This window comes from Argopecten irradians, chromosome 9 (genome assembly GCF_041381155.1).
Source record: "Argopecten irradians isolate NY chromosome 9, Ai_NY, whole genome shotgun sequence".
Classification (NCBI taxonomy): domain Eukaryota; kingdom Metazoa; phylum Mollusca; class Bivalvia; order Pectinida; family Pectinidae; genus Argopecten; species Argopecten irradians.
In genome coordinates, this window is record NC_091142.1 from 38,726,283 (window position 1) to 38,798,371 (window position 72,089).

The 72,089-nt window shown below is 35.0% G+C and overlaps 2 protein-coding genes across 3 annotated transcripts; one reads left to right on the plus strand and one right to left on the minus strand.

The window, feature by feature from the left end:
• Window positions 1-19,346: 19,346 nt before the first annotated feature.
• On the minus strand, window positions 19,347-20,537 carry LOC138330762 (uncharacterized). Its single transcript, XM_069278285.1, has one exon. The coding sequence runs from the start codon at window positions 20,535-20,537 to the stop codon at window positions 19,347-19,349; it is 1,191 nt and encodes a 396-aa protein (XP_069134386.1).
• Window positions 20,538-23,797: 3,260 nt separating this feature from the next.
• LOC138332280 (tetracycline resistance protein, class H-like) lies at window positions 23,798-37,051 on the plus strand. 2 transcript variants are annotated; one of them, XM_069280305.1, is made up of 2 exons: window positions 23,798-24,230; window positions 34,598-37,051. In XM_069280305.1, exon 2 carries the CDS (start codon window positions 35,121-35,123, stop codon window positions 36,678-36,680), a length of 1,560 nt encoding a protein of 519 aa, XP_069136406.1. In that variant the 5' UTR covers window positions 23,798-24,230; window positions 34,598-35,120; the 3' UTR covers window positions 36,681-37,051. The 2 variants fall into 2 exon arrangements, with proteins under 2 accessions (XP_069136406.1, XP_069136407.1); XM_069280306.1 differs by having other exon boundaries at window positions 23,798-23,963.
• Window positions 37,052-72,089: the final 35,038 nt, after the last annotated feature.

The following is a 72,089-nucleotide window of genomic DNA, read 5'->3' on the forward strand; positions in this document are numbered from 1 at the left end:
TGTAAATCACCTTTCCAAAAAAAGGTGTCACGAACGCATATAAAATGGCTAATTACACACTGTTAAATGCGATGTACATTTAGAAAAATAAATAAAAAAGATGAATGTACAATTTACCGATTGTTTCTATTCCGGTATCCATGAATGACAATCTTTGGATTTATAGAATTTTCCATGAATTGGCATATATTTTGACATATATCAAGTTTTTACCTGCTTACTAATGTGCTGTTTACAAATGGATTGTCTTTCTCGATATTCTTTTACAAGATTTTGTCATATGGTATGAAACTTTTCTAATTCCATTGCAACTTTCATACTCCAGTACTATTTACAGAAAGTGTTATATTCAGTAACATATGATATACAACTCAATGTAATATGTAATAATGATTTTTGCCATTTTAATTATCTAATATACATTAGTATAAGCAAACAAAATAACCCATCATTCGAAAGCTCTTACAAAGCAAAAGTGAATTTAAAAGCTCACAAGTAGCCTGTTAAAAAATTCAAGATAGATGGACTTACTTAGATTTACTTATAGATGTTTTATTGCATGAGCCGGACAATGGCCATGAGGCAAAACATTTGCAAAAGAGGTGGCATTCTTATTGATTTATTTAAGTATTTTCTCTCTCCGGAGGGGAATTGTTTGAAATAAAAAAATTAAATGATCACAAATAAAAAAAAAATCGATTCCAATAGTCTGTGCCAATTATCACGTTCGTTTCCCTATTAATATGTGTCGAAATATTCTGATGTTCAAGGAGTGGCATTACATGGAATGATACTGTAATTCATGGTGTGAAAGCTGTTGTAGCCAGGTGATTCACAGTTCAACTGCCTGTCTCACACTGTTCCATCAACTCATGCTGCAATTTCATTTTACGGTCCATGGCAGAGATGTGACGGGCTACACGTTCAGCTTTTATGTTGTAGGATGTCCCACCCCTACCTAAACCCACGTTTTGTTGGAGCATATCAATGGACACCATCATCATAAAAACCTGTAATATTTGGACATTTCAAAAGCGTGCGGGTTATCTTTGCATATATGAAACAGAACTAAAACTACCATTTCTGTCCACCTTTATGTAAATATCTTAGAGTTGCATGAGCTTGACAAACTAGCCTACTGACAATTTGTACAATTTTTTCTTCTACAGAAGTCCAATACAAGTCTTATTTACTCTTTTTGTCTGACACTTCGAAGTATTTTTGATAGAAAATGTTGTTTTTTTAAAGATAGTCTGGAAGTGTTCATACGGGAGTCACATCATTGACAGTAACATTCAAACTTAAACAGAATATTCTAAGTTGTTTTTTTCTTCGCTGATTTAAGTTAAATGTTGCCATGTATTTTTTTTTAATTACTTCAGACACATTAACTTTAACTTTAAAATCGGTCAGCAGTAGGACTTGTTTCCCCTTTCAAATACTAGTAGTGTTACTTAACCCCTATTGCGGTTTTATTAACTGAGTTGTTATTCATTTAGAAGCTGTGTGGTATGACTTTCTCCCTTCAATGGTCCATAACGGCGCCGGTTGATGATGAGTTGCTGTCGTCTGCTCGTAGTAATCTTTGATCGAGGAATGCCCTACACGTAATACGTAAGGCTGATGAGGGACTTTATATTGATTAGTCGCCACTCTTGTTCAGAAATACACAAAAAATATCTATCTCACCGACTTACCGAAACTTTTAGAAAAGTTTTACATATCTCTTATCAATTATTACACTTTAAAGTGAACGATAAGTGTACAAAAATTAAATTTATAATTCAAGTGAACAGCACCGTCACACAGGTAATTTGGACCACTATTACCTAATAAATCTGTGATCAGTAATAACAATGGTGTTCGATAGAGTATCGACTTTGTCTTTTACAGTTTCTTCATTTCCGGTTCCTGTTGATTTTCCGACGACTCCCGCAGTTACGTCAATATCTGGACGTTACATATCATATTGTGATGCTATTGTACCGATTGACCTAAATGTCATGTCAAACATAAAATCTATATACAGAGTAATGACTTTCTCTTTATAAATTGTCAATCTAATATATATACATGTTGATATGGAATCGATGTGAGTTTTGCTGAGTTCTATGGAATGTATTAGATAATCTAGATTTAAGTGAATGCTAATTATCCTTACATCTGCGAGACATCGATATTTATTACAAGCTCAATAACTGCTAAATATGAATAGCAACGTATCAAATTATAGTCCAGCTAATGAAGGCAAAGTCTTGATTGCTTCATCAGAATAATTATCATTATTCTATTTAACCTTTGTTATTTTTTTTTCTATTTATGCTAGATATTCATACAATAATGAAATTAGTTTTGTATTTGCATTTTAAAAATGCTGGTACGCTATTTGTATCATAGATAGTCTCTAAAACTAGAGGTATCAATGTAATTGTACATCTTAATATAGGTAAAACCTTAACACTAACACAGTTCACCTGAGAACGTAGTACTATTAAAACGTTTGTTTTCTATAGTACCCATATCATAACATTTCTAAGAGAGTGAAAATGCTTTTAAAACAAACACGCGCACGATACAAGCTACTGGTGAAAGCCCTTCTGATCAGCCACATTAACTGATAGCGACCGTCCACTCCAGATTAAACAAAGTTGGTTAAACTTCCCAAACAATCACCACTGTTTATACAAAACATCTACAATGTCCATGTGATGACAAGTTCATATAAAAATATGTTGTGTAAGTTCCTTAAGCTGTGGGTTTTGGTTCGATCGATCATGTTTACACCCCAACTTTATATAAGAGATGACCATCTAATCCCCTTTGCTTTACATCTCACTTTCTTAATTCCATAATTTCCATTGAACACTACCGAACATGTTTGAATAATTCATGACGTCATTGTACCATTGTCTGAAATTAGATCAATAAAAATCGATTTTTGACACTAGTGTCACATATATCTGTCTTCTCACAATCGAGCGGACATTTCACATTTTAATGTCTTCTAATAGACCGGAAGTATTCACCGATTTGAACTTTGAGCAATGTCGTCAGACTAAGGCTATTATTGTCGATCACTTCCGTTTCTATCTGTCTACAATGTTATAATATTAATAACCGGATATAGATCAGTTATATCCACAGGCTTTCAGTTCCGGTCCCACACAATATAGCCTACTATAGCCTTTGTCTATAAGAATTGAACACGTACTCCGCTGTGTCAGGTCACATTATATTTCTGTCTATTGTCAGGGACGTCGTGGGCCGACAATGTACACTCCATCTTGAAAACAATCGATGATGGACGCACGTTCACGACATAGGGTTCACTAGTCAAGCTAATTTCTTAATTTTCTCCTACAAGATTATACCTTGGCGTCTAAGGTAGTGAAACAATGCTAGCCTAGAGGCTGAGATAACCCGATAACGCCATGTCTGTCCAAAGTCTCGTTTCATCCCGCGGGATTTTGCGTGATTAATATAAACATGGCAATATCTTAAAATATAGAACTTGTCTTATTGCGTCGGATGTTCTATCAAATTTATATGTTTCCTCGGGCAGAATTCCTGTAATGTTCTTTTAGAGGATAAACGAATTAAGATATGGGGAAATTTCGTTTCCAATCAAACAAATGAATGATGCTGTCCTACAAAGAACGTGATGACTTATACCTGTGCACTGAATTCGTCTTACAAGTTTAACTGTTAGGTGATCCAATCTCCCTAGCTAAATACAAATAAATCTTTTAACGTTGTACTGTGAGCAGTGTCAGATATTTTAGCAAATGGCGTATCGAAAAGGGTTAAATTTCGTTTTTTGCTCTCTGACTTATTCTTCTCTTTGACAGCAATCCAAAACACTTCGGAGAACGCATGAATACCATCAAATCAATAGCTTGTTCGACTGTATTAATTTAATGTGTCATTTTTCTTTAAAAAGAAAGATTTTCATAATTAAATTTAATCAAAATGACGTATTCTCTTGATGTGGAAAACCCCCTACGGGTTTTGGTATTTTCTGAACGCTTGAAATCACGACATTCTTAAAGGATTCTTATTTTTATGAAATTAAACAGACACCAGGCAAGCCCAAACTTATTGTCAGGTTTCATAGCACGGTGTTCACTATAGTTTATGACTCTATTAGTTATCTGATTAAGAAATATGTATAATGTAGCGTATTTTCCATTGAGTGTATTTGAAATATGGAACAAAAGAATTAAACATCCTGTCTAAGTTACTAACTCAATATGAATTCAGTAATAGGCCTATACCGAATCGATATATGTTTTATTGTATCAGTATCCTTGTATTGGCCATTTCCTACTAGCTATTTGCAGCACTGACGTAGGTGATCACGTGACCCGGGCACGTGCTGGCATATACACATTGTAAAATGAAAAATGTATAACTTGTTACAAAGTTGTGCAGAATAGTCGTATTTCCAAGTACAACACGTTAATATTAAATACTGTTTGCCTTACAACTGACAATTCAGCATTTCTAGGTTGTATTGGCGACACGTGCTATAGCCAGTTCCACGATTATAATACCTCATATTATAAGTATTATTGTGGTTTTTTTTTAAATAACCAAACAAAGAACCAGATGCCATTTTTTTTTTTAAATCGAACTTTTCAAAGGCTATATTGTTCGCAGCTTTTTTATAATTTTGTATTGAGTCTGTCATCATGAAAACGAGTGCCTTCTTTTGATCTATACAACATGGACACAGTTCCGAAATTGATTTTCAATACATTACAGAAAACTGTTGAGCAGAAGTGGGTAAGAGAAGCGAAGTAGTTAACAAGTTATTTTAGATTTTAGGTGTCTTTTTCGGACATTTACGTGTACTTATTAATGTTAAAATGCATATTTTGGCAAAAATTCGAAATTGCTTGATAAATAAAAAACACTATGGTATATAGTTTGTTTGAGAATTCCTTAAATTTAAAAGAAATGTCAGTTAACAAGTCTTGGTTAATCAAGTTAAATGGGTTTTAAGCCTTGAGATGTAACAAAACAGAACTATTGCATTTGGATGTCATTTTATTCCGTAATATGATACTGTAAATCGGACAAACAGATATTATAGTGACAAATTTCCTAGGTTATATATACACATACTTTTATCAAAGAACTCTTTTTGAAGTCAATTACAATTGTTGTTAACTACTTAATTTGGACATGCAACTTTGTTACAATTTGTATGTATTTTTTAATTTCAATTTATTAACTTCTTGATATCATGGATGAAAGTGTGTTTGTTTTAATATTGATAACTTGTAATGTCTGAGAGATGTGTAGGTATGTCTACTGAGTGCATGGTGAGATTACAGGGAGCTGTGGATACATTATTTTCAACATTTACTAGCTATATAGTTGTTAAATAAATTTAATTTAATTGAAAGAATTTTGTTTCTTCTCTTTTCATTCTGTAAATCCATTCAAGCTCATGGATAGAACTAAATTCTGAAACAAAATGGTAAACACATGATCACTTAAAGACAAATTGTGGCAATTTATAATAAATGTACTTATTTGGTAAATGTTACTTGATGCGAGACTGAATGGACTTTGTAAATGACAACACACATTGCAAAAACAAATATATGGAAGATGTTCTTGAAGTAAGACTTAAGGAATCAACAGAGAGTACAGAGACAACTACAGAACTGAAACAAAGCAGATTTTGTGGCATCCTGTAAATCCAAATAAAAAATAAACAAATTATTATCAAAAATGTCAACATTTTCTTTCTATGTCTCAGACATTTTAGAGAATTCACAAAACACTCCCAAAGTCTACTTGATGCCATAATATAGGTATTGATATTACAATCATTGATGCTTATGATGCAATGATATACATATTATACAGTTGTTTCTGATATTAGCTGTATGTCGTATATAAAATGCCCTAAAAGTTTTATGTCGCGGAAAAAAATGCCCTTTTTTTGCCCAGCGCCCTGCCCTTTTCAAATCCTAGCTGGAACACTGATATATCAAATAGGACATTAATTATTTTGCCAGCGGATTGGTTTCTCGTCGTAGAATACTGAAACTTCCGGTTTATTATGATTTCCGTTGCCTGGTAAAATTTAACTTCCGGCACACCCTTACTACTAATCAGACTATCTATGATAATTTAGCAAAATAACTCATTCGAATGAAGCTACAAACAATAGGATTGCAACCTTTAATGTAATAAAATGAATAGTTCATCGAATTTCTAGAAATAGCAAATTAAGATGTAATAAAGTATTAGATTTTGCATTAAACCTTTTTCTTGTTTATGCATTATGAATGCACATTGAATGAAGAAGCAATAACTTATAAAAGAAAATACCCTTCCACGTCCGTTTATCATTGCAGTGGCTGTGTAAAAGCTAACTTTTGTGCATATCACGTTGAAATACTACTAAATGCCGAGTTTTACATGGAAGGGTCTTTTGATAATGCCGACGTGTCCCTTTATTTAAGATGCTTTATTTTTGTTTAAATTCAAATCGTAGCTTGCTTTATTGAAATTTATAGTTCCCTTTATCTTCATTAAAAGTACACAATGTGAAGAATCAAACAAGACAGAACTAAATCGAGTTCAAATGTAACTTCAATCATGTATGACGAAAAAACATAAGGCGAAAAAATTGATGCCAGTCTAACGTTGTTCAGGGAGCTCTCGGCGAGGAATATTTCAAAATTTCATTGACGTTCATGTCGGTTATTCGTTAATGATTTCACAATTTTGTCACATCAATCTGGGTGATGTGATGGATATTTAAGAAAGTCTAAACGTTTAATATCTCCCATATTGAATACTATCAGGACGTTTTGGTATGTTACTCATATTAATTTGAAAATTAGAAATATAGACAGTTTGTTTTGCCGAATAGAAATACTGAAAAAACGGTGAACAGTTTGCGTTAACTAATGGTTTAAAGCTTTTAACTCAAAATCGAAGCAACAGGACTAAAATACGATAACAGCGAGGCCAGCCACCGACATTTCACAAACAGTTTTGACAGGCTTGACTGAACCAAAACCAAAAGGAATCCGGAGAATAATGTGTAAATAATCACACAATTAATTTGAATATCCCTTACGAGACTGCATGATTTGAAGAATACAATGCTAAAGATATCTCCATCAAACAGCAGCTGTTTAGATATTGTATGGTTATCAAAATGAATTGATGTTCCACCAATTGTATCTCACATAGAAGCTATATTTTACACTATCTACGTACTCACTGTGTTCAGAAATGGACTGATCTACTAAGTATTTAATATACTGATCATTATATTGGTCGTAATGGATTGTAATAGCTTGAGTAAGGCATTGGTAGTGGATAATGTCAGTAAAAAGGGCTACCAGTTTATCAGTTTACCTTAGTAATTTTATCGAAGACATTGTCAATATACACCTCTAAAATCTATATGTGTTAGATATTATCAGTTTTTATATATTTTTTTCATAAACTTCCCATACATCATTATCTTGAACACTTCATATAAAAATGAGTTTTGAAATTAAATATTTCATTACAATCAAATTATTTAATTTCATTGTTTTATATTATTGTAATTAAATGGCTAGATATGTATAGACTATCCGATTAATAGTTGTGTGTATAGTGGTCAAATATTAATTGATATTTATTGTAAGTTGTATTTTGTTATTGTTCCTTATCAGGGATGATGTTTTAAGGGCAATTCTACATTATATAGATTTATGGTGTCTTTACATAGTTGTTTCAATTAATTAACCTTTTTATTCTTTTTAAACATTGTTAATCTAAGAATCGAGAGAAGCCTTTTTTCAATACCAGTGAAATATATAGCATTTCGCGGAATTTGCTTTCGCAATTATATTTTTAACGTTTTTATTTCGATTCTTATTGTGCATGATATATGTACATGAAAAAGGCAAACACTTGGGAAGCAAATGCATTATCCCTTGTAGATATACAGACAGTATATACTGGGTCAGTAATGAATATCTTACAGGGTGACTAGGACAAAGATTACACCATTCCTTCATTTTACCAAAGTGATGGACACACATAAGGAAATGCACCATCTGTTAAATAATTCCAAAGAACGGAAATAAAGAAAATCTGTGTTTTCCTAAAGCCATTCAACAAAAGCAGCAGTACGCAATGGCATATAAAAAAAACTTTAGGCTCCATATTCTGCACTTACACAATAATGACGCGTAGGAAAATCTATTCGTATGCAATACCATTTTAGGAATGGATTGTCTGGTACTGACAGCTTTTTTCAAAAGGTTGAAGCAAAAATGCAAACCGTGATCGATAAACTCAAAGCAAATATAATTGTACTGCATGTTTAATATCATGTAATGGGTTTTCGTGATAGCACGATTTAAATACCTTTAGTTCTGTCGTATGAGCGCTGGTTGTGTTATGGTTTCTCAAGTTGTACTATTAGCCCTCCATCTGTATCAGGTAGTGGTGGTGTAGATGTACTGGTCATAGTTCAATTATTGTTTACTGTTCACATAAAAAAACAAGTCGAATATCTGTACTTCCCAATAAATTAAGATGTACCATGAAACTGCTATCTCATTACCGACCAATTAGAGTTTGTTTGCCACTCATAAAATCGGTTAAGTATCAAAGGATTATGATCCCTATATAGACTATTTCTTTTTGTTTTCTAATGGGATATTTCTATGTGATATAAACATCCATTTATATCTTAATTTTAAAACACATGGACACACACCATTAATAACAAACAAACAGTGTGTCTATAAGGCTTATGATTCGTTCAAACTCAACCAATTTAATACATAAATTTCAAAAAAGGAATAAGTCGGTAAGAGGATAACACATTAAGGTATAATCTTGTATGGGTCTCTCTTACGGAGTATGAGTGGATGAGTTTTGCTTATCACCACAACACAAACCTTGCGGAGTGTTGACAGTCAATATATTTCAGGAAGGTCGAAACATCACTGTCCACTTGACATTCATATTTGATTATTTTTTGGTGATTTTTAAGAGGTTTGGAGACACGGATATAATAATGCGTCACAATGATACTCATGATGTCATCGTCCACAATGACCATGGCTTGTATTGTTGACGTGACGTCAATATTTAGCATTTACCCCTTCTAATTCGTTTTAGCTTTTGTATGTAAGTCTATTATTTGACTTTCAAAATCATCGACGCCCTTATCCCGTGTCATTACTCGTTCATGCTGTGCTGTATAATTTCTTGAATGAATTAATTTTCTCATTTTTATAGTTCAGTTTTAATACGCTAATGAATATTTAGCGTCGATACAAATTCAATTTCAACAAATTTTATTGACATATTATTTACAGTCAAGAGGACTAGACAGCAGGCAAGGCCTATCTAAGTCTTCTCCTCGATACAAATGGATCAGGCAGCCGGGTGACTGAGAAATTTATATGTCCCAGCATAGTACCAAAAACCAATTTCGAGTTGGAAAGGTGATTGTAAGGAAATGACCACAGGTCAATTTTGTGTCTCCACACCCACCTAAAAACCTCTAAACCTATCCTTAAATGGCCAATACTGTTAATATCTAAACCACCCCAAACGAATGAATCAAATCCAGACACAGCAGCTATGGCACAGAACACACACAACAATCACATACCACTTTTAAGACAACTTGCACCATAGTGATACTGTATTATCCTACAAAACAAACTCATCAAATACCACGTTTAAGATAAATGCGTTTTTTGACGAACTGTGACGAACGATTATCTATTGTTTGTTCTTATTCAAAGATTAGAATACGTCATTTCAATCCGATTTATGTGACAATCAGCCATTCAACAGCGCGCTTTAATTATCTGTTAAATACACATTCACACATCTCCCTGTGTTCAATGATGCATGGAGTAACGACTTTACTCATATTTAGTCAGTTTCTCGTGTTCAATGATGTATATAGTGGTAATTAGAACACTATTTGTTATTTTACGATGAAAATTAATTATACAGTGCACTAACTATGTCAATCAAATAAGTCTTCCACTGTGAAATGTACATTTCCGTGCTAAGAACACTAACATCATTCAATTAAGTGTACGCGGGAAACAATGCTGATTAGAAACCGACATGGTTAGTAAGTTTGGGAATAATTTACAGTGTGTCTGTTCTGTGTGGAGTGTATAATACAGCCATGCAAACACTTATATCAGAACGAAATGAAAGTCAATATGAAGAAGACACACATACACTTTTATAGCATTTTTGTGTTACATGCTTTGTCCTAGGAGAAGTGTAAAACTTGGCTTCCAATTATGGAATAAGTACACGAAGAATAAAGCCTCCATGTCTCAAAATCTTATTTTTGTCCCATTACAATATAATAAAAGAATGGATCGAGGTTTTTACAGCTATTATACTAAGAAATTTCAGGAGGAATTATTTTGTACTCCTTTCTGAAGGGCTTAAACATACGGCTTCTGAAAAAAAAATCAAAAACGTATACGTTGTTGAAGTTCATTGGGTAAATAGTTGCAGTGGCATAATTTGATTGTTGTTACGGTGACCTAATTTTCATAAAAATACATGATTTTACACTTTGTATAGTATTTCTGTTATATCTGAAACAATACTGGTGCGATGTGCTTCTCCTGAAAAATTATCTACTATCGACTATGTAATGATATTTTGATAGATTGATACAATCCCACGTGCGTCAGGTAAATAAACAGGGATATATCGCTACATGAATTTAATGTTTTGTTTATCAACACGAGGCTTGCCGAGTAATAACCCACGAAGATTGAGGTCCATTGAAAGACCTATGTTTGATTAATTTTGTTACAAAAACAAAATGAATGAAATAATAGTTTTCGGAGAAGAATTTTCAATGTGACATAATCATGGATGAGTAAACTTAACATCAAAATTGACAATGTTACCAACAATGTACTCATGGCGCCCATAATTCAGATTCAAATGGTCTGCACGCGCAATGTATATCACCCATACATGTATCAGTCATATCCTAGAAAGAGGAATCTTCCACGGTCCAAACTGATGACAAATCACCATATGGTAGTCGTAAAAATGTAGTCATGAGATGTGTCTGTATATCGATATATCATAAGTCACATTCCTATCAGTAGAAGTTGTGCACACTTACCAATGCCCTTGTACCTAAAACATGAAATGAAGAACTTCAGTCATAAGTGATATCTCCTTGTATTTCTGACTCTAGCTTTTTAGTAAAAGTAGAATAGTTCGCATAGTAGTCAGTAAAATTCTTAACTTAACGTAACCATAGCTAGGATCTCCGAGAGGGTATCGGACGTGAAATCGTCCGTAGAATGTGACTAGCAGACAATGACACTCGGGCAGGAGCAATATACAATCAACTACAAGTCCATCAACAACTCATCAATTATTAAATCACAGACCTGATATGATCCCGTTCACGTGTCCAACTCTGACAAATTGTGGAGGGAATGTGAGAGACATTAATCTCAGTGCTTTGCTTCTTGACAATTTCCCCGGACGACCTTTGTGATTGTCTCGTACTGTTCAAACAGTTTGTCCGAAATCAGTTGTCCCTCGAGAAAACCATGTCTTATAGATATAAAAATCCATTTATGAAGCGATTTTGATTATAAGGATTCCTAAGATAAAGTGTTTTGAATAGCGATGCATATCTATGTTGAAATTTAGCATTATCACAGAAAATGGGTATTTTATATTTCGGTTGTAGTTATTATTTGATCCTTAATTTTTTAAAAATCCAATATACATGTATCATCAGTATGATTATGGTTTTAAAACTCTTTTGAAATTTACGAATATGCAATTCTTTATCAAAAGCAGACTTCCAATTACAGCTTTGTTTATGCATCTTGAAAGTTAATTTCATTTTTGTGAAGAAAAGCTTCAAATTGCTATATATTCAAGCTTGATGACTTGTACCATGACTCCTTGCATGCCAAATATAATTATGATGAAACTTATAAATTACAATGGATGTACTGTCCTCTGTATTTGTTGGAAGAAGGAGAAGAACGAGGAGGACGAGAAGAACGAGGAGGACGAAAAGAATGACGAAGATGAGGAGGAGGAGCAGCAGCAGTATACTGACGTAAACGGCGACGAACCAATGACGATGACATCAACGATGAGTATCATCACCATAAAAATGTACTATCAACGTAGATATATGTCATCTTATTTAACTTTAAACCCCATAAAAAGATGTATGTAAATCTAAAACCCATTTTGATTCTCACGTTCAAGATTGTTTGGTATCTCTAACAGGTATCACCGCACATATTACCAATGCAGGTTAAATAGTCCGATAAGTCATCAGCACATCCTGGTGAGGGTGTCAGACTGTATTCTCTTTCAAAACTTATCTTTTCTGGCAAAGCGTATTATTATATATTAGTTACTTCTTAAGCTGCTAAATACGAATAAAACACTATCAATGCAGAGGAAAGAGAGCAATGGACTTGATACCACTTGCGGACATACTGTACTGAGGGTCAATATGGTGATATGAGAGCAGCGCCTATTCGATCAGTTCCATAATTGAATTATCATGTGTGGTTACGCCTGAGGGACTTTCTCTTCCTTTGTCCTGTTGTTCTTCTCTCTTCTGCCTTCAACACGTCCGCTCCACGTTGTCATACCTAAATATGTCGCTAGGTGGCAGTTTGGTTGTTGTCTTACCTAAATATGTCGCTAGGTGGCAGTTTGATCGTTGTCTTACCTAAATATGTCGCTAGGTGGCAGTTTGGTCGTTGTCTTACCTAAATATGTCGCTAGGTGGCAGTTTGGTTGTTGTCTTACCTAAATATGTCGCTAGGTGGCAGTTTGATTGTTTTCTCACCTAAATACGTTCGCTAAGTGGCAGTTTGATTGTTGTCTTACCTAAATATGTCGCTAGGTGGCAGTTTGATTGTTGTCTTACCTAAACATGTCGCTAGGTGGCAGTTTGATTGTTGTCTTACCTAAATATGTCGCTAGGTGGCAGTTTGATTGTTGGCTTACCTAAATATGTCGCTAGGTGGCAGTTTGATTGTTGTCTTACCTAAATATGTCGCTAGGTGGCAGTTTGATTGTTGTCTTATCTAAATACGTCGCTAGGTCGCAGTTTGGTTGTTGTCTTACCTAAATATGTCGCTAGGTGGCAGTTTGGTTGTTGTCTTACCTAAATATGTCGCTAGGTGGAAGTTTGATTGTTGTCTTACCTAAATATGTCGCTAGGTGGCAGTTTGATTGTTGTCTTACCTAAATATGTCGCTAGGTGGCAGTTTGATTGTTGTCTTACCTAAATATGTCGCTAGGTTTGGGTCTACTATTTCGCTTGGCAGTTTGTTGTTGTCTTACCTAAATATGTCGCTAGGTGGCAGTTTGATTGTTGTCTTACTTAAATATGTCGCTAGGTGGCAGTTTGGTTGTTGTCTTACCTAAATATGTCGCTAGGTGGCAGTTTGATTGTTGTCTTACCTAAATATGTCGCTAGGTGGCAGTTTGGCTGTTGTCTTACCTAAATATGTCGCTAGGTGGCAGTTTGGTTGTTGTCTTACCTAAATATGTCGCTAGGTGGCAGTTTGGTTGTTGTCTTACCTAAATATGTCGCTAGGTGGCAGTTTGATTGTGTGTCTTACCTAAATATGTCGCTAGGTGGCAGTTTGATTGTTGTCTTACCTAAATATGTCGCTAGGTGGCAGTTTGATTGTTGTCTTACCTAAATATGTCGCTAGGTGGCAGTTTGATTGTTGTCTTACCTAAATATGTCGCTAGGTGGCAGTTTGATTGTTGTCTTACCTAAATATGTCGCTAGGTGGCAGTTTGATTGTTGTCTTACCTAAATATGTCGCTAGGTGGCAGTTTGATTGTTGTCTTACCTAAATATGTCGCTAGGTGGCAGTTTGGTTGTTGTCTTACCTAAATATGTCGCTAGTGGCAGTTTGGTTGTTGTCTTACCTAAATATGTCGCTAGGTGGCAGTTTGATTGTTGTCTTACCTAAATATGTCGCTAGGTGGCAGTTTGATTGTTGTCTTACCTAAATATGTCGCTAGGTGGCAGTTTGATTGTTGTCTTACCTAAATATGTCGCTAGGTGGCAGTTTGATTGTTGTCTTACCTAAATATGTCGCTAGGTGGCAGTTTGGTTGTTGTCTTACCTAAATATGTCGCTAGGTGGCAGTTTGGTTGTTGTCTTACCTAAATATGTCGCTAGGTGGCAGTTTGATTGTTGTCTTACCTAAATATGTCGCTAGGTGGCAGTTTGATTGTTGTCTTACCTAAATATGTCGCTAGGTGGCAGTTTGATTGTGTTCTTACCTAAATATGTCGCTAGGTGGCAGTTTGATTGTTGTCTTACCTAAATATGTCGCTAGGTGGCAGTTTGATTGTTGTCTTACCTAAATATGTCGCTAGGTGGCAGTTTGATTGTTGTCTTACCTAAATATGTCGCTAGGTGGCAGTTTGGTTGTTGTCTTACCTAAATATGTCGCTAGGTGGCAGTTTGATTGTTGTCTTACCTAAATATGTCGCTAGGTGGCAGTTTGATGTGTTGTCTTACCTAAATATGTCGCTAGGTGGCAGTTTGATTGTTGTCTTACCTAAATATGTCGCTAGGTGGCAGTTTGATTGTTGTCTTACCTAAATATGTCGCTAGGTGGCAGTTTGATTGTTGTCTTACCTAAATATGTCGCTAGGTGGCAGTTTGATTGTTGTCTTACCTAAATATGTCGCTAGGTGGCAGTTTGATGTTGTCTTACCTAAATATGTCGCTAGTGGCAGTTTGATTGTTTTCTTACTAAATATGTTGCTAGCTGGCAGTTTGGTTGTTGTCTTACCTAAATATGTCGCTAGGTGGCAGTTTGATTGTTGTCTTACCTAAATATGTCGGTAGGTGGCAGTTTGGTTGTTGTCTTGCCTAAATATGTCGCTAGATGGCAGTTTGGTTGTTGTCTTACCTAAATATGTCGCTAGGTGGCAGTTTGATTGTTGTCTTACCTAAATATGTCGCTAGGTGGCAGTTTGATTGTTGTCTTACCTAAATATGTCGCTAGGTGGCAGTTTGGTTGTTGTCTTGCCTAAATATGTCGCTAGATGGCAGTTTGGTTGTTGTCTTACCTAAATATGTCGCTAGGTCGCAGTTTGGTTGTGTTCATAGTTACCATGGTAAGGAACACATGGCAGTAAACATGTGCATAATGAACGACACACAAGAATAAGGCGAACAAAAAAAACAACTTTTTTACAAAATTATGGCTATTGAATATGGTAAAAATTGAATATTTGGAAAATTTTGTGAAAGTATCATTTATCTAAATTCCTGTTTTTACCTAATCGTATTTTTTATTTTTATTTTGAGAATTAATTTTCCAGGTGTGGTAATATCAGCCAGCAGACGTCTATCAGTAAAATTGAACACCAATTTCTGATCAATATGAAATAAATTAATGCATGTTGTGACATATATAAACATGTAAAATAACATATGTAATGATATGGACTGTAATAAAATAGTAGGAATGTCAGTTCAGTTCTGTCTCCAATGTTTCTGGCATTGTCTTTCTCCCGGTGGAGTTGAAAGGTTCGCGTACCGAGGACTATATATAGTAATGCACTGCTCCAATCCTAAATTATTTATCCTTCTAATTATTGGATACGCCACATGATGAGTGCCGAAAAGTATGAAGCCAGTCACATTCTGGAGCATTAGTTCATGATTAAAGACTAAGGTAACTTGACCTTAAAGAAATTATAGATCATTTGTCATTTGTCATGCATACATATGCAATGCAGCCTCTCTGTGGTACAGAGTAAATTATGGATAAGAGTAACATGGCCGGTGTTTTATATGACCGTACTATGCCCATCTATTTTCAGTTTATCCCGTTATTATGTAATATGGTATAAATCATTATGATTGGTTGGTTGTTTAATTGCCCTAACGTTCCATTACAGTCAAGGTCATTTAAGGACGTTACATCGTTATGGATGTTAAGAACATTTAGCATTTATAGGTCATATGACAGCAATAATACACGTTAATGTTGCAAGTGATAGTGGTAGGCAGTATTAGTAGGTCACGTGACAAAAAAAAATCGTCAACATGACACGTGATAGGGGTAAACAATATAACTAGGTCATGTGACAGTGGAAATCGTCAATATGAACGTGATAGGGGTTACAGTATAAGTATGTCATGTGACAGTGGAAATCGTCAATATTACACGTGATAGGGTGTAGTGATTTGAGCCCTTAATTGCACGAACAAGATTTAACTCTTTGAATCCATTTATTGAACTAACCACATGTTACACAACTTCCGGTACTTGACACGCGCGCACGCGTATAATACTTAACCTGAGCTAAGCGAACCGAACCAATATTATAACATCTCCACTTTTTTCAAGGAAACAAAGTTATCAATTAACTCTTGAAAACACTAAAAACTTTACACATAGTAAACATTTAACCATGTCCATATCAATCAATTAGCCATGTCCATATTGATCAATCGACATATGTAACCAGCTATGCCTTAGCTAGAACTAAACAAAATCATCGAAACGCTTGGGTTTCACAACACATCTACCCGAGCGCGTAGTAATAGACTTGGATATTGAATTGTCACTGCGCGCAAGATCACGATCACGATCAGAGTCTAGCTCTGATGAACACTCATTGTCACAGTCTGAAATGTTCCTGTCCTTCAAAACATCCGCCGTGTTCCCAGGTGGGACATAAGGTTGGACTACTGGGTCTGGAATCACTTTGGACATTGGCTTGTCCAAAAGCACAGGGTTTCCAGCTCCCTGCATTACTTCGGAATCATCGACGAGCTTAGATCCGCGTCTGGTCAACAATAAGTGTCTTCGGTTCCTCCAGTAAACACCTTGTGATGTTCTGACCTGATAAGTTCGTCGTCTACGATTGGTCCTCTCGACGATCTCTTGTGAACTCCACAGTTTCTGGTTGTCAAGCTTGAGCTTAACTGTATCTCCAGGCTCGAGTTCAGGTAATGTACGCACTGCATTGTGACGATCATATTGAGCCTTGTACCGCTCCTTGTAACTTTTGACATGCTGATCAATACGTTTTTTACTTGGCCATTTTGGGTTCAGTGTTTTTGGAACAACTGGTACCGGGGTCCTTATCTGTCGTCCCATAATCAATTGACTTGGACTTGCCCCCATCGAGGCGATAGGTGGCGCCCTGTATGCCATGAGCGCCAAGAAGATATCGTCTTTGTGCCAGAATCCGTTTGGCAATCTTCATTCCGCTCTCCGCTTCCCCGTTTGCCTGAGGGTAGTGAGGACTAGTAAAAGTCTGAACGAAGTTATACTTCTCAGCAAATGTGCTGAATTCTTTCGCAGTAAACTGTCGACCATTATCAGACACTAGTTCCTCGGGAACTCCGAATCGCGCAAATATGTTCTTTAATTTGCCGATAACTTGGCCACTGGTTATATTTGATAGGTGGGCAATCTCGAGGAATCGTGAATAGTAGTCCATGACCACTAGGTAGCTTTCATTTCTGAAATCACAGAGATCTGCGGAGATCTTCTGCCAAGGTCTCTCTGGTAGAGCAGTAACCTTCAACGGTTCTTTCCTTTGGGTAGGGCTATGCTCCTGACAGAATGCACACTTTTCCACTATTTCCTTGAGATCCTTACCGATGTTGGGCCACCACACGCACGTTGCTGCACGTTCGCGACACTTGGTAATACCAAGGTGGCCTTCATGAAGTGTTTCCAGAATTTCTTTCTGTAAACAGCCAGGTATAACGATCCTCTGTCTGTAAAGTAGCAATCCGTTTGAGACGGACAGTTCATTCCGCACTGCAAAATAGCCTTCCATATCCTGTATAGAGTTTTCGCGATCCGGCCATCCAGTTTTAGTAAGGCTCAACGCTTTCGCAAGCTGTGGATCTTCTACTGTAGCTTGTCGTATCCGAGTCAGTTTGCGGTCTGAAATCGGCCATGTTGATTCAACCAAGTCTACAAACATTTCCACCTCATCATCTGATGGAACCTCAGATATCTCGAGAGGGCTCCTCGACAAAGTATCCGGAACAACCAGGAGCTTCCCTGGTACATGTTCTGCTATCGGAGTAAATCTCCTCAGACGCATGAGGAGTCGTTGACATCTCAGAGGTGTCCTGTCTAGGTCCTGATTGTTGATAAGTGGCACTAGAGGTTTGTGATCAGTGAACAATTTGAAAGACTCTAGTCCTATCAAATAACGCTCGAATTTCTCGCAGGCCCACACAGACGCTAAACACTCCTTTTCAATCTGCGCATACCGTGACTCAGCAGGAGTTAGGGTGCGAGAGCAGAATGCTACTGGCTTGAGCTCATCTCCATCCTTTTGGAATAGTGCAACACCCAGGCCATAACTGCTGGCGTCAGCACTGACAAACGTTGGTTTGTCTGGACCATAAAATGTCAATGTCGGAGTACTGGTCAGCTTCTCCTCGAATGCTCCTTGCTGATTAGGAGTCCACTGCCATACAACATCAGACTTCAAGAGGTCTGTCATGGGGCGTAGTATTGTCGACAGGTCTGGAATAAACCGTCCTAGGTAATTTATCATACCAATGACTCTCCGTAGCTCAGTAAGGTCTTTTGGTGGTTCGAGTCCCCTAATAGCTTCAACGCGACTGGGGTTAACGCTGATCCCATCTCCGCTGACCACGTGGCCAAAATATTCCAGTTTTGACCTCCCAAACTCACATTTTTCCTTGTTAAGCTTAAGGCCCGATTCTCTTATCCTGTCCAAAACTTTGGCTAGACGTTCATCGTGTTCCTCTTGTGAGCTTCCATAGATTAACGTATCGTCGATGATTGCCTTGACTCCTCCAAACCAGTCAACATTTCTGACATCTTGCGCTGGAAGATCTCAGGTGCCGATGTAATGCCGAAGGGGACACGACGAAACGCGAACCGTCCAAAAGGAGTTATAAAGGTAGTGAGCCGACTACTTCAATATCCAAAGGGACTTGATAAAATCCACTGCTGGCATCTAACTTAGAGAATATTTTAGCTCCAGCTAGCTTAGGAGCTATATCTTCTAGAGTTGGTAGCATGAAGTGTTCTCGCATCACAGCTTCATTAAGTTTTTTGAGATCCACACATATTCGGATCTTCCCAGACTTTTTCACCACTGGAACCATGGGGGCACACCAGTCTGTTGGTTCTGTCACCCTTTCTATGATACCATCTTTTTCCATGCGACTAAGTTCAGTTTTCACCTTTTCCAGTAATGGGAATGGTATTCGCCTTGAGGCACTGACGCAATAGGGAAGAGCATGGTCCTTGAGTTTAATACTCACTGGTTCACATGCCAATAATCTTGTTGTTCCAAAAAAAGTCGTCCGTTATTACCTCCACTCTCACCACTAGCCCCATTTGATGCGCGACATTCCGTCCGAGTAAATTGCTAGAACTTGATCCCTCCAACACGCAGACTGGAAACTTGAATTGTCTCCCCTTCAATTTAACTACACAGTCAAATTTCCCTTCTGAGGGAAGTACCTTTCCTCCTGAACCCTGGAGTATTGAGCCAGTGGGGGACAACTTTGGTCTAGGGTAAAGTTTATTATATGTCGCTTGAGATATTACGCTGGTGTCTGCTCCAGTGTCTATCTTAAATGTTGTTGGGGTATTTCCTACCTTGAGGGTAACTTTCCATGCCTTTTCATGACTGTAGCATGATGTTATGGCTCCCAGAAAGAACTCGTCCCTCTCTGTCACTTCCTTTACGTCCTTTTTAGTCCGACAACAACACGCGAAGTGATCCATTTTGTTACAAGCTCTACATCGCCTTCCTATAGCTGGACATTTATTCTGTCCGTGCGTACGAGCACAGCGCGAGCAGGTACCCCTATCATTGTGAGAATGTTTATTGTATTGGTGACCTTGGGCCTGTTGATGGGTACTTGGGTTGTTTTTCTTTTTAGATGGTCTCCCCTTTTTCACCTCTTCAACATGCTTATGACCCCCTTGATCTCGAACCTGTGACTTTACCAATTCTGCTTGCCTAGCAGTTCGAATGGCAGTCTCCAAAGTCAAATCTGCTTTCATCTGTAGTTTTTCAGAAATATTCCGGTCAGAAAGTCCGATTACTACCCTATCCCTCACAAACTCGTCCTGATCTGAGAAGTTACAATGTTCGGCAATTTCATACAATGCCATAACAAATTCCTCGACAGATCCCCCGGGTGCCTGTGACCGCTGATGAAAACGTGCTCGTTCGTGGATTATGTTTCGTTTTGGAATGAAATAATTGTGAAATTTCTCGATCACTTTGTCATATTTATCCTCGTCACCCGCGACATCGAATACCAATGTCTTAAATACATGCTCGGCCTGACTGCCCATAGCGTAAATTAATGCACTTATCTGTACTGCATCATCATCCTTGTGTAGTTTGGTTGCGGTCCTGTAGCGCGCGAACCTTGTGCTCCAATCTTGCCACCCGCTTGGACGGCTAAAATCGAACTTTTCTGGGGCCTGGAACTTTGCCATCTTGATTGATCGATGTTGTAGTTCCTATTATATCACCAGAAAGTCACCACACTTGTTCATTCTGACATGTACACCATGTTGTGATTTGAGCCCTTAATCACACGAACAAGTGTAAACTCTTTGTATCCATTTATTGAACTAACCACATGTTACACAACTTCCGGTACTTGACACGCGCACGCGTATAATACTTAACCTGATCTAAGCGAACCGAACCAATATTATAACATAGGGGTTACAGTATAAGTAGGTCATGTGACAGTGGAAATCGTCAATATTACACGTAATAGGGGTTACAGTAAAAGTAGGTCATGTAAAAGTGGAAATCGTCAATATAATATGTGATAGGGGTTAAAGTATAAGTAGGTCATGTGACAGCGACAATCGTCAATATAATATGTGATAGGGGTTAAAGTATAACTAGGTAATGTGACAGCGGAAATCGTCAATATTACATGTGGATGGGGTAACAGTAATAGTTGGTCCGCATAAGTAGCTAAGTGAACGCTTTGCTTGGTTGATTGCTATTCACATGATAGTACACGTATGTTAGTGTGTCGTAATGTAACATAGATATTATATGTTTATATGGTTTTGGGCAGAATACGATATTGAACAATGATACCACGCTTAAGCTAGATGCATAAAAAATCGTCAATTATTTCACATCATACTGGTGTCAGGACATGTCATAAATGATGTGAGTTTCGACGGCACCATATTTACCGTGTGGGACTACTTTTGATTTAGGGAACCCCACCAAAAACTTCCTCACAAGCCAAACGTTCTGACATGGGCCAAATAAAACGTTTGATAAAGGGACTTTTGTCATTTCGGTCTTATATTGATCCTTGGGCGGCACAGGCAATATTATGCCCGCCCAGTTGTTAACAAAGTTTCCTCGTCATAGGTTGACGGATATGAAAATAACAATAAAGAGTTGTAATTAAATTCACGTAAATATGTATTTGATATTAAAACAGGTTATGTGTTCAAGAATTGTAACGGCAAGAAACAACAAAATGAATCGCTGGTCGGTGCTAGAACCAGGGGGCTTTCCCCAGGAATGATGGGGAGATTCCATAGTTACGTCAGTAATGCATGTGTGTAAGGTCACTCCTCTCCTCTCGCGAAAAGTTTAACAGATCATGTATCAGTTTCCAGAAGAAAACAAAACCTACAGGTATCAGAAAAAGTATCATGAGCTTATTCTCCGTCTTTGCATTCAAAATAGGCTTACACATACAATATAAATTGTTTTTCTCCGTACAATTAAAGTATAGTTATGACTATAAACAATTTAGTCTACATCGCATCACGGTTCATACCATCAATAGGATTTATCACAGTAAATTTCCTCGGTTGAAAATCAAATATGGCGGCTCGCTCCACTTCGGACCGCATCAACACCTTGACAACGATACATACCGGTACTCGTTCGGCCTCGGTTATCTCAAATTTTATTCGAATTGTATGTACATTATTGATATTGATCAAATTGAAAGAAAAAATATCTTAATGCACTCCTAGACTGGAAATGTCCCTTTAAGACTAGGTTTTCATACAAAACAATGTAGAAAATAAAATTATCCACCAGGGTGGCCATTTTATTATAAATGCATTTTGCATTAAATAATCCTGACATTCTTATATGTTTTATCAATTATCAATATATTGCTCTCAAATTTCAATCTGAATATTCAAATCCATATCATTTTTACCTAAAATTGTAACCTGTCTGAAATTACCTTTTTTAATTTGAACTCATTATTAACTAGCCAACCAGCTAAAAACAAGATTCAGTCTATTTTGCAACAGGGTTCATCAAGTCGGTTGTTCAGAGTAGGAGTAATAGTATATAGTGACGATATTACCACAGTACCACAATCAATTTACAGGTACAGTTAATCTCACTGACGACAAGTTAGTTTTAACAGGATAAATTAATTCAAATGATGATCAATTAGCTTTTATTTTACCCCAGAACTGTCAGTTTAGTCTGTAAATGTCGTTATGACCCTTTAACGAAAAAATAAAATTGAGTTTGTCTTTCTCTTTTTAAGCTTAATATTCTTTCGGGAATTGATAGCCTTGTGGATTTAATCAGCTATGAAAATTTCATGTAAAATAGTTTTGTTTAACGGCTTCATGGAAATGTGTCACACAAGCAGTTAATCGAAGGTTATTCAAATTTAGCGCTGACGATGGATTCTTATAAATCCGGATAGGCCCCACCACGCACTGAATCGCTTCGTGTAGGAGGTCGATGATGCAATCAGGTGAGGGTGCGATTGAGCAATGGTACGATGGGCATTGCACCATTGGATGTGTACGTTGAGGAAGAAGGGATTCCGATGGAGAATGTTGGATTCCTCTACTTTTGGGCCACTATCATCCCTTTCTATTTCATTTAAGCAATGTCAGTATTTAAAGCGAAATTAAAGTTAATCATAAGTAGATATTTTACCACGAAATCCTTTTGTTGATGTTATGTTGACACCAAAATAGAAAAAGAGGCTATATACAATATTGATAAATGGAAGTCATGGATCAGATCCTAAAAGTCATGTGATGATTTTTAAACAACGTAATAGCAATGTTCGAAATTGCTTATCTTGCTTATCCATATCTCATTTCGAATAATTTCAGATTAAAGACATATCGAAAAAGAATTCTTAACATCAGTTCTCATCACTTCCACGCTGCACCTAAATGCTGAATTCGATATGAAGAAAGACACACTATTAAAGAAAGTAGAAAAAAAGGCTTCTGAAATTACAAGGTGCTTAACCTTCATTAAAGAGATGAGTGTGTGTTGCCACATGTATGATGTATGAGCTACAACAGTAATGTCCCAATTCCAGTGAAGCATGTTCTACTCCCAAGAGGCTGGAGTCATTTGGTTCTTTTGAACTCACTCATTCATGAGTTTTGTCATTGCGGTCACGCACTACTGTAGAACATTTCACGTGGTTGCAATGACACCGGCACCTCATCATTCCACCCACACCTGGTTGTAACGAAAACTCTGATTTGTTCATCTGTTGACACCGCTTACCAATGAAATCAATCTACTCGAACCAATATGTGACTTCCCACTTTGATACATTTCCAATCAATATTAGAGCAGATGGCGACTTGTAAGGTGAAGCGAACAACATCAATGGGCGTGGCTACACCGGTTTGATTGACGTTTCGTCACCACGTGCTCGGGGATGATAATGATGATCACTTTCATTCATAAAGTTATTCTGAGGAGACGTCGGCGGGACGAACCCACGGGACCATAATGTAACAACTTGTATGTATATCAGACAGTTTGCATGTAATGATTCGTCATAGCAAAATGGCAAAATGGTACTCGGCGGGTTGAAATAGTGTTGCAATCATACAAATCAAACAGAGTGTCCATTGGAAAACCTTGAAGTGAGTGTTAACAAAACCTTAGCATTATGTTTACAGCAATTAGAATTGTTTACGAAATCAACAGTTACTGTAACGATCTACTTAGAACGCGTATGCTGGACGGGAATTGGAGTTAACTTTTGTTTAATTGAGGAAGATTTGATGTAATCTATTGCATTCATGAGTATTCAATAACTTATATATCAATATTAGATAAACATCACAAAACCAATCAGTATGATTTCGGTAGAGGAAACTTGCAGGATATAAATCCAAATATCGTCTAAGGTAAGTTAACTGTCTATAGTAATGTGTATTTAAAACTACATCTGTGTCATGCATTTCTAATTTGCCTAGAGTTAGTAAATCCGTAATAAAACAAGTTAGTTTTTGTTTGGGTGATAAGCCGTCTATGATATTCTTTATCAGGAATGTATCTAAGTATTACGAACATTAGAATTACTACTGAGGTCATCAGTTTGCCATTCCTTGGTAGCTGCCTCCTGTTTCGCCTTTACTTTTGGTTTTAACTTTTTTCTGTGGAATTGATTTTTTAACTACAACGCGTATTCTCATTGTGATTATTTATTAAACATATATCTGAATGGAAATTTAACCTTAATTTTATGACTAATGTAGTATTCGTTACCTCATTAAAATGTTACAATCAAATATTACATTGTCAGAGAGATGTATTCAAGATTGAAAAATGTTCATGGGTGACTACTTTTCGGCTGTTGTATGTCCGCTCATCATGAATTGAGCTATGTAAATAACAGTCGACATAACCGGGGCCGCTCACTTTACCGGGACATCTGGTACCATCTCATCTGTATGGTTGTTTCAGTGTAAGTAAGAAATTACTATGCAGTCTGATATTTTGTGTTAATTCCTAAGCTAGATTGAATATCCATTAACGGTGCGCTGCTGGTATCATTGACGATTTTATCAGGATGATGGTAATCTAAATTCAATATTTGGTGGCATTTTACAAACCATAATGAATACAAATTACTTCGATGTACTTTGATTTTTCGTGTAGGGCAGGAGAAAAAATATTAATAGAATTCGACTTTGATGAAACAATCTCATTTTACTCATTTTTATCATTAAGAGTTAAAATTGCTTTCAAACTGCTAATAATATCAATATTTGTCGATTGCTTTAGTAATATTATATTAAAAATTACTATTTAGGATATCATTAAAACATGATAAAAATATGCTGCAATAGAAACTGGCACCCATTGTCCCCGAACTCGTTAAATATTCACCAACACATGGTAGCCTTAATGGTACTAAAACCGCATACAAATGAGTGCACCGTTTGTCATCAGAAACTCCCTCTGCCTTACATTACAGATCAAATGTTCCAATCTTATTGATTTTTAATTGTTGCATTCTAATCATTTATTTAGATATTGGAATTTAACATTTGTTGTCGTTAACAATGTCATCAGGTGCAAATTAGATATCGTACCTGAAATTATAGATATATATCTATGCTTATCAAAAATGCACATGACTATATTTTTTGAAGGTAACACTTGGCATGCATATAAGCCAGTTATTTGGTTATATGTTAAAAGTTGAAACTTTAAATACAATTCTTTTTTATTCTTATTCTTAAGTCCATATACCCATCATTGAGTAGAATGCGCATACAGTTTATAAAACAACCAGTTTGCGATTAAATAAAACAACTTTAACTCTTATTATTAAACAGTTACAAATCAGTCGATTTTCTGTATATATTCTCTCCGTGAAGGATTTCTTCATTAAATGAAAACACTTCTAAATTCAAACAATACATTTGCAGATAAAGGAAATGAAATGATTTGGTCTTAAAGGCAGTTACATAGGTACTAGAATTTGTATTAAGGGTTGGAAGGAGTACCTTGTTTCGAAGTGTATGATATCTACGTGAAACCAAAACTACATATCTTTTAAAACAATACATTTGCAAAAAAAACCTGACAACGGACTATATTTGTAAGCGTTTATCTCCTGAACCTGAACTTTTTTGTTTTACTAATGCTTTATCGATATATGGTTTATATTTATATGGTGTAAATACCGTAATTGAGAAATCCCTTGTCTATTGAGAGTGTAAACATGATCTAGATATATACCATTGATCGATACTAACTCATTTTGTCTACAACACATTTGTATAACATCAGGATCTCGTGTTTCTATAATTGACAAGATACGTTAACATTGTATTTATCGCTCAACAAACTACATATTAAATCACATTGTGTAAAAGTCTGGTGATCCGCTCTTCACTTTGTGGTAATCTATGGATTTATAAACATCCCATTCTCGGAGTATCATTCTATATGCTCATATTTGCTTTACAACACTTTATGATATTTACAGTCATGTTTGCTTGTTTAACGTAAAACACAATGGTTTCAAATGAGACAATTTTATATATATAATACAAATGTAGATAAATACAATATTGGAACACGGAATCAAAATTGTGCGTTTATTGGCTTCATATTTGTTAACGAACATCGTATTAATAGCATTGATATAATCTTAATGATGTAATAACATGTCATCTCCTTGAGATAAGGTTCGACTTTCCCTTCCCGTCCAGGGCTACGATTGCCAAGTTGTAACGCTGATCCTACATAATACCACAGCCTCTCCACTTCTGAGTCGCGAGTTCGAAACCCGGATGGTATTGACGCCTCGTTTGTTTTTGTCTCTGGGAGCATAAACCTTCTAAACCTGGCAAGCCCTTCAATAAACTAATGAAACCAAAGCAAACTAAACTATTTCTAAACCGCAGTTTCAAATGAGCATATGTGACTTCCAGGCATTTTTTTATTAAACAAGGCAGTTTTCTTAACAATTGTAACAGTACGACTCCAATATTTTGCTGAACGCTGATAAACAGGGATCTATTCGATCGAACAGTAGGCATATGTGAGGTAAACCAGTAATGTTCTATAATATTAAAGGATAATATCATTTCCCATATCTCTGTCCATTGTCAATATGAATTATCAGTCATAAACACAACAAAATAACATAAAGAAGATAGACACTTTCAGTGGGCGGCTATAAGACAATTACTAGAGGCACAGTTCGTTCGCACCACTTTCTGTAGATAAGATAATTACTAGTTCATCTGCACTAGTCTATCAAATGCTTTTCAGATTCAGAGTATCCCTGTGTATACAAACATCACGCACCATGTTACAGCTTTTACTGTGGGATATATCAGTGCATAACTCGGAGATATAAATGTACACAAATACAAGCTATTTAACATGGGATGGAACCCACTATACCTACTATACTTACAAATTGAACTTACCCACCGATCGTACTACACTTACAAAGTATGAAGTATTATAAAGCTTCGCAACTGTAAATGACGGAAAATAAATTACCCTGAATAGTCCCAAGACATGAAAACGCGATATGTAGTCTTCGCAAAAATAGGTTGGATCGAATTATAGAACATGAAAATAATAGTTCTCTAAATTGTATCAGTTGCTTATATAAAATACTATTTCTTGGCGATGGCATGTCTTTCGTAGTTGTTAATGCTGAATTAAAACCTTACATTATAACGTTTTGAAGATTTGGTATTGTTTTATAAGAAAAATATAAGGCATCAAAAGGGAAAACGTATCTAAGACTTTCTTTCTCGGCATAGAGATTTAATTTAAGACTTAATCTTTACAATTTACTTTCTAGTCATAAAGTTGTATCTCCCAATACAATATATAATATATCGGATTAAAACCAGTAATTATGACTTCCCTTGTCTAGTAAGCATGGTCTAGATATATACCATCGATCGATACTAACTCATTTTATCTACAACACATTTGTAATACATCAGGATCTCGTGTTTCTATAATTGGCTAGTACTGATGACATTGTAGTTATCGGTTGGAAACAAAATGATCAAACCACAAAAGAATTAAAAGTCAGTTGTGCATACTTGGGCACAGGCATTCAAACTTATTTTTTCGCATCTGTTACTCACGAAGAAAAGTTTTCTATTGTTAGTAATGAATGAAGTATTTATATTTATAATTTCGCTATCTTGTGTTTATTGAAACTATGAAATCAGTTCACACTTTAAGTAAAATGTTTGGTTTTTTTTATTTAGTAGAGGATATATACAAATGAATTTTACCTCAATTTGAAAGGTGAAAAATTGATTGTTTTAATGAATGACCCTTTCAGATATACACATTATAAAATACAACTAATTTGCGAACAATAATCAATTTCATTGCCATATTCTCTCACTTTAGCTAGGATCATATTAGTTTATGTCTATCAACAAGGTGAGGTTACGTTTTACACAACCTTCCTCAAAGAGGCTAAATAAACTAAGGTCAAGGTCGACCTTACACAAAAATTAAACGTTACCATTGACACCATTTTTATTTGTTTGGTGAGTCAATTTTCGTGACGAGGAAATATAATGTGCAGACGTCCATGTCAAGTTGTGTCAAGTTAAGTATAGGTTATTCACCTTGGAATCAGACAGTGTCGTCTTTTTCTCATTTTCCAAGAGTTTATTCATTATAAACAGGAACAGATAGAGTAGGGAACAAATCGTGTTATCTCCGATTGCACCATGACCTTGATCGGCTATTCGGGCTCCTATAACCAGATTGAAGAAGTAAGCAATACCAAACTGAATTTGATATCGATTATGTTTTTCATTCAAATAGCGATTTCCCCTCTCTACATTAAATTTGTGTGGGACCTACTGCTTTGTAGCTCTTGATGTATTAGAGTCTACTTCATCCTAATGGCACAGTTGTCTGAAATGGTTTTCTTGTTTAAAAGAAGAAATCTTTATTACAAAATAACACGTTATTTAACCTTTTTTATTTCAATCTTATTGAATTTACCGCGACGATCCTTCGATCTACAAGTAATTCCAAAATGTTCGAGACCTTTTCTAAAAAACTATTAAGGAATCTGCTTCCGATAGAGGTCTTAGTAGCAACAGCGATAGACTATACTGATTGACCTTCGCCTATAAACAAATCAACAATTCGAAGCGTAAAGTACCTTATAGCCTCAATAATTCATCCGCCAGAAATCACACCGATTTCCCCGTCTAAGAACAACGTAACCTGCCCTAACATATCTATGAATATTTAACGTTATGGACACGTCGTCAATTTTCGTCCTTTAGGCTCTGTACTGGTATAGCGTTAAGGATGAATTTACGGACTATCTTTATTGAGTATACGGAGTTATGGGTCATTGTCCTAGGTTTTTTTTACTATGCCAACAAACGTTTCATAGATTTAGCGCTATTGTCGGTTACCTCTCATCGCAGCATTTCTTGACTAAAATTTCAACAAAAGGGCATTGGTGGAAAATCATGATCGTATACCATTTTTATTTCAAACATAAATTACATTTTATAATAAACTTTCATAATTTTTTCTTTTGTGACATTTTACCTTAAAACATCTTATTTCCATAGGTTATACTTATTGTGGTATATTCGTTAACCTTATCATTTGGTCATTATGGTAACAGTTCTGCTTAGACTCCTCAGTATGTACGTACTACCTCTAGCTTTTAAACAACAGTCAAACCATTGATACATTTTAGAGGATGTTACCGGATACTGTTCATCCTTTCTAACCTGTAAGCTTTAGATAATGATATGTTGTACATTTGATTTCAGTAATAGGCTAAAAAATATATTTGTGCAAATACTAATTGCAACAAGGACATGACAAGAGGTATGCACACATTAATCAATAATGTTGAACTTCTATCTGCATACCTAGATGCATTTTTAAACAAACCGTTTGTTGTTATTTATTCAGTATTTGACATGTATGCTCCATGTTACGTAAACAAGAACACTGAATCACTTCTACGGATATTCAGAAGTTAGAACTAACTATTGTTTGACATTTCATTTTCTTTCTTTTTTATTATTTTAATTTTAAATAAGCCGATAATAAAAATTTCGGTTCAATACATTGAATGAGAATAAAAAATCCACATCTGTTGCGAGGCCGTAAATGTTTGATAAATAGAAAGGTCAGAGAGTTTGAAGTAGATATTTCATCAACTTATAAGTCAACATAAAAATCGATGTACTAATTAGTATATGAAAGTGATAAACATGTATTGATTTGAAGCATTTTCATCCCAACTTTTGAATCTACAATAGATGTAAGATTGGACCGAAAACGTGATATTTTGCTAAGTCACTTATGAGATTAATGATTGTGTATTGACTAGTATACCTACCCGGAGAATCATCTTATCTGATTCCATACGTTATCAATTAATAAGTATTCGATATTAAAACTAGGGATGGTACAAGTGCACTACATACCTTGTCCTACATAATGTACCTATCGAGCCGACGGTTTTAGTACATATTACAAAGCTTAGCCAAAAGAACACGATGTTTTTGGTTAGATGGCAGGTTAATACTGTCAAACTTGATTTTCTCATTGCTGAGAAATTAATCCATCCAAATAGTATGTTAATAGTCAAAAAAACGAAATTATTTCTTATAACTGCTAATTAGACAATTGCTAGTTAAAAACTTAACAAATTTTGTTGATAAATGAATGTATGTATATAATTCTATTGTTCTATATACTCCGTCGATGCTGGTTAAAATATCATAAGCAACAACTATATCCCTACCTGTTATGTCCTTATTGGACATTGTTATGTCTTTATCGGACATTTTTTATAAATGTAACTGCCACTTCCCATTGCGTTTACTACTCCAAGCACTTCACTAATTATATAAATATTTGATGGACAGATGTTTCCATGCCGCTCTCTTCATGCGTTGATCCATGACATTTATAGTGCAACATTCTTATTGGCAGAAGGCATAAGAATATTTTAATGGTGATATTAGGTATATCTATTGATCTAGAAATGCCATTTCATATCTACACATGTACCGACTGGTAGCAGCCATGTTTGTCTAGTCATGTTTATTGACTATGAATCTATTAAAGGCGATGGTAAACCACCTTAAAGTAGCATATCCAAAATCCTTGAGGTTGTTTGATAATAATATCATAGAAAGAACAATATATTGAAACAGGAAAATAGTATGCAAGTGAATTTTGGAAGAATATTATGTCAATTTCAATTTCAACAAATTTTACTGAAATGTAATATATACAGTCAAAAGGATTACACGGCAGGCAAGGCCTATCTAAGTCTTCTCCTTAAAATGACAACAATTGGCAAGAAAGAATTAGCCATATAATATAAAAGTACACATTAATACCAACATTCAAACAAGCAAAAAAGGGGAAGTAACTCCTTAATGTCAAAATTTGTACCCCATTACAGGTATCTAATGTGGATTGTTATACAAAAAGTAATACTGAAATAACATCTTGCTACCAATGGAAGTAAACTATCAATTATAAATATTATATTTGTTGACATTTGAGTATATCCCCCAACGGAAGCATATTAAATAAACATATAAGTGATTGAAATAGTTCAGATATTAACCAACCGCAAGAAAAAAACCACTTCCAGACAAAATTCAAGATGACAAGAGCAGTAGGAATGTTGTTTAAATATCTACATTCATATCCTTATTGATACTTTTCAAAATTAATCATTCGTCTACGTTGACATTTTTCTTCAGCCAATTTATATTGTCTTCCATTAGGAACTCGTCACAGAGACACGCTAATGATCTTCCTTGAACAAGGATTCTAATATCTGGGTTAGATAACATTTGCATCTCTAAATTACCTCCAGCAAGTCCCCGATAACCAATTTGCACGTGCCTAGCCAGAACACTGGTTCCTAATTGATAAACACAAGTCGTGTAATGTCTGGCACACAAGTCAGTTGTATCAGAACCCGTTGGTGGGAAATTAATGTATTGATAAACAACTTATTAACAACATCACAATCAATGTCTCACTTCGTCGGAACTTCTCATTCCGAAACATTTATCTCTGATAAGAGCCAAGCGTCTAAACGAAAGACGATCTTTTCTGGAAACAATTGTTCCGGAATTTTAACGTTATAGTCTGTAAATGGATGTTTAAAGAAAGAAGGAAAGAAGTCGTTAAATATTAGTTTTTATCATTTCCTTTTGTGTTATAGATACAATATGACGGCATTGTACAAAGTTCATTGTGATATCATAATATAGATACATGTATGGGTAAGGACTGTTAAAGTAGCGTCAAAATGTACGGTGATTGTACTGGGTTGTCCATCTCCTTTCCTGTTACAAAATGAATAAAATAACGATGTTAAAAAGATGCGACAAAAACATCCATCTCTATTTTTTATTTTGAAGTCTAAGAGAACCTCAGCCAAATGTTTCTTAAACAATATCCACATATATATCTTGCTGAAATTGATATTAGGTTATAAAATGAAGCATGGTGATAGACAACAGGACTACATGTGCACTAAAAAGAGCATAGTCATTAGAGAGGAAAAACGTCCCATTTCAGTATCACCTCACGATGTAGGAAAATACATGTAGTACAATGCTGACAACCCGTATTCAAGTTTTTTGTTTTAAAATATGGCGTTATTGAAATGGATTGAGTCGCATACCAACTTCTAAGTCGAACCCCGGCATGGACATCAGAATACTCTAGAAGATTCACATTTTTTTAACAAATAGAAATTTAAGGAATATTTACCAATTGCGTTCAAAGATAACAACTATGTCACATTCGATAGAAGGATGGGTTTATTTACTTTGAGGATCGAAATTGGTTACATTATATGTATAACAGAATTTTTTTCTTTGTTTGCAATTGTTTTGACATTTTATGGAAAAATAAAATTACCAAAGGTGAAAGGCATCAAGCAAAATGTTAAAGAATCTCTAATACTGCTGTTATATTGCGATATTCACAATCGTCAAATAATGCATACACAACTTATCACCAGTCACCACCATTTTGCATAAAATATATATACTTATGCTGGTGAAATACATTTCATCGAATGCTTATTCTACTGATGTAATATTATTAGTTACACAGTTTGTTAGTGACCTAATACGGGAAAATATTGGGTCAAAAATAAACTTGTATCGGGCGAGGCGTGCCTGATACATGTTTATTTTAGACCCAATATTTTTCCGTATTAGGTCACTAACAAACTGTGTAACGAATTTATCCCGTCGAAGACCCTTTCAATGAAGTAACTGCAAAATGCATTATATACTGAGTATGGAAACCAAAACGACTCCAAACTACTCGAATGCGTTGTCATGGTCCATTTCTGTGAAATAATCCTAAATAAGTGTTACCGATTTCGGTTTGCTTTCAAAGTGGTCATCAGCGCTATCATTTTGAGTGCCGTCGTCGCGAAGCGTTACTTGACCGCCATTTTGTTGCTAATGACGTTAGGGGCAAAGAACGATAACTCTATCGTCAAAACCTTATGCGATTTCTACTGACCTGATACGGCTATATATTGGATATCACGTGATGTCATTTTAATCAATAGGAATACAAGATTCTTGTCTGAGGCGGAATAAACTGTGATACTAGGTTACTGATGCTATTAAACTGTGATACTAGGTTACTGATGAATTGCTACATATTCCTTAATCATGTTAAATCATTGAGCATACACTCTAAATAATCCATATTTAAGTAAAAACGTCATTTTCAGTATATCTACCAATACACCAATACCTGATACAGATGCGATGACATATGAATGTGTTATAGATTTATTTGTGATGACTATATTTCTGACTCAGAGTAGCAAAAATTCTTACATCATTGAAAGACTCGTTATTGCTACAAATGGTCATATTTGATGATTAATGAAGATAACATAAAGGTTGGTTAGTTTTTACATGCTATTGACAGTCATAGTCATTCAAGGAAGCCCTCCCATGTATGCAGCGTGTGGGCATGTCTGTATGTTTTCGGAAGGCTGTGGTATATTAGTGTTGTGTTTATTCGCAAAAGTGATAACTGGTGTCCATTGTAAACTGCAACTTCAAGTTAAACATGAAATATAGGTAACACTGGCCGAACGTTTGGTGGTGGAAAATCAGTCATTCAAACATTGAGAATCCACTTTCACTTGATTGTTTTTAATATCGTATTTCGAAGAATACGTGTCTAGTGCATGGATCACATCGTGACTAACAGCTAGCAGTAATGGGAACCTGATAATTCACCACCATCAACTTCGAAAACAACATGTCATATATCTAATCTTCTTTATTAATCAGTCCAGTATTTCTGCCTAGTATGTTTACAATACCCGGACTTGAATGAATATACTGAAACGTGAGGTCGGAGCCACTGTGATTTAACAGTGAACATGGACACTGAATATGTACAATTCGCATATCCAAAATTGTTATCAAATAATGTGCATTTGTTTAAAGCCTTGCAATTTACATTTTAAAGTTAGTGAGATTTTTAAAATATAAATGAAGATTTTCAGTATCCATTATTGGTAGTTCCCAAGGAAACATAATACCTTTACATCTTGTACGTGTATATTATGTCTTTAAAGTTCACTGGACAACTATCAGTGAATTAATATACATTCACATTCCTACAGCGAATCAATTAAACACTACTAAGTCATCTCCTGATTGATATGTTGATAATCACTAATGACAAACCGTTTCCTATCTTCTAGGTGCAACCTCCGCCACTATCCCGGAGTCATCACAGAGCATTGGTCTATCCAGAGAGCATCCGAGGGTAAACAGCGACTAAAGTCTGTCTAGAGAGCACCTGAGGATGAACACTGGGTAGATGAAAGGGCAAATTTCTAATCACCAGCAAGTCGTTTAAACGCCGGAATAAAGCTCATCCAGCTGAATACTACTACATTTGATTGATTGATTGGTTCCATAGTTGCGTTATATTTAATTGCAGTTATGAAAACAGCAGAACAAACGAACATATTCATCGTAAAAACGCCGATTTCATCAGAAAATATTAAATTCATGAATCAGCCTGTTGAATATTCTGGAACATTAAACGCCTGAGAGGTTGGTATGGTCAAGGTATTAAAACCAAAGAGTGAAATTAACTGCCAAAATCCTATCCCCTGCTGTACCGACAACATAGATGAGCATAATTAGCCATGTTATTCCATATATGACACGTCATCAGATAAAGATTTAGTAGTCGAAATTCAAATTAAATTAATCAAAATGCCTTCTCGGTCAAACGTGATTTCTATGCTTCGTGAATTTAATATAAAATCGCTATACTACTGCATTAAGGATTGTCTGTGCGATTCTAAAGTGGATTTTATCTTCCTCATCTATAGTATAGGAGATGCTCTTCTTGACGCTGTTCTTCGTCCGAATGTTCCTCAAATTGTGTGCTACAGCATGTACCCAAACCGAATACATAGCTGCCGTCACATCGAAGACAATGTGGACATTGAAGAGATAGTACAGAAAGAGGCCACCACCTATATGATACTCCACAAAATTATCACCAACCTTCCGGCACTGGTGCTTGGCATGTTCTGCGGTGCCTGGAGCGATAAATATGGCAGAAAGTTGCCCATGGTGATGCCTAGTCTGGGGACTACGTTTGCTGTTTTGTTGTACATGGCAGCCAATATGGCGTATGATGGGTCCATCGCGTGTTTCCTCGTTGGGTCAGTCATACATGGATGCTTTGGTAAGACAGCGATGGTCAGTATGGCCGTTAGCAGTTACGTAGTGGACATCACAGTGACTGAGAGACGAACCAAACGTCTCGGGACTATAGCTGCTATGCAGTTTCTGGGAATGTTTATAGGCTCGCTAGTCGGGGGACTACTTATCGATAGCACAAATATTCTGACGTCCTACTGTTGTGTTTCTTTCATGAACGCCCTAGTTGTGCTTTTAACTCTCGTCACACTGCGTGAGACTGTAAATGTCGGCGACAAGCGAGATTTATTTCCCTGTAAAGCTTTTTGTAAAGGCAAAAATGTCATGGATTCTGTACACGTCATCACAAAGCCGCGCGAGGGAAGCACGAAACGTTTTATCATATCCTTGTTTGTTGTTTTGTTTCTCCATCAGACCTGCCGGACAGGTCTGACCGACGTCACACTTCTCTTCACGGAGAAGTCTCCACTCAGCTGGCCTACATCTTGGTTCGGGTACCTGTCGGCGCTTGACAACGCAGCGATGGGATTTATCTTACTAGTATTTTTACCGATACTTTCAAACGTTTTGAAGTTCTCTGATCTCTCGATCAGTATCATCGGTCTGGCATGCGCTTGTATCCGGTTTGTGATTATGGCTTGGAGTAATGAGACATGGATGGTATGGCTGGCCGTTGTGATAGGCAGTTTCGGCGGAATCATCAATTCCCCAGTCAGATCGCTTCTTAGTAAAATGGTGCAAGAAGACGAAGTCGGAAAGATGTTCTCTTTACTGGGTAGTGGCGAAACTGCGGCTAAATTCCTAGCGGTTGTCTTTACCTATCTTTATGGATCGACACTTGACATATTTCCAGGTTTCGCATTTTTATTGGCCGCCGGCCTATACACTGTGATGATTATAATCATACTTTTAGTTCATGTCAATATCAAACCAGACAACAACGAGGACGGAGCCGAAACACCTAAAGAGGAAAACCAAAGTAAAATGGAGATGAGTCATCTAAACGGCAAAACAAACACTAACGGAAAAATTGAGCTTAATGGCAAAACTGAAATGAACGGTTTCAGTGGAATTCATGAACGGTCCGATATTGAAAATAGATGATTTTTTATTAGATACCTTAGAAAATTTGCGCATATGTAGCTTACAATTAGTGATAAATGAATACTGTTATTTTCGTGTTGTTATCTTTATTTTCAAAAATCTCAAAGATATGTATTTTGAAACCATAGTGATAATAGACGACAAGTTTTGTCTAAGTACGTTTGAAAATAAATATTCCTGAATCGATGACTTTTAGAAACTGAGAGAATAACATTGTCTAGATGTGACAATTAGTGGTCATCAATGTTAGTGATATGTTGTCTAAGAAACACTAATAATGACCAACAATGTGTATCCTTGGTTTCCGTGTGAACTATTAATTAAAGCGTCATAAATATTATCTGATTGAATAAAGTCATGTTTTATATTTATTCGTTATTGACGGTTATTTTTATTCAAGAAATTTGACTAAAATCTGATAAATAATTGAATTGGTTGCTGTAAACTAATTTCGTTTCACGCCTTTAGTCTTTTGGTCCAACTTTACCTATGGCCAGAATAGTTTTGCGTCGACTTGATTTCGCGTTTTATTGTTTCACGCCTTTAGTCTTTTGGTTCCACTTTTACCTATGGCCAGAATGGTTTTGCGTCGACTTATTTTCGCGTTTTATTGCTTAACGACTATAACGGTGATCATTTTTTCTGATATTGTACCGCTCGCGAATTTCACCAAATTTTATCGCACGCAAAAATCGGTTGTTTTACAGTATAACATATAATAAATGACATTTAGAAGTTTAGACATGGTACATCATGTACTAATCGTGTTGAACATGTGAATTTTTTGGTGTTGAACATGTGAATATTGTGGTGTTGAACATGTGAATTTTGTGGTGTTGAACATGTGAATTTTGTGGTGTTGAACATGTGAATTTTGTGGTGTTGAACATGTAAATTTTGTGGTATTGAACATGTGAATTTTGTGGTGTTGATCATGTGAATTTTGTGGTGTGAACATGTGAATTTTGTGGTGTTGAACATGTGAATTTTGTGGTGTTGAACATGTGAATTTTGTGGTGTTGAACATGTGAATATTGTGGTGTTGAACATGTGAATATTGTGGTGTTGAACATGTGAATTTTGTGGTGTTGAACATGTGAATTTTGTGGTGTTGAACATGTGAATTTTGTGGTGTTGAACATGTGAATTTTGTGGTGTTGAACATGTGAATTTTGTGGTGTGAACATGTGAATTTTGTGGTGTTGAACATGTGAATTTTGTGGTGTTGAACATGTGAATTTTGTGGTGTTGAACATGTGAATATTGTGGTGTTGAACATGTGAATTTTGTGGTGTTGAACATGTGAATATTGTGGTGTTGAACATGTGAATATTTTGGTGTTGAACATGTGAATTTTGTGGCGTTGAACATGTGAATTTTGTTGTTTCGAACATGTGAATATTGTGGTGTTGAACATGTAAATTTTGTGGTGTTGAACATGTGAATTTTGTGGTGTTGAACATGTGAATTTTGTGGTGTTGAACATGTGAATTTTGTGGTGTTGAACATGTGAATATTGTGGTGTTGAACATGTGAATATTGTGGTGTTGAACATGTGAATATTGTGGTGTTGAACATGTGGAATTTGTGTTGAATGTGAATTTTGTGTTGAACATGTGAAATTTTGTGGTGTTGAACATGTGAAATTTTGTGTGTTGAACATGTGAATTTTTTGGTGTTGAACATGTGAATTTTGTGGTGTTGAACATGTGAATTTTGTGGTGTTGAACATGTAATTTTGTGTGTTGAACATGTGAATTTTGTGGTGTTGAATGTGAATTTGTGGTGTTGAACATGTAAATTTTGTGGTGTTGAACATGTAAATTTTGTGTGTTGAACATGTAATTGTGGTTTGAACATGTGAATTTTGTGGTGTTGAACATGTGAATTTTGTGGTGTTGAACATGTGAATTTTGTGGTGTTGAACATGTAAATTTTGTGGTGTTGAACATGTGAATTTTGTGGTGTTGAACATGTGAATTTTGTGGTGTTGAACATGTAAATTTTGTGGTGTTGAACATGTGAATATTGTGGTGTTGAACATGTGAATTTTGTGGTGTTGAACATGTGAATATTGTGGTGTTGAACATGTGAATTTTGTGGTGTTGAACATGTGAATTTTGTGGTGTTGAACATGAAAATTTGTGGTATTGATGCGTGTCAAACATTATTGCAGCTACTAATATAGGGGTTTCCGTTTTAAATTCAAGGTGAATAACTTAACGAATAACATTTTTGAATAGATTTTTCAACGTAGTGTAGTTAAAAACTCTTGGCGGAGATGAACCTTCGTGAATACATCATAATCACGAACAAATCAGTCGTACGCGATGTAGTTTACAGCATTTAAGGCCATTAAAGCTTTCTAACTCAAAAGAGAAAAATAAGGACGTACGAGGTTTTGAACTCAAGAGAGAAAAATGATCATGGACACAATTTGTATTTTTTATTCCATCTTGATGTACATTGTATATCACGTTGACTTCGAATATCCCACTCAGGGCGGAATAGTTAGTGAACGTATGGCACACAGCACTAGCCTCTCATCAATTAACAAGAGCAGTAATACATTACATAAAATGGCTGCGGGAATGAGCATCACATTTGAAAGTTAGGCCAATGACTATTGAACCTTATACCACACATTTACATAGCTGAAGAAGAATGGCCTTTAGGTTATTTAGTTAATTACGTTAACATGCCTATAACAGCGATGATCAGTTTGTCTACTCCAATTACGTTTGGTTGTTTTAATTCCATGGATTACTGTTACGGAGTGGTGCTATTTAAAGACGATGAATGTTATTGGGGATGTTTAATTATTTCCTCTTATAATAAATACATCAAAACAAAACCCTCAAAAGAATAAATAAATCATCGATCATTTTGATGATGTCAACTCACCAAACAACCACCATCCTCGATATTCCAGGGGTTACTATTGCTGTCGTTATATCCACCCCTATACAATGTCATAGTGAAACAAAGCTTTTCAGGAGAAAAATAATGACCAATCACATGCCCCCAGAGACTTCCTCTGAAAATTAGGGAGTGCGACATCCAACTTCAAGGTCATACAGTGTACCGTTATTCGAATCTTTTGATATAAATCAAAGGACCAAACTACCTGTCTCATCTGTTGTAACATACCGAGCCTTGTGAATAACGACAGTGATAGTATCTCCTGCAATGTAGAGGATGACCTACCGCAAACATCTACTAAATCCATGTTCCACTTCAAAAAAATTCTTACTGAGGGAATTGCCTTTTATTTTCCACAGAATCAACAAAAAGCTCTTCTGGAATAGGCACCGATATCTACACAAGAGGAATATTGGTATTTTGTAGTTTTACTATGGAAACATTTTGTAGTTTTACTAGATATATATAGAACCGTTATGATGTAAGTGATATGTCTGATGACGCAGTATTTCAGATATCGTTAATCATTTATTCATCTATCTATATACTAAATGGTTAACCCGTGAAAAGCTATTTTGTGTTTGCCAAATAATTGTAAAAACCAATAAAAAGCATAAACACTTAACGAGTATGAAGATTCTGACATAGATATAATTATAATAGTCTTACTCATATTTTGTTTAAAAAACGTTTTTCAAGTGACTTAGGCCTACTATCATTTCAGGAGGCCTGTATAGGAATAACGATATAGATATTTAATTAGAAAACATCCGACCAACAGCTAGATGTCTGGAATGTTAGAATGACGAGATACTGTCAAACCCATGACGTGACTGATCATATTCCAATGGTATTGATACATAATCACCTTGGAGATAGGATTAAACAATACCGGGATGTTATCATGTTCAGCATCAAACTCTCCCAGGATTCCGCAATATTACAACAAGCGCTAAATTCTCGTGTGGTACATTGTGTTTAGGTTGAACACGTGATATCACGAAGCTTGGCTCTTTATACCGTCACAATATCATTATACAGGTGTGCGGGACCGACATTCCGTCACTATAGCGATAAAACACCAGCGGCTTATTAAGGTGACTGAATGGATGGATAAGTACGCGGGGTTCAAATTGCTAGTGATGTAATGTCGTCTTTTCATTTCTGTTTGATTATGATTAGTTGTACATATCTATATAGAATTAGCATACAAATGAAATTTATCATTTTCAACGTTCTACATCAATACATCTGTGAACTATATAAAAAAGTGTGTAAAACCTTCCGCGACCTATAAACCTGAAAAAGTAATGTCTTTTGACTAATATGTAAAGTGTGAATCCATGACGTATTGGACGGTCGGATGGCAAAGTGGTAAAAAATATGTCATTAATCTTTTATCATAATCGATATCAAATTTGAAAAACAATATGTCAACAAAAGGTTAAAGATCAATATATAGGGGGAAAGTTAGTTAAATTTCCTCGGCGGCGATTTTTTAGACTGTACAAACTCACGTAGTGGATTAGTACAAAGACATTTTTGATTGTTTGTGCTTTAAGACTAGATTAACACAAACATATTCTAATTTAGCGACTTTGATATTTACTCTGTGATCATTGGAACCAAAACAATACGCATATTAGTAGAAAACATTCAGGATCATATTTTTCTTATTGAGACATAATGATATTTTATATAGATAAAACAACAACATTTATGCAAACAATTAAGAAATATTTTTTTTTGCGTTTAAAAACAATCGAATACGTTATCTCTTCAAGAAGAGGACATCGGCTGAAGACTCTGAGAAACAAACATCATTTACTCCATCCCTCAATTATCTTTAAGAATAGTGTGGTTACAGCGAACGAAACTCAAAACATAACATTCCAAAGGATTTACTACTGTACATGTGTATTTACTAACATTCGCTCGAGTTTAATATCGCCAAGTTCGCCGATTAACCCTAACTCTCGTAAACTTTAAGTTACGCGGCTTGTTAAAAATTCATGGTTTAACATATCACATCATATCATGTGAATAAAGGTTACAACAGCTGAAAGAGGAGATTGGCGAAAATAAACAATCGCGATTAATTTACAAACAATAAATCGCCAAATTTTACACTCGAAAAACTATACAGAAGTTTAAGTGTGAGAGTAATAACCACAGTAGGGTTCGCGGATCAGAACGTCATGTGGCATGTATACAGAGTCATCTGCCCTTGGGGGTAGTTATTGATTGTGACGTCATGTTTTTGCGAGAGTAACGTCATACTTTTCAGAGGAAACGACGTGAGTTTTGCTGCAAAAAAATGATGTCACAATAGATACCTACCCGCAGGAGAGTTTTTTTTTATATATATATTATTGTCAAAAAAAGGGGATCAGGTAAAAGTTATTACATTCTTATAAAAGCCATCTGTCCTAAACATGACGAGACAAGAGACAATAGACCTAGACAATATCAATAACATTAAATACAAAATTTACATTTTTATAAAATCAAAATATTTTGCTGAACTTAATAAACTGATGCTCGTCAATGAAAATACTTTGGTTTGTATGATCAGCATAAAGCTCGCTGCGACTTGGTACCATTTTCAAATCATCAGCATTCAAGCTTCTTAAATTATCTAATGAAAAAAATCTTCCATTCACATTCTTATTACATTGGGGGAAATGATAGTCATTCTCACACCTTTGCACACAGATACAATTTGGACTGTTGGTGAAATTTACACGAAATAAATAGAAATTTAACTAGCTACATCGATTGTCTTAAATTTGTATGTACAATATATGTATTTCTGTCACAAAAAAATTGTAATAGACCGGATATTTTTCGTCATTCCACATATGAGCAGAAGAAAGTATGAAAGAAAATTTAATTAAAGAAAATCTGTAAAGAGAAATTCTATAACTGCTTTTAGTTCTTAATGCACAGTTATTAGTATTGCCGACTTTTGGAGGAAGAAGTGACGGGAGATAGTTTGGTGCTTAATTATTTTCGATTTTATCGACTAAACAAAGTTTTCTTCTTTTGTGTATCTCAGAAAGTGTCTCAAGGCCCGTTTCCGAATACAAAGCTGAAATAGTTAAATATGAAGGTAAACCAGTAATCATTCTTACCGCTTCACGTTTAGCTATTTCTAATTAAGAGGTAACTATTTATTACATTTTTCGCAGTGAAATTAAGGTTTTACGGTGAATATAAAATAACTGTAAATTACGGAAAAACCTAGAAGTGAAACGGAAGATAGAAAACATATGTTATAAATAGAATATTCCATGCTTCCTGATGAATACCAGTAATATTTTATCTCATGAGGTGGAAACTTTCATATTTTTCACGAGTGCTATGAAAGTTTCCATCTCACTCGATTACATAAAACTGGTATTCATCAAGAATCAAGGAATATGCTCTATACAATATGCAAAGACGGAATGATCATAATGCAACCTCTATCAACATCACAAATCGTATGTTAGAGTTAATATCGCATTAGGTAGACTGTTGAAGCAACATTTGTTTAGCGTATCGTAAAATCTTTATGGCATGACAAACGTTGCATTATATAGTAACTTATTCAATGTGTTTTCGTTTATATTTGAGGTATTTTTATTCATAATGCATACATTTAATTTATATTTACATTCTGAGTGTTTCGTCACTATATGAATCAACCAACTGACGAAAACAAGCATTTGCGTATGAAAACACTATGAATACACTCTGAATACAACGATTCTCGTGCATCGATCATCTGATTTCAAACATTTCGCCAGTTGCATATCAATAAAAAGTAGTCCCCACACGATTTTAATGTATAATCTTTAATGTGTTGTTTCTTGATGAAGAATCAACTAAGGTTTACTGTAATAAGCCAACCAAGTGGACAGAGATATCTCAACCCGGGTGAAAGATTTTGGCTGGGTAACCCGAGGCTTACGGAGGGTTGACGGCCAAAAATCTTTCACGAGGGTATGACCACTTGACAGACCCATGTAAGATTCTATTAATCCGTCAATACCAAATGCTTTATTCGTCAATACGATCACGTGAATTTGTTCGTCATCTGACGGAACTTTTTCTAACTTTTCTCAGAACTTTAAATTCGATAAAAGTTATTTAATCCCCTAAAAGTGACGTCACATTCACCGGAATGATGTGATTTTTTAGATATCGAAAATCTCGTATGACAGGGTCGTCTTTTTCCTGGCTCAAGACAGAGATAGATATTGTAAATTTTTTATGGGAAAGTATTGATTTTGAGTATTTTTATTTTGTTTCAGTGATACAGTGACACTGAATAGAATTACTGATACTGTTTGTGAAGGTTCTTATATATATATCCCACGGTAGTAAAAATGAGTACACTTTCATTCGGTTTAGTGAATGAATCTTTTCCTCCGCAACAGAGGAGCGTCTCCCTTCGAGCGAAATCAAGTAAATAACTTTCCTTTTGAATGTCATAATGGTTGCATGATAACAGTATACACGGTTAGCCTCGTCATCTCGGCCTTCCTAAGTCTCTCACCAAAATAAAGCTTGTAATGTAAGATACTAACCAAGTATTCTCTATTTGTCGATGTCCAATGAATGCATCGTTGTTGGATTTCTCAGTGAGCGATATTATCTTATAAATGTTTTTGCCGAGATAATTGACGGACACTAAACAATTGTTTCTCTTTTTAACAGTAATAAGCCACATGAATTATCTTTTTTGTCAGTCTTTCAGTTTTACGCAGGAAGGAAATACTGATAGTTATGTATTTTTTTTTGTGTAACAATACGTCGCTTTCTCTGACGGTAAAACACAAAAACTCATGACGTCACAATCAGTACAGTACGAGAGCAGAAAACTCTACTATGTACATAAGCGGAATAAACACAAGTTTTGATGTGTAATGTATTGTCAATACCAAAGTTCTGTGTAAAATGAGGTCAGATGTATCAAGTCAATAGGCTTATAAACACACGATATGGTGGTTATGTGTTTGGTATTGCTAATATTTGAAAGCTATAACTGATTGCAATATTAGATCAGATGTATCCAGTGTTTATTTCTCGTTTTGTTCAATTGTTGTCATCCGTTTGTCCTTCATGATTGTAAAATAAACCCGGATCTGATTTGAATGGCGCGTTCCGACGATGAAACAGAGAACACATTCTTTCCGTAGTATCATATTAATCCCCGTTGTAAGGTTTTTGAGATTTTTCTATGCTGCCATGTATTTTTTATTGTTTGATCAATATTGAGTATGGATTCAGGTTTTATCAGAATATCAGTTTTTGATTTTTTGTTGTTGTTTTTTTGTAGTTTTTTTTTCCTCTTTTTTATGTTGTTGTTGATGTTGTTAACCTGATTGACATGTCTGACAAAATCACTAGACCGTGACATTACCCACGGTATCCACCTTGTAAACTAGACTCGCCAGCATCCATTATTTATGTTTTACCTTCATACAGCCATGTTTGTGAGCTCGCAAATAGTAGTCATATCCGGTAATGGGAGGTGAGAATTTCCATGTGCTCCTTATTATTGATATCAAGCGTCGAAGTTATGAGATCCCGATGTATATGAACATTTTTTCTTATTTTATTTGTTTTTTCGTCTGACGCATTGACAAAATTGGATAAGCATTGATTTCGTAAAGATATCATATTCTGATTTAAAGGCCCATTACCTTTCCGGAGCAAAATATAAAGGTTTCTTAAAAAACGTTAATAACATCAGAAAATGCATACCGATAACCTAAAATAAGGTTACGGCACCAAACATATGCAAGATTTCCTGCGTAATATTTGATAACAGTGGAGAGTCATTCGCTGTGGGGCGGGAAACATAATACGACCCGCGTTATGAAAATAAAAATTTTATTTATTTTAATCAAATCGTTCAGAAGGTGATGATAAATGTAGTATTAACGGTAAGTTAATAATTTTTAAGACTCTACAAAAATATCGATCTTGTTTTACATTCCCATTTCAAAAATTAAAAGCCGTTTCGGAAAGTAGTGGGCCTTTAAGATGATTTTTTTTAAAATGAATTTGATATAAGGTTTTTTTTAATAACCATTACGAATAAAAATGAAACACATATGAAATGTAATATCTAAACATGATTTACTTTATTATGTCGGCTTTTAATAGTTTGGCAGTAACTAGATTAGGTAAAGAGAAAACAATGTAAAAGGTCAAGGCCAGGACGAAATCGTCACATCACCTTCCCATCAAACCTCAACATATGGCGTAATTTAGCGTCCCGCCATTGTTTGTATCGATCACATACGTCATGTTTTATTAAATGACTTTTCCAGGTGATAGACAGGTTATCGGGAAACATAGATTCGGCGGTAAATGAAGTGTCCAAACGTATGTTGCTATTCGTCCAGTATCTGTCCAGTCGGTCAGTTCCCACGTCATCAACTGTACATACAACTTATGTTCTCGCGTGCTTTCTGAATCGCCAGTGACAGGTTTTCGATGGGATAAGAGGCACTTCAATTCAAAGTGTTCACTTCATCAGGATTGTCGGGCCCTTGTGACTTCTCTTCACTAACTGTGTCGGCGTCTGTGTGTTTAGATCTTAAGTGTGGTGAGCCTTCGGGAACAACATCAAGTCTATTATATTAAGTTATCAGACGACGACCACAAGGAGTTATTGAGTACCTACGGTTAAATATTAATTAACACTTTTGTTTGTTTTCAGGTAAAATTTCATCAACAAAGCGCGATAGCATGTGAAAGTGGTAAAACATTAAGACAACGCCAAATTAAAAATAAGCATTTGCATGCAGTTAATGAGTACGAGTCCATTGTCTTCTCAATTAAAGTACATATATAAATAATTGAAATGAAAAGTACAATCAGGAATGATTAGGTAAAGGTTAAACAGGAAACGATGTCAGAAAGCGGCTGTAATTATTTGCTTAATTTGATACTGATTAACTTACTTAATTTCCACATGTTTTTTTGTCAAAGAGAACGCGGTATCTGGCACATTTTTTGAACTTCCAATCTAAACATTTCCTCCTGACTGATGTGTTAGGGTGGCCGGGTGCTGCTGTAGTTACAGAGTCGCCTTACATATTGGCGAACCCGAGTTGATTCTGGGCTTTCTCCTTTATACTTGTTTTCTGTCATCTAAAAATGAAGATTTAAGTGTAAATGATAAAGCTTATAGTTATACATACCTTATAAAGTATGACATGTTGTATTATCATATTGACTCCTGCTATAGAATGCTACCTCACATTATGCACAAAGCAATTATTATCTTGTCTGATTAGACTTGACGTTCTATTTACAGCTAAGGATTTTAACATTCTTCTCTATCTGTTGTGTGCGTGAATGTATGTATGTTTTGGGAGGCTGTGGTATATTAATGTTGTGCCTCCTTGCTATACTGGTATTCTACACAGACAGACAGTCGTCGTTCATTCAGAGAATTTCTAAACACGAGTGATTTCACCCATGTGTGCCAGTTGACAGGACCCAAAAACAAACGAAACACAAGGAACAAGACATTGTTTTGTAGAAAGTAGCCGCTAGGGGAACGTACATGTGGTCTGTCATTTTTTTTTTTTTTTTTTTTTTTTTTTTTTTGCTAATTAAATATTCAAGTCAGATAAAGATAATTGATTTCTTCTCGTGAAATATCTCAGTAATTTACAATCAACCGATTTATATCTCCCGTACTTCATAAAATGCCAAGGTGTTCTACAGTCACCGATGAATTAGCGTTTGTAAAGAAGTTTAACTCGGATTTAACCTAGATTTGTGTGATTCTTGACGTCTAAGAAATAGAAAACGCTCGCTCTCAGAGCTTCAGAATGTTTTTTGTTCTTGTTTCCCTCATTCATCTTCATATCAATTACTAATTAACCTGGACAAGAATTCGATTATGTTATGGGAATTATTTTAAACCTTTGTGAGTACCCGAGAAAATATCATCTCAAACATAGAAATTTTTAGTGACTAAATACTTCAAAAATACCAATGTAGTTTAATTACAAAGCTAAAAAATGCCTCGGATTAATTTTGTTTTGGTTGTTTATATGCCAACGGAAATACAAATAGAGAAATAAAGTTAAACGAGACTGCTGATGCCAGTAAATATTATGTAATACACAACAGAAATGCAAACGTATTTGATATGAAGGTCAACATATTACATTATCGTTCATTGTTTACCGTGTCATTGTAAAAGTATCCGCCCCGGTCGTTATAGCTATAAAGCATCTCCTACATACCATATCATACACAGGGTATGTTTATTTACTCGTCAGCAGGTTGACAGCTGATGTGTAGCCGGTAATTGATACCCCAATCAATTTTACGGTAGGAAAACCCTGCAATATTAACCAGTGAATCATGCAATCAGCTTCACGCCGGCCACCTCTCAAAGTTTGATACCAACGGAGAGAAAACCATTAAATCGACATAATACGAGCAAGTGACGATTCCTCTCCGCTGGCATTTTCCATCACGAGCTAATTACCGTGATATTCACCATGAAGCTCTGTTTTAATCCATTACAGCAGTTTGTCCCAATGTGACCGGTATGTAAGTTTAAAGCAATCACTCTCACAGTGGTAAGTCTAATTATCCATGTTATCTTAATACGAAAATTATTGATACAATATCGAATGCAAAGAGAAGCAGTGCGCATCATAACGCTAACTGTGGCGCGTAGTCACAGTAGTTTCTCTAATGATTATGTTTTCTTTATTTTATATTTGCATATTTCAGAGTTTTCTGCCCATATGGGTAGGTATTGATTGTGACGTTATGTGTTGTAAGGTCATACTTTTCAGAAAAAGACGCGACTTCCGTTCACAAAATAATGACGTCGTAATCGATACCTACCGATAAGGGAGGTTACTCTGTACTATGCAAAGATGGAATATGAAAATTATTGATATACTATCCAATGCATAGAGATCCAGCATGACTAGCATAGATTACTTTGGTGAGTTGCACTAGATTAGAGGAAATGGTCGACTAAAATCACTCCATAAGGGGTCAGTCGTAGCATATAGGGTAAACTTTCAATAGATTCACATTCAACTGATAAAGCCAAAGGATGTGCAGTCAAACCTGTCTATAAAGACTACCCAAGAGACAAAAAAATTGTCCTTACAGCCAAGCCTTATTAAACAGGTTGTCTTAATACAGAGGTAAGTGTGACTGAAGTATACATTGACAAGTATTTAACTGGGATATTGTGAAATCTCAAAAATAAAAATCACCTGCTTAACCAATAAATATACTTTTGATTATCATAAATGTGAGAGTTCGATAATTCTTTAAAATACTTTGGCAATAATATTTTTAGAATATTTTTTAATCCATTTGATAGAGCTATTTATTTCGGTAGATACTCCGGAAGAGTGAGTGTCATCTACCCATCGAATATATATACTCGCTAGTGCTGGTAATGCTATTTCTTCTATATGGCAGCCTGGGTTTTAATGTTACAGGGACGCGACGTTTTTCATTTCATTTTTCTTTTCTTTTATTCTTTTTTTTTGGGGGGGAGAGGGGCAGTATTGATTTTTTTATTTGTGTTTTATTTTATTTTTTTATCATTAATATCAGAAAAAAGATACCATCATAGTAGGTCAATCATTGTGACAATGGAACTGTTTACGAATAGTTATCAATAAAACCAGAAATAACTATTATAGAAAGTATGAAAATTTCGATTTAATGGTTCATTCGAGCTAAATACGTGGCATTCAGTAAATAAAATCTTAGGTGTAATTAGCATATGTATATTTCAGTTTCAAACACTTTTCTGTTGATAAGTTTCCAAAATAGATATAATTATTGATTGGTCGAACTAAATTAAGCAAAATAGGTTCTCTAAATATTGGAGTAATATAATATGGCGCCACTGAAATCCTAGACTTTACTAATAGTACAAGCACGTCGGTCAAAATTTCGAAATAAATGTTTTTAGAAATATATATTCCAAAATTCTTTAAACCTAAATTTTAAATGTTGAAAGCTCCATCAATCATGTTATTCAATTATATATCGTGCTCCCTATGGCATACAAGTAATACAGACTTATCTCGATTGAAATGATCTTACAAAAGAAAATTTCCTACGTATTTTATCAGAAAGTATACCACTAGCACTTTTATAACAACGTAGTGACACCCATCCATGTGAAATAATCAACCGAACCTCTTATTACCTGTTCTATTTTCGACAAATGCGCATCGGTTTTATTGGAATAATTTCGGTTAACTAATTAAGGTGACAAGATACAAAATACTGTTAGCTAGCTAATTAGATTAGTCGATAGTAAGCTAAAACCATTCATCATTGTTTCCCAATTTTAGTTTTTGATATTTTTCATGAAAGTGAAGTTTATTCCTAAAGCGTCTTCATATGTGTCAGTTTAATTAAAAATGTACAAATAAATGTACTTATAAGCTAAGATTATAGACAAAATAGTATGTTAATGATTATATTTATGATATTCTATATAGCGACGATATAAATTGAATCACGGATATGAACTCTTAGCATTTAATAAATGAAACTAAACGTATTCTCTCAATAAAACATTTACCCAATCGTAACTTTCGTTAACCACCTTGTAACCGAATTCAGCCATAGTAGTGATCAGTAAGGAGCTACAGACTAATCAGGACTGAGATTCAGCCATATAGCACTAATCTTGTTGGCTTGCAACCTCCATATTCCATTTTAATACTGAACTCAGTATGTGGTCTTAGCGTCACCAAATTTACGGCATGATAGCTATAACTAAGGAAAATGAAATTCTCGCTATCTGGTGGTCACCCTATATCTGAATTATACTGGTGTTGAAAAACGCGCCAGCAAATATCGTGTATGATATATTACTTAATTATGGGTCAGTATATGACACATTTGGTGTTTAATTTGAGAATGTTGCACTACAGCGCAATATTCGATATGTAGATAGCTCATCGGTGTGTTACAAATTATTGCATTTCAAATATATACCAACCATACCTTAATCATTTTTAACTCATCTTCCACCTTTTTTGGTCTGCACTGAGCTCATCTACTGCTGAATGTGCTTGTCACTGATACTATAGAACTATTTTCAAACGGATTAAACGCTATTCATTTCCGCCAATGTGTTCTATATCAAACAAATTAATGATGCTGGTGAAAACGTTGGGGTTATGAAGGTCATTCCGATATCGAAGTTATAGATATATGAGTGTTAAAGCGTCAGTAGCCGCCGTGTATGTTATCTTGTGACCACCAAGTACAACTTACGGTACTACTTCACTAGTTTCCTAATTAATCATAATCCTTTCTATTCTTGACGCCTAATATCGGGATCAGCTGAAGTCACCAGATCGTACTACAAAGTCAGTATCCAATACACTGTACTGTTAACCGACTTATTATTATACCCGTTTTATATTTTATATTTTTAATTGCCTTTAAAGCAAATTTCAATTGTGTAAGGTATTCCATATAGTTTTTCTTGTCATCACATTCATATATAACCGAGACGAAAAAAAGAGAAGTTATTGAAAGGCTGACAGATCCATCTCGTAGATCTTGAGCTCACAACTCAGATGGAATAGAAATAATACGGAATAACCTGAACAGATCGGCTACTGTCAACATTGCCATGCTTCATTAGATCTTCAGTAGTGTTTAGACAGATGACAAGCAACACTGCAGCATAGAGACCCTATAATTTAGCGTAGATTTTCCTGTCATCTGCAGGACACAAACAATCCTGATATTGTCTGTAGCATGTATCTGATACTCCTGCTGGTTAATAATTAATAACACTGCTTATCAGGCTCTGAATCCAATAGGATTCCACGGGCCTTTATTAGACACAAAACATGTGTTGGCTTAGTGGAACAGACACACTATGACCACAACGAGGATTCTACAGGAATGTCGGTAGTGATATCATTGATATCATCAGAGAATAACTTCCGCCGGTAGAACAATCTGAATCAAATATACATTGATGTTACAGGTGTAAAATAAAAGACAAAAGAGAAAAAAATGTTATGCCCAAAATAAAGTCCAATAAAAAAGTGGACCAATCTTCTTCAATTGCTTCCAATGTTATATTTCATTGCTTCTTTTCTCTTTTGGTTGCATGGGGAAAACTGTTATCTTTGTAAACCAAATATTCACTCCATCCTTCTATCCCTGCTTTATCTATACAGTACTTCGAACCATTTTTTATCGTGGTGATTTTCAAAAACAGTGAAATTTTATCCCCGAGAACTAAAATCTAGCTCTCTTATATTGGAAGGTATCTAGATTTACTTTATCCAAACGTGAAACATAATCTCCGCGAATTTGCTTTAAAATATTAATCATGAAATTCAGTAAGTTGGTTTACAATAGATTACATGTTTTTAGATTATGTGGTAGTTATATTAGTTCTACTTCACAATATCAATGTACATGAAAACCTTCGTGATTTTCTATTTATGTTCATCTCTTCTGATGAGTATGTTGAGTGTAAACAGACTTGAATACCGACAATTACCGAACCTTTCAAGTCACCTACTTATCCAAGTTATTATACATTTATGAAACTCCATCTATCCATTATAATTACCAATAGGAAGTGAGAATGATGGACTGCTCTCAATGATAACATTAGCTGCATTGTTCCGAGTATTGATCTATTCGGAATACATCCGGTCACATTAATGAACGGTCAAAGGTGCGAAGAGGTTCACGATATTTGATTGGAACATGGTTTCATTTGAAGTTTAGTGGAAATGTGACGCTTTATATAATGCGACTATTTTATATTATAATATAATGTAGATGTGAAAGAATAAAGGGAGATATTCTTAGTTAACTTTGTTTTGTTGCATCCCCGTTCGTAATACACTAAAGGGGATTTTCCTTCACTGAAGCAAATTATGGGAAAAATTTCATGCTGTACGATTCCCGTGATATTTATCTGCCGAAATATTGACTCTGTACATATGCAAAAAGATCATAAATACTTTTCAAAAATTAAAATACAGATAATTATTATCACTGCGTTTAAGAAGAAGATATGACAGCATTAAATTAGGGGTGACGTTCTGGTGACCTTTGGAAATGGTCAATCAAATTGCTGCTGCCAGAACCTTAACGAGGGACGAAACATTTTGAAAAAGCTGTCAGAATTATTTTTGTGAATGTAGTCATTTCGTCCAAAGAGCACAACGAAGCTAAATGTATGTGTTTACTCGGACGAAATGGCGTTTACAATGGATGTAGCAAGGTGTAGAAATGCATTTAATCTGAAGTACAGGTGGTGTAAACGTCATCCTAACTTGACCCCATACGATATGTTGTCAGATCCTCTACTGAACAGAGTGGGTATAAGGATATGTATTTTAATCAGATTGAACACTTTTATACATGACTTCAGTAAACTTCAGACGTTGACGGGTATGGTTTTTGATGACGTCATTACATGGTCAAATACCGTTATAGCGGATTTTATCGCCAATCAGGACCTAAGAGTGCTGCATACATTGTATGCTATTGAACAGGTGTTTTTTTTATTTCAATTTTATTTTAAACTGTCGTTTTCGAATAAACTGTCAATGTCATTTAAAACAATTCCATGGGTTTTCTTCGATATATTAGGTTCAACAAGCTTGCCCTGTCAATGAGTTCAATGAGGTTTCTCTCATACCGATCTATTTAGGTTTAGACTATACCAACTTTTCAGCACTTATAGGATGAAAAAAAAATCTCGATAACTCCGATCCTGACATTGACAACACGAGCCGCGCAAAAAATCAAAAGTATATTCATGGTTTTTATCTTAGATATACCCATACATCCGCTGCGAGTAAGTTCCCGTGTAATGCAATCAAATACAGCATAGCTTCTTGCGTTGGATGCAACATTTGTTTACTGCGTTGGTTGAGAGAAGCATCTCTAAGATGTATTATTACTTACAATACCACTGACTATGCAATCTGTATTATTGATATTTACTCTTCCGGAATGCCTACATTTCCCAAACTCCCAAAGGGCAATTAAGTCTTCAGATTTATTTCACCAACACGACGAGGATACAGTTCATTTCCTGGACCATGTAGCTTGTTTATCTGTTATAACAACAGATGACAATCTCTGAGATGAAGCCATACCGATGCCTTGGCCCCACGTGTTGATATTTGATGACCATCAGAAGGTACAATATAATGTTGTTCAATACCTCAACCGTCTTATTCTAGGAAATATTTGGCGCTTTGTCAGTGTTTGGTTTTGAAAATTGGGATTTGGATCAACTTCTTGGAATACCGCATTATGCTTCACAGCGACTATATTCATCGAGAGAGATAGTCGTCATGATATTATCAGCAGAGTGTTCAGTGCCCTATTATATGACCGGATGAGGTGATCCGAAGAGTAAATTGGGCAGTACATTTCAGTGAGATTGCGCTATAATATGACCGGATGAGGTGATCCGAGGGGTAAAATGGGCAGAACATTTCAATTTCAGTGAGATTGCGTTATAATGTAACTGGATGAGATGATCAGAGGAGTATCGTGGGCAGTATATTTCAGTTAGATTGCGCTATAAAATGACCGGATGAGGTGATCAGAGGGGTATACTGGACAGTACATTTCAGTGAGATTGCGCTATAATATGACCGGATGAGGTGATCCGAGGGGTGTCATGAGTAGTTCATTACAGTAAGTTTGCCCTATATTATGAACGGATGAGGTGATCCGAGGGGTATGATGGGCAGTACATTACAATGAGATTGCACTATAATATGACCGGATGAGGTGATTGAGGGATATGATGGGCAATACATTCTGGATAAGGTTATCCGAGGGGTATCATGAGTAGTACCTTACAGTGAGATTTCGCTCTGATATGACCGGATGAGGTGATTCGAGGGATATAATGAGCAGAACATTTCAGTGAGATACCGCTATAATATGACAGGATGGGGTGATGCGAGGGGTATCATGAGTAGTACATTACAGTAAGATTGCCCTATAATATGACAGGATGAGGTGATGCGAGGGGTATCATGAGTAGTACATTACAGTAAAATTGCCCTATAATATGACCGGATGAGGTGATCCGAGGGGTATCATGAGTAGTACATTACAGTAAAATTGCCCTATAATATGACCGGATGAGGTGATCCGAGGGGTATCATGAACAGTACATTTCAGTGAGATTGCCCTATAATATGACAGGATGAGGTGATGCGATGGGTATAATGGGCAGTACATATAACAATTAATTTATACAATAAACGATTCAGTTTCGGTTTCAGAGTTCTAATAAATTGTTTTTCTTGTTCTTTTCTTTGGATAGTATTATTATTTAATATTTTACAGAACGGAAAGATAGTAAACCTTTTCTTTCCGCAAATGTCCAAATGTTCACTTAAATTTATTTTCCTATATTCCGGTACATTAATATGCTGTTTGTATACACGGACACGGGCCCATAGTGTATTACTGGTCTCTCCAATGTAAAATTCCTGACATCCGGGGCATGTTATTACATAAATGAGGTTTTTCGAAACACAAGACATATTTGCATTCACTACGAATGTTCTGGAGTAGAAATTGAAAGATGAACCTTCTGTAATGTAGTCGCATGTTCCACATCGTGGGTCCATACATGTTCTGACGGAGAGTTGCTCTTCAGTTTGGAAATTGGATTTACATAGTACTCTCTTCAGATTTTTGGGTTGGCGTTTACTATTGATGAAGGTTGTATTTTTCAGTACTCTCTGCATATGTATATCTGCTTGGAATACATTGTTTAGTTGGCGTACCGTTCCGGTTATGATTTTATTCCGTGGATTATGTGTGGTTACTAATGGTAATATTGAAGATTCTGTTTCTTGATTCTATTTTGGACTGATGCTTTCCGGATTCCATCTTCTATCAGCTTGGTAGGATATTTTTGAGATTTCAAAAACCTGGTTAACTCTTTCAAGCGGAGGTCTCTTGTTTCACTCTCATTAACTATTGTACAAATCCTCCGTTTATTGTGTCGCGGATAGCACAATCCAAAGTCGTATATATAAATATATACAGTAAAATAGTAGTATCAGTATCTAGACCATGTGTAACGAAACAATAAGATGTAAAAATTATAGTAAATGTGAATATTGTTAATTTCATTAAAGTAATAGCTTACAGAGTTTCTAATTTTTTATATGTCATCTGTGACGCTTTATTAGAGTCAACATTCCATTAACTTAAATGTAAAAAATGCTCTAAAACTTCAAAAACTCATACCTTCGTTTGTACCTGTTATAGAGTGCCGAATTAAAAGTATATGGACACGGCGTACGTTTTCCAGAGAAGATGATTATATAACATTAATACGCCTAGGTTACCAAAAATAACCCATAGAATAAAGTCCTCGAAATTCAAATATCGACACGAATTATTATTAATTCATCAACGGAACAATCATTTTTCCTACCATTTGGTAATGATTCTAGCCTGTGGAAGCCATTTTACTATCTGATACTATGATATTATCGCTGATTCGAATAGGTGATGTCACTTTAAAAAGTAATATCACCTATTCGATTTAATTTCACGTTATTATGCCCCACAACCTTTCACCTCTATTTAATTTCACGTTGGTATGCCTCACAACCTTTCACCTCTGTTTAATTTCACGTTGTTTTGCCTCACAACCTTTCACCTCTATTTAATTTCACGTTGGTATGCCTCACAACCTTTCACCTCAATTTAATTTCACGTTGGTATGCCTCACAACCTTTCACCTCTATTTAATATCACGTTGTTATACCTCACAACTTTTCATCATGATTTAATTTCACGTTATTATGCCTCACAACCTTTCACCTCTATTTAATTTCACGTTATTATGCCTCACAACCTTTCACCTCTATTTAATTTCACGTTATTATGCCTCAAAACCTTTCACCTCTATTTAATTTTACGTTGTTATGCCTCACAACTTTTCACCATGATTTAATTTCATGTTGTTATGCCTTACATCCTTTCACCATGATTTAATTTCACGTTGTTATGCCTTACACCCTTTCACCTCTATTTAATTTCACGTTATTATGACTCACAACCTTTCACCTCTGTTTAATTTCGCGTTGTTATGCCTCACAAGTTTTCATCATGATTTAATTTCACGTTATTATGACACACAACCTTTCACCTCTGTTTAATTTCGCGTTGTTATCCCTCATAACTTTTCATCATGATTTAATTTCCCTATTTATAATGACATGGTTCTACTGTCTCTGTGCTTAAATCAGTTTCGCGACGAATAATTGTCATAATATCTTATCCCCGGGAAATATGTGACATTTAATCGCACGATTGTTTTCAATAACATTTTGTTAGACCTGTTGATGTTCGACTTTGATTGATATCAATTACCAAATCTTTCAGTACCATGGGCAGGTCGTGGATGAGTAAAGTATATCCGTGGGATTAAGTCACATTTTCTCAAGTACTGAATAACGTGTTTGTTCTATACCATTAGTATACACCTATAAGTGTGCATACGGATGGATAGCATACCTCAAACACCCTCTAATTGACAATCATTTTACCAAATTGAAATGTCAACTTGTACGCACTTTTCATGTAGCAACGAAAGACATACCGCAATCACTATTTACATGTATTGGCCATCCGTTCATGTGGCTCCATAGGTTACTTACAGTGTAATTATATCCACCACTGGACTATGTCATAATAAAACCGAAGGCTGCTCAGGAGGAAAACGCTTACCAATTTGACAGGTCTGCAAATATTTCTTTTGAAGATAAAGAGAAAGCGAAGCCCAACTACAAAGCCATACAGTATACCTTTATTCGATTCTTTTGATGTATATCGAAAGACCAAACTATCTGTTTCATTTGTTAGCCTTCAGGTTTGCTATGCCATATTCCAGGGGCTGATACACTGAAATCTGAGTTTCTAATTTTGTTATATGTCATCTGTGACGCTTTATTAGAGTCAACATTCCATTAACTTAAATGTAAAAAATGCTCTAAAACTTCAAAAACTCATACCTTCGTTTGTACCTGTTATAGAGTGCCGAATTAAAAGTATATGGACACGGCGTACGTTTTCCAGAGAAGATGATTATATAACATTAATACGCCTAGGTTACCAAAAATAACCCATAGAATAAAGTCCTCGAAATTCAAATATCGACACGAATTATTATTAATTCATCAACGGAACAATCATTTTTCCTACCATTTGGTAATGATTCTAGCCTGTGGAAGCCATTTTACTATCTGATACTATGATATTATCGCTGATTCGAATAGGTGATGTCACTTTAAAAAGTAATATCTCCTATTCGAATATTTCTTAATAATTACTATTTGAACATTACTGGACTGATTTTCGTGGTGATTTAATTTTAAGTTATTATGCCTCACAACTTTTTATCATGATTAAATTTCAAGTTTTTATACCTCACAACTTTTCATCATGATTTTATTTCACGTTGTTATGCCTCACAACTTTTCATCATGATTTAATTTCACGTTGTTATGCCTCACAACCTTTCACCTCGATTTAATTTCACGTTGTTATGCCTCTAACTTTTCATCATGATTTAATTTCACGTTGTTATGCCTCACAACCTTTCACCTCGATTTAATTTCGCGTTGTTATGCCTCACAACCTTTCTTCATGATTTAATTTCACGTTGTTATGCCTCACAACCTTTCACCTCTGTTTAATTTCACATTGTTATGCCTCACAACCTTTCACCTCTATTAAATTTCACATTGTTATGCCTCACAACTTTTCATCATGATTTAATTTCACGTTATTATGCCCCACAACCTTTCACCTCTATTTAATTTCACGTTGGTATGCCTCACAACCTTTCACCTCTGTTTAATTTCACGTTGTTTTGCCTCACAACCTTTCACCTCTATTTAATTTCACGTTGGTATGCCTCACAACCTTTCACCTCAATTTAATTTCACGTTGGTATGCCTCACAACCTTTCACCTCTATTTAATATCACGTTGTTATACCTCACAACTTTTCGTCGTGATTTAATTTCACGTTATTATGCCTCACAACCTTTCACCTCTATTTAATTTCACGTTATTATGCCTCACAACCTTTCACCTCTATTTAATTTCACGTTATTATGCCTCAAAACCTTTCACCTCTATTTAATTTTACGTTGTTATGCCTCACAACTTTTCACCATGATTTAATTTCATGTTGTTATGCCTTACATCCTTTCACCATGATATCCTTTCACCTCTATTTAATTTCACGTTATTATGACTCACAACCTTTCACCTCTGTTTAATTTCGCGTTGTTATGTCTCACAAGTTTTCATCATGATTTAATTTCACGTTATTATGACTCACAACCTTTCACCTCTGTTTAATTTCACGTTGTTATGCCGCACAACCTTTCACCTCGATTTAATTTCGCGTTGTTATGCCTCACAAGTTTTCATCATGATTTAATTTCACGTTGTTATGCCTCACAACCTTTCACCTCGATTTAATTTCGCGTTGTTATCCCTCACAACTTTTCATCATGATTTATTTTTGCGTTGTTATGCCTCACAACTTTCCATCATGATTTAATTTCACGATGTTAACCTCATAACTTTTCACCATGATTTAATTTCCCTATTTATAATGACATGGTTCTACTGTCTCTGTGCTTAAATCAGTTTCGCGACGAATAATTGTCATAATATCTTATCCCCGGGAAATATGTGACATTTAATCGCACGATTGTTTTCAATAACATTTTGTTAGACCTGTTGATGTTCGACTTTGATTGATATCAATTACCAAATCTTTCAGTACCATGGGCAGGTCGTGGATGAGTAAAGTATATCCGTGGGATTAAGTCACATTTTCTCAAGTACTGAATAACGTGTTTGTTCTATACCAATAGTATACACCTATAAGTGTGCATACGGATGGATAGCATACCTCAAACACCCTCTAATTGACAATCATTTTACCAAATTGAAATGTCAACTTGTACGCACTTTTCATGTAGCAACGAAAGACATACCGCAATCACTATTTACATGTATTGGCCATCCGTTCATGTGGCTCCATAGGTTACTTACAGTGTAATTATATCCACCACTGGACTATGTCATAATAAAACCGAAGGCTGCTCAGGAGGAAAACGCTTACCAATTTGACAGGTCTGCAAATATTTCTTTTGAAGATAAAGAGAAAGCGAAGCCCAACTACAAAGCCATACAGTATACCTTTATTCGATTCTTTTGATGTATATCGAAAGACCAAACTATCTGTTTCATTTGTTAGCCTTCAGGCTTGCTATGCCATATTCCAGGGGCTGATACACTGAAATCGATAGTTACCCATGAAGAAAAGTGGATGGATTAAGCGGTGGATATACCGACAGTGATATTATCCTCTGGAGTATCGAGGATACATATGGCTGAACATGTGAGAATGTAGTGGAAATTGGTGCACATGAATATTTGCATGCTTTTGCTCGTCCTGCGACCCTAAATGGCCCCTTTGATCGGATTGAGTTTAAAAGAGGTTAGGATATAAACACAGACGTACCTACTCAGGTAATGATCAATAGTTAAATATTTATAGCTGGTAGTCTGAGATATTAACAGTCTAGGGGGTAGTAATAGGTAAATGTACACCCGAGTGAAATGCTTCACGTAGACATTTGCTACCAACCACGGGTATACCTGACTTATGAAGACTAGAGATATCGCATGTAGCTATATTGTCAGTGTGAAATTAGGACATCTGCGAAAGCGCTGTTGTTATAGGTAGCTAAAACCATTATTATCAAACAGCATAAGAAATAATATATAGTAAAACCAGTTGGAATTGACAAATTAGCTAACATTTCACCACTGTCCACTGGAACATATCTAAATCCTTTACAACGTTATTGAAATTATAAAAAAAATATCGACGTAACATGTGTATCATGATATAAATATTTCACCTTGACAGGTACGTGTGTGTATTTGAGACGTTCTAGAGGTGGACCATCCTCGATACTCCAGGGCTTCCGATCACTTACGATCTCGTGAAGATGTCAGTAATATAGGAATATGATTTTTTATAATTAATTTATTAATCAAATCGATGAAGTCTCATATAAACTTCTCACCTGTGTGAGACACGTTGTTATCTGTCTTCATCTCACTTACTTTACTGACTGAATAAATCATGACTGCATGTAACGAAACCTGAACTATTTAACCAGTCGGAATATTTTCACATGAAATTGAAACTTAGCTTTATCTGTATCTGTATTCACGTAGAAACAGTTTGACAGTATTACCAGTTGGATTACGATAAATAACATGATAGTTGCTAAAACAATAAAAAATTAACAGATGAATTCAATTTTATTTTTAATATATTTATAATTAGTATTCTGTATTTTTGTATAGTTCAGAGTTATCTGCTCTTTGGAATAGGTACAGATTGTTACGTCATGTTTTTTTTTATGAATGTAATGTCATATTATTTACGATGTGTTTTACCTCACAAGGTACTTACGTCACAATCGATACCTATCCGCATGGGAGATAACCCTGTATTTTCCAAAGTATATTGTTGTAACCTATTTACATGTCAGTACTGGGACACACTCAGACATGCACATTGACACTGATACACGGATTTTCCAGGCGAGCTCGTGCATGATATATGAGCACGTGCAATAGCGAGGTTAGACCTGGTAACATGATATCCCAAATGTTCGCTTGAGGTAATCATAACAAAACTTACCATATGTTGTTGTTGGGTAACATTGCAATCTCATGGAGCTGTCAAACTGAAAAATTCATCAGCTGTTTGAATTTCACATTCAGCGTCGTTTTCAGCCGTATAGAACAGGACACCAGACATTATTAAAATATTCATTATTCATAATTCGGGATATATTTAGGTTCTATACATGCGATTTGAGCCTTTTGATAACGAATGCATATTTTGTTTCTGAAATGGATCGGAAAATTGTAGTTTTTATTTTCTTCCGACACTGACATTGTGAGGTGAGACTTTGACGAAATATACATCTCATCAGTGAAATATGAAACACACTGTTTATTCGGATAACCATTTTGTATTTAAATGTCCGTAAAAAAGAAATAATTTATTTGTGGTATACTAACTAATAATAAGACACTGTATCATCCGGCTAGGATTACATCAATCGGATCATTATACATATTGACCAGAAATCAGCGTTAACAACCACAGATGTTATATTTCTCATTACTTAGTATTTTACTTTTGTTATTGTGATTTTTAAAGATCAGAATCAGTGTATTCAAAATTCAGAGCATGTTGTATAACAAAATTGTCCTCGCAGCAGGAGATTGATTTAAAACAAAACCGTATATACTTTTCATACTTCTAAAAAAATACATGTAACATATTTTTTGTGTAAATTGACACATATTGTTTTTACATCTAGACACCACTCAACTACGGGAGTATTACTGTAAACCGATTTCCTTTCGCATGCGAATTATTTTTGCGAATTTCGAGATCAATTTAAATTCTCCGCGAATGGATTTCTGAGACAATCCTTGCACAATCTAATTAAACGATATCTTCATTCATTTTTTAATCCGCGAATCTTAAACTCAGCGAAAATATTTTGAACTGAAAATTGCGAAATTTAGTAGCCGCGAAAGAAAACTGATTTATAGTTTTTGATGAATGCTCAACTTAACAATCGATATTGTCGTATCAAAGCCATACCCAGGCGCAGCATTGGATTGTCGGTGTTATTAAATAAGACTAGATGTTAGCATCATCACTTGTGTAATGTTCTATATATCTACCAAACTTAAAAGCCACAGCAGTATAAACTGTCGACTGTCCTTCATGGTATGTTCATTACACATACTATCTGTCTACATGGTTGTTTGTAAGAGACACATTAGGAGAACATGGAAAGACAACTTGATATGTGTCCGGAAAACGTACGTAAATTTCTTCCATTTTGACTTGGATTCCTGAATGAACGCTCACTTAGTACAGCTGTAGACTTTGTTTAGTTAAAGCAGGAAATGTCAGTTAGAAAGGCTCGTGAAATGCTTTCATAGCTTTCTGTTTCATGAACGTCTTTATGAACGTCTTTACTTCATCCCCATATGATTTAAAATTATTCTTCGTGTTGAATATTTGTTTTAATGGGACTTTTTTGTTTGTTTTGTTTTTAAATAATATCATTACAGGGTATTTGGAAAAAATTGTATGCTATTTAAGGTTTTCTTTACTAATAGGGTTTAACACAATTTCTCCGAACTTAGTGACACCATTGTACGTTGTACATACAATAATATACATTTATACATAATGGACAGGAGTAAAAGCGAATGGTCGGGCAAAGAACTGTTAAAGTCGGTAAAAATGGTGTTAAGATATACAGTATAATTGCTTATGAAATAGAAAAATAAAATCTCCCATCAAAGTCGCTCTGTATGCGAAGAAATAAATTTATATTAAAGGAATCCTAATTTGTTTTAATAATCGCATTTAGACTGGTTTCCTTTGGCCGACTATTTGCTTTAAGTATCAAAACTTTCTATGAAGGAGAGGAGAAAGGGGAATGATGGGATAAATAGGGTCAAATAGTTTTTGAGTTTGGACAAATACCCTTTTACATACTTATAAATATTTGCAGTGACTGGCTGTGAAATATTGATCAAGAATTTCCTAAAACGTTGCGCATTATACACATGACTTGAAAACAAATTGACATTGTAGATTTCCTACACTATTACGTATAGGGAAGAACAACAACGAAATATTTGTCTCCCGTTAAGTAAGAGTGTAAGCAATTTCCAGTATGTTTTAGGGTCAGAATTGGATCTATCAAAAACATTATTTACGTTTTCAAAAACTATGTCCCTGGCACGTTGAATCATATTATTAACTCCGTTTCGTTCTTTTATGTAGTTCGATATGTTGTGAACATTGCATTTTTAATCTATTTCGTATAGTACAAGTTTGGTATTGGTATTCTATGTTGTTATTAAATCATGGTTTGTCGTGTGTATGTATATATGTATGTAACAGGGTGCAGAATTTACTCCCCCTCCAGGAATCAACTCGTCCTTGAGTTTCCAGGGGTCACAACGATTCCTTCGCAGGTATCGTGAAGAATCATTCCGGAGTCCCTACATGGGCGCCAATGTAACAGGGTGCAGGATTTACAATAAATTTAATACCTACCTCTGCCAGGGATCGAACTCGGGACCTCTGGATTACTAGTCTGACGCTCAACCGATCGAAAAGAAAAGTTCTCTCTAGCCGAGCGATATATTGCGGCTAGTATTGACCAGGGTTACTTCTATATCCGTCATAATACTACTAGTTAAGAAGTAACACATGCCATTAACATGAGTCTCATCATGGTATATCAATGATCATAAATTGTAGCTGATCGATATATGTATGATCGTAAATAAAAACTTTACGTTTAACTGAGTTTTCAAACACTTTTTGCACATCAATTATTGTAAAAATGCTTTGTGATCACTTGATGAGTTTTCGACATGAATTACATTAAAAGGGATGGCAGTGATAGTATCACTTACCATGATAGGATCAATCAAGGTAGATGAGTTTTCTAGCGTTCAGGTCGGTTCCGGTATAATATTGATTAGATTAAATGATGTAAGTATGTTATATAATTCCCCTCGGTTTAAGTTTTGAAGTCATCCATTAATATTACATTGTTATATTTAGAGGTTTGTACAGATGTACAACAATATGTGGTGTGTTATTAAAGTACGCTTGTGCCCAAATGATTTCGTCATTTACAAATTAGAGATCATTTCTTCGCTTAGCTATAACACTATTTGAAAAATACACAAGATTGCCACCTCCAAACATATCTCTATCTTTACGCCACTAAAACCATGTAGATGAATTATTCATTTAATATGGTATAATCTAAATATACCCTCTGTAATGCAGAGGATAGTAACATCGTTAGCTATGGATTTAATATGGGTTATCTTTATTGCATTACGTTTAGAGAGCGACAATTTATATGTTTATCTTATCTGGAGCAGGGTCTGGATGAATGTTTCCGGACAGAAGTAAACGGAGCAATAATATTTGTGTTTATGGTCGCTTGAAGGATCGACAAGATACTCTTTCTTTTCTTTTTTGTTGTTGTTGAAAGTATCAAGTATTTTGAAAGTATTCAAAATAATAGCTAACTAAAATCTTACACATTTTGGAATAAAGTTATAACCTATGGAAGCTCTCATTGAATCAACATCATGGAGGATGAAAAATATAATCAAAAACAGATGAGAGAGGAACTTCAATAAAGCAAGTATATCCAACGATGCAGGTAGGTCTGACTAATTGAGCAAAAGGCATTTAAGGTGAAGAAAAGATTTTGGGGATGAGAGACTGAATAAAAGTACAAAGTTGAGCAGGGAAAGAAAGAGATTTAACATTGAAATCATCAAAGTACAGGTAATGGATTGTAGAGTGTGATATTTTTCCAAATTTTGATTAACATATGAATATTGGATTTGTCTTAGATTTCACACACTTACAGTAAACAACAACTTAGAACAGGTAATCAGTAGAGTGCGCATATATTCGATAGTTTTCATTTGACGATAGGTACATATGTAAGTACATTTGTTGGTAAAATCACATAAAAATATCAAAATATATACGTATATCCATATACATATAAATATACATTATCAGATGCTATGAAATCTTCTATTGAAAAATATATACTCCATGCACAAAGCACATAATAATTTGAACTTTTTACATTATCATATATACGCGCCCACCCACGCATAATACATTAATGACCATAACATATACAAATCCCAAACATAAATGCATACCATATATGTGTTCGATAACGATAAGCCGATGGTAAGGTTTTTGGATATCAAAAGACAATTTGTCACATACGGCTATATATGTATACACATACGTTTCAAATGAACACATTCATACATACACTGCCCTCCAAAAATTATGTTACAACTCTCCTAATTCTGTATAAAATTATTTTTGATGAAATTATTGGGGATAGAAATGTTGGGTTTTTTTCATTTGATTTAAATGATGTAAAGAGAGATAATGTTACAATGTACTTAGCTGTTTTAACACAAATAATTTCCCTGATTAAGTCCTAAAACAGGTTTTTGTTAATAATTCAATTATTTCATATTTTATACAGACCTATGAAATGGCTAAAAATAGTAAAATAAACTCACATATGAACAGTATTTCCATGTAAATCTAATTTAAAATTACAAAATTAATCACTGCTCACCATTTGTCATCATTTTTGTTATTCATTAAGTATAATTTAATTATGAAAAAAATTCATGTAACAAAACGTAACGATTATCTAGAGAACTGTGTTTTTTACCATCTTAATGGTGTTTCGGTGGCACAAACTGCAAGGATACCTGGAACTAGCAGGTAAGTGATCATTGTTTTCCTTGAAACTTTTGAGGTTTTTGCAATTCATAATTTGGTATGAAGTTTTAAATTCATGAAGAATACTGAAATTATTTTGTTGTTTGATTTTATCTATAAAAATGCACGTGTAACAGAACTTTGAGAGGACAGTGTATATAAACACGCACATAGGAACAATGGATTCAGGTATAGATATCATATCACCTGAACGTTCAATAACCTTTAATACAGAAATCACAACATTTCGAGTAATCATATAAACCATTGTCCAGATCCTTTTGATATTCCAGACACACAGATGGAAGTAACTCATGTATTTCTGCCATTCTGCGCTGAAAATATTTTACCTATATATCGTCAAAATTGATATTTCGAAACTACTGTAACATATCAATCTAGATTTCAATATTCATATAATTGTTACCTTGGGGTAACTTCTTACCAGAAAACAGGGCTTGTTGATAATACAGTGTAATATATTTTATTTCAAAGAGATATAGTTTACTGGTTTGCTTGTTTTGCAATATATTGTATTTGACATTTATCATTTGGCTAAGTTTGATACCAATAACGATAAACAATCTTATTCTCAAACACCCACGTTTGATGAAAAGGAGTAAGTTGCAGTTTTCTGACATGTTTTGAAAATGTTTCAAATTTCAGTTGATGTATCAGGTTATCAAACTGAAGACAGTTTTTATCATCGGACGGAGAATACCCCTTCACTTGAGTAGGTAAACATATCCACAAATACATTTGTATAAATGCATTCAGTGTTAATGACATTGGAGGCTATTGCGGCGCATTTGCTGTGAGGTTTGACGGGACTTGTCTTGGTTAGGGACGCTTTTATCTCAGGAATCACATTTCCGGTCAGTATCGATACTGGTCATTATCTCAGGTTGTCGTTGACCTGTCAGCTGGTCACTTATCATCAGGTGGTCAATAGTGGTCATCACTGGACACTAACGGCCACTAACCCTCTCTCAAATGTCCTGTTTATGGCAGAGCAAACATTAATTCCGGAGAAATAGTGAGAGACTCTTCAATTTAATATCATCCTAGATCTAATGAGCTTTCATCTGCAATCTCAATAACTTGTCTCCTCTTGTTACTTTCTTTCGGGAGGTGATGTTTTTCTTGTCCTTTTAAGGAACCTGTGTAATGTATATCTGCTCTTAAAATGTTGTATTGATTTGATGTCATAAGTCTGCTCGTCACAGAAAATAACTTATTTTCTTCAGATTGAATGTAGTTACATTTAAAGTCTGATAATTAAGACAACTTTACTCACTTACATATGCTTGTTATTTCATGGGTTTCTGTCACTGTCGTAAAATCTACCCCTGTACTATGGCATAGTATACTGAAGGTTCTGTGTGTGACAACAAATATGGTGTGGTGATATACATAAAAAATCGAAGGTCATTCATTGCGGTTGACTGTATGGCTTTGAAGTTGGGTTTCGCTCTCTGTAATCTTCAACAGAAGACTCTGTAGGCCTTTCATTTCTTATGTGTTTTTCCTTAAATGCCTCCAGTTTCACTGTAATATATCCCAGACTGTGATTGTAACCCCAGGAATATCGAGGATGCAAAGAGACGGAAACAATATTTTTTCTCAATGTTTTCTCAAATCAGTTTACTGTGTTTGTCCTTACTCTATGTTATGCTGTTCTAGACTTCTTTTATCATGCACATAGAAAGCTAAAAGCCTTGGTAGAGGATATACTTTGAAATTCATTGATTCACGTAGGTATTAATAAAGCATGAACTCTATTTCTTAACTTACTTGTTAGTCTGCATGCAGACATAGACATTAAATACGTCCTAACCATTGTTACCTTGATTTAGATTGATTGCCATTCAAAAACTATTTAATTTATTATGTTACACTCAGGTATTGGTCTAACTGCTCTATTGGATAAGACATCATTATGCCACAAAGCAATTTGATTTATTGTAAAAAGTAAGTAAAATCACTAAAAGTTATGCCTAATTGGTGCCTGATCTGAATTTGATTATAATTCTCAATATATTTTTGGTTTATGAAGTCATAAGAATATCCTTCCAATTTTATCTATGACTTCTAAACCCAAAAGATGTTAAGAATCATGATTTAATAAATATTTCGGTACAGACGAAAATAATATATTGAACTAATTAAGTTCAGTCAGCTTCTTAAAACAGCGAAAATAGTATTCTCTACATTAATGGGACAACTATATAGGTATTTAAATTTGTCGGGAAACCAGAAATGTAAAGTGAGAGCACAAGTACTACTATACATGTATTTACAGTAAGCTATATTCTTAAGTATTTTCATGCGCGAACGTCGTTGCTGACAACCAACTAGGTCGATCGTCAGCGTCGCCTACCAAACTTTTCTCTCTCTCTGAAAAACAGGCCAAAGTACATAATTAACATTTACGAGGAAATATGACAATATCAGAGAAGAACATGATTTATCAGAACATACCAGAGATATTGCCAGGAAGAAAATTAACACATACACAATTGACTCTATAACTTTAAAAAAGGTGTTAAATTGTATCTTTGTCCATCGATGTTATTAGCCCGCGACAATGAAGCCCGTACAATACATGTAAATAATTTACCTGTGATTGAGGTATTAGATCGCTGGGCACGCCCGTAGAATGCAATAAAACAGAGCCTAATAAATACGGAAGGATTAACTGGTATTTAACAATAAAAATTATCCCCCTTTCTTATCGGTAAACAGTCCCTCCCAATCAGTGCCCACGTGACAGTCTTTATCGCTGCCATTAATTCCATCAACCTGTGGGAACGTACACTCGGGAGTAAGGTCAGTTATTACACTCTTGGTACCTTGGTGAGTTGTTATTGTTCGTGGTAGTTCGGTAGTTTTTCATGTTCTGTGGCGAACTATCATATGTTTTAAATAAATCGAACAGCTATTGTATTTAATAAATTGTTTTAATCAATAACATTGAAGACGTTTCTTCATCCCATTCTGTTAATTTCATTATGCACAATGACAAATGGTATGACAAGGAGCATCGATAGCAGAGACTTATAATATGCAATGAATGTACAGATGGCTGTACAATTGATTTTCAAATTAAACGAGATCTTACTTCTGGTTAATGTTCTGATTTCACTTATGACGTTGGGAACATGTTACAGTAAGATGTAAATGACATAAATTTGAAATGTTAACGCTATAGGTCAAAATACGTTGAAACGATTTATTTATAAATGTGCTTCACATTTCCATTTAACAATTTATATAATTAAATCTAGATTCCGGATGTAATACTTTCCAATCATCGCCGGTTTTTCGTCCATTATATTGTGCTGTTAACCTCTACCAAATTTTTTAGATATCTATTGTATACATTGATAAATGTTCTTTCGGGAATTGAGACGGTTTATTTTATTTTGTAGTAGCATAAGTTATACCTTAACCGAAGTTAAACATGTAACTGTAAAACGAGTTTGATAGTATTGTAGAGTCCCAGTAAGTATAAGCTTACTCTTTCTAATGTTCATTACGCCGGTCATATAATGTTTCAAGACGTCGCGAAGTGGTCACTACACTACACGACAACACAGTGAAATAAACATTCATTGTTAACATAAATTTACAAAGGGAATCTTTTATTCATTTGTTGTTGAAACTTCATTTTATGCCATGAATTTATTTTCTGTTTCAGAAAAAATATTCTTATTACCCAGAACCTGCTTTTGCTCTTCGTACAAAATATCACACTTTATAAAAGTAGCATATCGCTTAAAGAGACATGAAACGCAGTAAAACATCAAACACGGAAAAGTCTCATATTTCATCATATCCACCTCGCGTTCAAAGTATCCTAAGAGATACAGCTGGTAGGGAGAGGCTGACGTAATAAAATCTGTGGCGATGTAATAAATAACTCGGTAGCCTTATCGTTAATTACAGGTGTTACGTGTCAATGTAATGATAGTTAAAAAAGGTTCAAAGGACTGGTATCAGGCACGTATACACATTATTACAAAATTGATCAGTATATGAGAAATATAATGTTTCATTCATCTTTTTATCTTTCAATAATTCATTATTAGTATTCATGAATATGGTAAGGTATACACAATTTATATTTGATACTGAGTTCAGATTAAAGCATGAATACTTCATTTAAATCAATTTTAAAATAATGAATTTAAATTTGGTTGAAAGTTATGATTATGCGCCAAAAAGGGACCACCAAAACTAGTATTTCATTCGATCTTGGATCATAACCACCGACATTAATATAAAAATGTAGTAACAAACAGTGATGATGATTGATGTATTTATCGAACGACACACGCACTATTAAGATCCATCTGACTTTCATAAGTAAGTATTTCAAATGATACCCGTTAATAAACTCAATATACCTATATATATGAGTGTTTGATTAAACAATTAATCAATATCGTAAAAAAAAATAAAAAGAAAAAAAATATATTAGATCATATACATTCTTGAATGTTTGTTATTGGTTCCATTTTATTGAAGATTCCTTTTGTCTAATATTTCAGCTAACGCGTTGTCAATGTAACAACATCAGGAAGAATAAAGCATCCTATTTCTCACCTGCATTGGAGCACATAGTTATACCATCACATACAATATAGTAAGACGTTGCATGGTCTGTATTGATGGCGTACCAAAAGGCTATTATACGTAGTTGTTCTTAATTTATAAAATATTGATTTGATGCTTTAAACGCTTCAAATTAGAAACATGTTTAAAGGTTCCTTAAGAAACTGATAATTATTTTTTGCGCATCAGATTTGTTTTTACCTTTCCATTATACTCTTTTTGGCCTTTTTGTAATATTTTTGTGTGTTTTTATCAATTGTCTTACTGTATAGCCAGTTAACTACAAGGTTTTTCACGATCTTGCTTTCAGGTAAGAGACACAAAATAAACCGCATAAATTACATCAGACAGGAACAACAACCTGACATTCTTCATCTTTAAAGCCGCTTAAAAACACAGGTGTTTCATTTACTAAATGCCTTTATAAACGTATTTTGATAATGTTGATTTTCACGTGTTTGGACATATAACCTATTATGACTTGATTAGGACAATAAAATGCGACTAAAACAATGCCTCACTGCCTTATCAGATGGCTGATACAGTACCCCGAGGATACACGGTGACTGGATTACTAATAATGTACTATTTCTGTCATTCGTCATAGTAAGACTGTGTATAAGATGTCTGAGGAATTGCACGTAAATCCAACTATCTTTATTAAGGGAGGCTAGATTGGATTATGCGATCATTATAGGCAAGTTTCGGTCGCAGCAAACCTAATTAGTGATCGTACAATTTACTTGTAATTAACCAAACTGGTTTCTGTTTCTATCGTTCTTACTCCGGTATCAGACAGATCACTGCTTTGTACTTATACACTGTCTCATGTAGTAACATATGGTATATTGGCAATACTTTTACACTTGAATTTCACTTTATTACCGCGGTTTAATTGTCTCTGTAGCGATGAAATACACCTGTTCACGATATCTATGTATCATTTGCAATTATTTTCCATATGTTTAATCAATTCTTTCTTTATTCGGTGGATATTCGTGGGTCTAGCAGTTTTAATTTTACTATTGATTGTGTAGAATTGTTGTTCATGATATTAATTCATTGTAATAGATTCTTCTTTAACATCATTTATTTTGCGAAATCATTTTATTGCATATCTTTAAAACCAGCTTTCGCTCAGAGTATGAACATACTATGATATCGATGTGAATGTAGTTACGGAAACTGTTTTTTATCTAGACGTAAAAACTTCTAAATTTGTTATTTACAGTAGATATGGATAGATATGATAAGTTATTCCATCAGTTGAGACGGAAACATGTTATTTTGAGATAAGCGAATTATTAGTCTGGGAAAACTTAATCGTTCTATTCAATAAATATTGTTTATCCTATTGTTATCTTGACGATCATC

What these genes read in the sequence shown, in the direction of transcription:
- LOC138332280 (XM_069280305.1), top strand. Translation starts at nt 35,121, where the DNA reads ATGCCTTCTCGGTCAAACGTGATTTCTATGCTTCGTGAATTTAATATA.
- LOC138330762 (XM_069278285.1), bottom strand. Translation starts at nt 20,537, where the DNA reads ATGGCAAAGTTCCAGGCCCCAGAAAAGTTCGATTTTAGCCGTCCAAGC.